We start from the raw sequence: 72,089 nt of genomic DNA on the forward strand, positions 1-72,089 counted from the left end.
CTTAAGTAAAGTGTAAATAGTAAATACGTATTTACACCAACAATTCCACTCATTGGAAAGTGTATTTTCAAGTCGTAGACAATTTCTTTTATTTTTATTTTTTAAATTAGAAAATGTACTTTTCAGGTGCACTAAGGATAATAAGATTTTATTTAATTAAAAGTGGGCATGTTCTTTCAAATTAATAAACTTAGGATAAGGTGGTCAAACCATTAAAAAAATTAAAAAAAATATTATTTGATGATTGTACCAAGGATGTTTAAATTAATCAATTATTAAAAATTGATTAAGCATAATGTGGTCAAGCATATGGATTTCAATACTAAAAAAGGGGGCTTATAGTTTTCTGAACCAAAATTGGGTGATTACATTTGCCCCTCTTTGAGTCAATGTGCGAGTGAGCATAGTGAGTCAAAGAATGATGATACAAGTAGTTGATAAGAGATCTGATTCTGAACCTAATTAATCAAAGTGGAGTGAGATAACTAATGTTATAATTTAGGGAAGGAAAAGATGCTAAGAAGGTGGGTGAATCAATACCTTCTAAAACTTTTAACCAAAAACCATATGTTGCCCATCTTATAACTAATCAACATGTGTATGCATAAACATAACCTCATAAACTGAAAAGAAAGTAAACATGTTCTAATTTTCTTCATAATAAATACAAAAGCATATCATCAAATCAACACATACATTACACAATGATTTGGTCATGTAGAATCCCTTGGTGAGAGGGAAAATTGTGGTAGGGATGACACCTTCACCACTGCATTAAGAGGTTGCTTGCTATGGCTTAAAATGGTGTCACTTATGGTGACTTACTTTGTCAAGGTTAATATAAAAGGATCTATCACAATTTATGTTTCTCAAGGATTTTACAACATTCATAAATTGTGCACTCAGTTAGGAGATTTACAATAAAGATAATTAGGTCTACATTGTTAAAGGATTCAACTACTATAATGGTAACAAAGTAACAATAGACTAATCTAATTGGCACAGAACTTACTTTGTTGAATTAGATATCCTTTTTACTTAATACACTCTATCACCTCTAGTGATTGATATATCCAATCCTTCCTTTGGTGTTTCTTAGAAACTTTTCTCTACAATAGGTTCTTATCATTTTCATTCCATCATCATAACTTGTCTCAATGTAACACAAAAAAAACAACATTAAAATTTTCCACATAGGTCCTTATATAGAAATATTTTTCCACTTTTATGCATGACCTAATTAGGGTTTAATAATCTTTTAGAGTTTGCATTTGATCTGTTGGGACTCAAAATTGCCTTCCCAATTTTTAGTACCATTGAAAAACTAAGCCCTATAAATGCTTTTTTGATGCCTATATACCTAGTTGTACTTGAGAAGCTTATGAGGTGTTTAATTCTTCTAGCACCTTCCATTCAATGCATTTATATGTTTTATAAAGTTAAATTGACATTCTGAGCCATTTTGTGAAGTCCTATTTTGAGCAATTGACAAATTTGCATTTTCACCCAAGTGTCAAATAGTGATAGGAGGTTGTGTTTGCATCTAAATATCTCATACCCAGTAGTGTGTCATGACCCATCACTTTGATAGTATTTAGTGTCCATAATAGAGAACCTATTTTTCAAATTTCAAGTCATTTCAAGTTTGTTTGACTAGGTTTTGAATCCCTCAAAGTAGGTCATTTAATATTGTCATACTGATGCAATTAGTTTAGAATTCTAGGAAGCCTTGTTTGATGTGTTATAACTTCAACCCAGTTGACTAAAATGATTAAATTCCTTTTGTGTTGCATTTTAGAGATCATAAACTTGTTATTTTTCAATTTTGAGCTTATGATGAATCTGTTTGATCAGTTTTCAAATGCGATTCGAAATGCAATTTCTGATTTTTTACTGGTGTCAAGAAAGGCAGATTGGTTGGTACCCCTATTTGGGATGTCATATCTCAAAATCTATGATAGGTTAGATCAAATGGATTGTACCATTATGTTTTACTCTAAAAATACTTCAAGTGTGCCAATTTTCAAGCTTTGACAAATTCATTTGCACACTTTCCTAGGTCAATTCTATTTGCAAAAAATGTTTTTCTAACATTGTTTCCAGTCTGCAAATTTGAGTATTTGCGTCTAGTTATTTGTTATGAGCCCAAATCATAGATTTATACTTTACTCATGACAATAAACCAATGCCCCAATTTTCATGTCCCAAAGTTTTAGTTTACCCAATTTTTGAAGCCAAATCCAAAAACAATTTAGTGTTTTCTAACATGTTTATTTGTAGGTGATTTTAAGAAGGCAACTTTGACAGTCAATATCTTTTGACCCCAAATTTTTCATGAGATGAGATTTGAAAAGGTAGGAAATATGTGAAAAGATAATGGTTAATAAACCAAAATAAATACCAAAGAATCAAAAGGAAATATGGGTTTAGGGAATGTAATATCTTCCTCTATTGATACTCAAGAAGAAAATAATGAAGATGATGAAATGTCAAGAGCAAAATACAAGTGGACAGTCAAAGTTGGTTATGTAGAATTTGGGAGATGCCTTTGCTGATGTTTCCCTTATGAGCTTTCAGTTCCTACCTATTTTGTAACTATGCTAAAAATGACAAGTTCAAGTTTAGCTTGGAGACAATGTAGATCATTACCATGTGATGTCTAGATTCCTTCTCTGTAGGATGCTAACTGTAACCAAGATCCCTAATCATGTTGCCATTAAAATTTCTTTGGAGTTGAAGAAATTACAAGTAGATAACAACCTTCTCAATGTATCCTAGTCAAATCTAGAAGCAAATCTATTTAAAATCATGGAAAGGCATGGATATCGGGAGGAGTACATAAATCGATGTAGGATGATGACTAGGTTTCATCATCAAAGAGTGCCATTTGCAATCCTTGTGTGGGGAACTGCAATCTATAGTTAAAGACAATAGAGGACACCATCATTTTGTTGTAGATATTCCATGTAAAAAAAGAGACCTTGCTATGGCAGGAGAGACCATGCATTCAGAGGAGGCTGCAGAGCAAAGAAAGTCATACAACCAAGGGCAAGTTTAATATGCATAAAAAGGAAGAATTGATTAAAGGTGTATGAGGGCCTTTACTGTATGTCTACACAAAATTTCAAGAAAATTTTAGGAGGTACGTTGAGATATTTCCTTCTAGAAGCCACTTGGGTTAGTGGGAACTTTCTTCATCAGCATAATCCAAGATTGGAGTAGTGATGGAGAGAAGTTATAGTAGAGACATGAGTTGAAGCCCTTATTAATGCAATAAAAGAGGGTTGGGAGTTAAAAAAAAACTTGATTCAGACAACTCTATAAAGTGTACATTGATTTTTGCAAACACTGTAGCTGCAGTTGATTTAATTGCAAAAATATTGATGAAAGGAACACATGAAGGTAGGAAAGTGCCATAGTATGAAGAATCACCCATGCCATTGAAGAAAGCAGTCAACACTAAATAGTAGAGCCCACATTTTCTAAGGTTTTCATTTAATAGAATCCATAAGTTTGATTATTTCAAAGCACAAGGCCCAGCTTTAATTTTCAACTTGATGTGTGGTGTTCTCATTAAATTTACAAAGGAGGTGCCATGGAATTAAAAAAAATCATGCTAAAGGTAGAGGAATGCAAGGGCAAAAGAAGGAGGCATCAAAATTTGAAGCACCAGAAGAATAGCGTAAAAGAACATTGAAACCACATATATCCCACATTGCTTGTGGGAGGGCCTTTTTATAGTTTAAATACAAATCTACACAATATGCATTGTGTCTCAAGACAAGAGCCTTTTGAAAGGCCACATGTTATAAGGTTGGCCCCATGTAGCAGACGTGAATGATAGCTAGATTCCACACATGCAAAATTTTGAATGAAGATACAAATGAGCTGATGTGGCGAGATCAATGCAGACACACAGGATGCTGTCACGTGGCCGCATTGGAGGGCTCATGCTTGCCTACAAAAAAAAGTTGCTCACCAATTAAATATTGTGAGCACATGGGTAAGTGACATGTGGTAGTCGGTCCCAACTAGTGGTGAGGTGTTGATTGATGACAGATTAAGAAGGAGGCTTCAGATCGCGCCATGTGGCAAGATCAAAAAATCAACGCATGCCTACAATATAAAGATGAAGGTGGTTAAGAAATGCAGGAATGTGCATGACCAACACATGGCAACAAATCTTGGTGCATGATGACATGGCAATGAGGTGGCAGGTGTGCAGAGCTCAGCCAATCAGATATTGCCATGTGTTACAATGGTCAAACTAGGTTTGACCTCAAATTTCAAAGGTGAAGCAAAAATAAAGATATTTAAAAAAAAAGATTTTTTAATCATTTTATCAGGGAACATACAAAAGTATTTTAAATTCAAAAAGGTTTTAATTGTGAAGTTGAAACTTTAGAAATTATTTTAAATTTTTGAATTTCAAGCTCATACACTTATAGCAAGGGATTATTTTTCAAAATGGCTTTCTGGGGGTTTCTAGTAGGTAAAATATGCACTCTAATATACTGTTGGAACTGGGAAGAGATGAACTATCTAAATATGAAGTTCATTTTTGAATAGAATGTCACTGGTATATGCTATAGGAGGTTTTCTCTCTTAGATTGATTTACATGTTTTATCAGGTGTTTTGAGTTGTCAGTTGTAGAATTCAATGGAAAAACACCTTAAACACGTCTAGTGACCCTTGTATCTGATAATTTTGAGTTTTTTTGGTGTTTTGGCTTCAATTTGATCAATTGGCACATATTCAGGTTTAGTTAGCAGATTTTTATCTTTTACTAAGATACTTTGCATTTGGAAAGAAAAAACAGAAAGGATATGATTAACAGTTGATGGGAGAAGGTAGAGAGAGGTGATTCAATTTCTTGGGAAGGAATTCTGAGGGGACACTTGTCATCTTTTCAAATCTGGGAATTTCTTTCTTGATTTATATTCTTTCTTCTTGTTTGAAAAAGGTTTTTGGTTGGTTTCAATTTCCAGTTTCTAGTAGCTCTGCTCAGGCTATGAAAGCTAGACACCCAACATTTAGTTTAAGTTTTTATGCAGATAGTTCTTGTTTGTTAGGTGATTTGTGAGTCATTCCAGTACATCTTTCATGTATTCATTTTCAAGGAGAATGAATAAAGCACAAAAAAGGGGTTTTAATTACAATTTGAATCTTGTCTCCTGCTCATGGATTTGTAATCTTTTCTAGTTTGTGAACAAAGAGCATAAACTAGGTTGCATTTTGTATATGAATGTATGTGATTGAAGTATCTTGCTGATGGAACAAAGAGCAATGTAATTGTTTGATGCTTATCACAGGGTTTGTAGATTTCATGATAGGATAGTTTGAGTATGAGGTTCATATTGATGTAGATGTCTATTCACAAGGTCAAAGATAGATCAGGGGTCTTGATGTAGGAATTATGTCAAAGATTTCCAGAAGATGTATGGTTATAGTTCATGTAATTGCCCAATAGATAGGGCACTAATCAAATATAGGATCATTCAATTTTGTTGCTCACACCTAAGTCTTTCTGATATCAACATATTAAATCATCTTTTCACTTTTTATGTTGAAAGTTATTCAAAGTTTAAACCTCACTTAGCTTACAAGTTTCATGAGTCATGTTCTTAGCTATTTCATCACTAGTACATTTGACCCCAATTTTTGACCAAAATTTTTGACCATCTATTAAAATGTTTTAGATTGGTCGAAATATGCAAGGAAAAATATCTTTTTTTAAAAATCCATGCCCGTGTTGGTCGAATTTTCGACCAACACGGGCTTCATATGTTAAATTTTTTTTAAAAGTGGGAAAAACTCATTCTTACTGAGGACGAAAATGGAGGAAGGTTTTCACAGGTTGGAGGAGGCAAAGGCGAAGGTTTTTGAGAAAGGGGCATCTATGTATAGGGGGTGCGTGGAGATGGGTGTGGCAGCGGCGGTGTTAATGAAATCCTTGCAATCAAATTTGTCATCTGCTAATGAGGAGGCCAAGTTAGGGTTGAAGATGAGAGTGGCAGAATTGGTTAATGAGGATGGGGTGTTTTGATAATGCAGGATCTATTAATTTCTGGTTTTGACATCACTAGTGCAACAATAGAATGGGTAATGGTAAAACTCATTCATAATCTAGATAAAATGGAAAAAGTCCAAGGGGAGTTAGAGGAGGTTGTAGGTCATAGTAGAAGAGTGGTGGAATCTGATATTGATCATTTACCTTACCTTCATGCAATGGTGAAAGAAGTGCTTTGACTATATCCTCCTGGTCCTCTTTTGATCCCTCATAAAGCATCAAGATCTTGTGAAATAGGGGGTTTTTGATCCCCAAAGACACACAAGTATGGGTTAATGTGTGGGCGATTGCGAGGGATCCTGTTGTGTTGGAAGGAGCCTTCCAAATTTATGCAAGAGAGGTTTTTGGAGGGAGAGGGAGCTACTGTGGACTTTAAGGGACAAGATTTTGAGCTTATACCATTTGGAGTAGGGAGAAGAATATGCCTAGGGCTTCCTTTGGCTGATAAGATGCTTCATTTAATTTTGGCTTCGCTGGTTCACTCCTTCGACTGGAGTCTTCCTAATGGAATGAGCACAAAGGAACTAGACATGGACTATATATTTAGAGTGGTATTGTGGAAGAGTTAGAATTTGGAAGCAATCCCACTACACCTGCAACATCACTTGTATTAATTCTTCAATATTAAGGTAATTTCTTCAATACGTTGGATCACAAAGTCTAATATGATAATGTCATTTAGAATGGAGGTGTCATAATAGATTTAGTAAGTTGACAGACTTTCCCTACAATAATTTTATTAGTATCTAAGACTCTAAATTATCAAGAAAAGTGACATCTGTGTACACAACATAGTGAAGGAGGGCTACCATTTCTTTCTCAGGTGTCACACCTCTATATCAAGTGAGACATACCCATACAACGTAGACCCTTCCCGCACTCTACATGGCACTACATCTGTGCATATCAATGAATTTGAATGCAATATTATAAATAATTTCTGCATGCAACTTCTTACCATTATATACTTATTTTTGTTTAAATTAATATGATCATAAACGAGTTTGAAATTTGTATTAGAAAGACTTTGAGATTTTTATATGGTTTTTGTAATGTAATATGGGTCTTATTCAATGTTATACCACTTCTCTGAGTGTGTTTCATATTGTTTCAAGGAAATTCAAGGAAATTTGGATTTATTTGTAGCTATGGGTTCTTGTGCTTTGTCTTGATAATAAAACATGTAATTGGCACCAAATGGACATTCTAGATTATCTACTTTGAAATGTGAATTTTTTGACATATGGGGTGAAAACCTCTAATGTATCCTTGGCATGCACTGATAATAAATGGCATATTGTTATCCTGATGTCCAAGCCCACAAGTTATGTGGAGTAACAATGGTTGAATATCAAAGTCTCTGAGAGAACCTTGGAGACATTATGACTCATTTATTGGATCTTTATTACTAACTCCTGCTTAAGATCCATGTGGAAGGGTTTGGGTTTATCACTAGTCCATAAATATTGTCATGCATAAATGTTAAAATGCCAGTATTATTACTATTAACGAAATATATTTCCACCAGGTTTATAAAACTCTTTATAGTCATTTACCAAAAGCTCTCTATTCATAGGCTCTAAAAATACTCTATTAATAGAATTTAAAAATACTACATTTTCAATAATAAGCATTTATAACTGATATAGTACAAGGCTAAAAAATCCATTTATTTAGATTCTTTTTTTTTTAACGCTGCTAACTCTTCAGAGCCCTTTATTCATCTAGCTCAATTGCAAATGTTCTACTCTGGAACACAAACATTTACGTGCTTTAATTCAATGGAGAATGTTGTATGGGGGCATTTCTGAATTTATTCAGGTCAATTGCAAATCAACAGCTCTGTGTCAGTCTCCAGCTGTAGCATCTACAGGAAAGATGGCTTTGATTTCATTCATGTCATCTGCTGTCAATTTTACCAAGAGAGAAGATATTATCATCCAGGTTCTTCATCTTGGTGGTTCCAGGAATGGGCACAACATCATTTCCCTAGTCTTGAACCCATGCAAGAGCAACCTAGCTTGGGCTACACCCTTTTCTTAAACTGATCTTACTTAGCTTTAGTAATAGATCTTGGTTCTGCTCAAGATTCTCACCTTAAAACCTTGGATTCCCTTGTTTAACAGATCAATTATTATGATATGAAACAATCAACAATGACAAAATCAAATCAAATTAATTTTCACCTTTATTGTCAGTCTTGTCATGTAGATTTTTGTTTAGATTTTACTTTGTTGTTCAGTCTCAATGTTTGAACTCAACATTAGATCATCTTTAAAATGGTACAATTATTAAATGGAAAAAAAATCCTATCCTTTACCTTATGAAGTCATTATTTGTCACACTTTGAAGAAGTTTTCCTCCTGTGCTGAAGAAACCCATGCCTAAAGGACTGTATGGAACAATCCCAATCCCCAACTCCCTATGAATGGAATAAAATAAAATAAAATAAATATAAGTAAGCTTGTATTCCTTATCTAAGTTCAAATGGAACAAAGTTAAAAAAAAAATCTTATTAAAAACTTCAACTTTTGGTATATACTGTGAACCCAATTCACAAACATTTATTCTCAGTTCTCTGCAATCTATAAAGTAAACATTGAATCACTAACTGTTGAGGTATTATATCGTCACAACGTTTACCTAGAGGTGGGAATAATTTGGGCCTCAGAATCCCTACTCCAGAGAGATCATTCAAGCTGCACAACAATGATTGGATGCACTGCATGGGCCCTACAGATTGTTGAAGCAGAGGCTTCAAACAGACCCACATATTTTATATTTCCCTCTTCTACCAACTTCTTCAGTTCACCCATCTGTATAAAAGGAAAACTGATTTGCTTGTTATTAGATTTCTTATGCTTTGCTAGGCATCGGTAAAGAGCCAGAGGGATACAATCTTTCCCTCCAAAGCCATACAACCTTGATTATTAGACACATATTTTCTAGTGAAATTAGAGGTTTGAAATTTTGATTTTGTTTTTTCTGAGACAAATTCATTGACTCATGTTACATTAGCTTCATAAGAACTCATCTCTCATGATAATAAGTTGGAGTAGCATTGCACTTAGTGACCTTTTGGAAAGGCTTAATGCTTCACCTTATGACAATCATCTAAATGTAATGAGTACTATGTGTTCCATTCATTCTTATGAAAAATGAGTTCTTGTGAACCACTATTAAAATAACTTGTGTCAATACGTTTCACTAGAAAACCACATAGTTGAATCCTTGTAGTAAAATCACAATTTGAGTTGTTATAGAAAATATTTCATAGTTATCAATCTCAAGAATTGATATGTAAAATATATTTCTCACATCAAATCAAATTCAAGATTCAACTATGTAGTTTTTGGAGAAAAACCATTGCCCAAAATTTTATAAATAAGATTAAAATAAAAAACTTGTCACAGTAGTACAGATTTTGAATCTTAAAACTTACAGCGCCATGACAAAATAGTATTTTGGTGCAAGGTTAAGGGTTTGGAATCCGAAGACTTATAGTAGCTTCTATGGGTACAGTAATATCCACCCTGTGCTGGTAATAAAGATCAATGTAGTCTATATCAAGCCTCTTGAGGCTTGCTTCACAGGCAGCCCTAACATATGCAGGATCTCCCTTCACACCAAATTCTCCATTACTCCAAGTCAATCCAAACTTAGTTACAATATGCACCTTCTCTCTGATACCTTTCAGAGCCTATTTAGGAAGGAACAATAAAAGCATTATGCATGGTGTTAGAACAATCAAGCTCAGAGAATTAATAGATTAAGAAATGGAAACAATACGAGCTGGAAACAAGATGTGCATCTTTTGATCAATCAATGGTTTTAACAAATGCATCTTTTGAGTAATATTGATCACTTTTCAGTGATGGGTTATATAGTTTTCAGCTATGTAAGGATTTGGTATAGTTGATGCTTCTACAGCTCATAATTATGTTATAATGTTGAATTACTTTTCAGAAGAGTCTTCTAGTGCAGGCTAGAAAGAACCGTTAGAACTTAAGTATAAACACACAAGAGAGCTTGTTAGGTTTGTTTACATGAATGATCCAATGTTTTTCAAGATGACACAAAATAAAACAGCATGTATGGTAGAACCATTTTTTAAATTGTAAAGTGAAGCTTCTAAACACCTAAGATATAGAAACTGTTATCCAAATTTTCTCATCTACATCACCACTTATCAGTTACAGTAGTAATCTTAAACTATATCATAGCAGTAACTGGGAGACAGGCATGCTCAGATCAACATGTATGGTAGTCACAATCAAACATGGATTTCAAGAATTTTTAAGGAAATGAAAGCATTTCATTTTATTCATGCTGCCTATCCAAGAACCTTGAATGGCACAAAGAAATCTTACTCCTTTTGTCATATATTCTATCTTGGCTATATTTATAAGATGTGTCTGTATAATCTTTCGTCTAACATGAGAAGTCATACAAAATATTTGGAAATACCTTCATCTTTGAGTTACAAGGCATAGAATCATGCTAAATTGATTTAATCCACCTTAGGTTCGGATTTCTTGATTATGCTTTGCAAATATTGATACACTGTTATCCTCTTTTGTAAATCCAATTTGACATTATTTGATTGGTAGTTGCTCTGTATTACGCATTAATGGTAGTCCATGTTCGGAGAATGTAATCCCATCTTTGTTATATGAATAGAGTTCTCATAAGAGATGTTGGTATGGTTTTTATAAAGCACGTTAACAGCTCTGTCTTCTAAATTCTTTCTTATAAATGGACATTTGGATATGGTGATAGTAATCAATGGTCTATATTGGTCAATATGATTTTGTTGGAACAAACAAGCAAAGGAAGTAATCAAAGCAATTAAGAAACGATTGCCAACAAGAATCCTAAGATCCAAATTCTTTCTCTGACGGTTAGTATTGAATAATATTATAAATTTCTATATACATTTTGATTTATTTTAAGTTATCATTACTGAGATATTTGGTTGAATTCTGAATGCAAAAAATTTACTATAGTAAGAATTCATTTATGATTGACTTTGATGGATAACTTTGATTTAATATTTTCCTGGTTATTTTTGCAGCTATTAGAGACACTTACAAAAAATTGTGGTGATACTGTTCACTTGCAAGTTGCCGAGAGAGGTGTGCTACATGAAATGGTCAAGATAGTAAAGAAAAAGGTCTATAAAAAAAGCTTTTGTGTAACTTGCACATGTTTTTCTGGGTTGTAGCTTAAACAATTTTCGGTTTGTGCTCTTAGTGCATATTTTCAGCAGTCCTTTATGTGGGTTTTATTTGTATTTTATTTTGTAGCCTAATTTAAATGTTAGAGAAAAGATCTTGGTCCTGCTAGATACATGGCAGGAAGCTTTTGGGGGGTCAAATGGAAGATATCCACAATATTATTCTACATACCACAAGTTACAGGTAAGGAAAAAAAAAAAAGAATCTTAAGGATGTTCAACAAATCTCATGTTTTTCAAGGGCAGGTTGAATATATTTGACTGACTCTGCCAAATGGCAGGGTAAAACGTTGACCTTGAGATTGACCCTCATTTTTGTTACCTAAATTTTCTTTCTAGATCTCATACTTTAAATGCCATTTTGAAGTAGTGTATATTGTTAAACTATTCCAGGATGTAGTGCAGCAGTGATGTTGGCATAATGACATTAGTTAGTAATTAATTTCATGCTGCATGTTCTTAGTTTGAAGTTTTATTTGTCATTTTAGAGCCCAATGGCTCTAGGGCCTTGAGTATGGTAATCTAAGAGAGTGCATGAATTGTTTGTTATTGCATATTAAAATGTGATTGCCTGCCTCAGTTTGCTACATTTGTAGATGCTTTAAGGCTTTCCAGAAAACAACAATAATTGTGTTACGGTTGCTCAAGTATCTTCTGCAGTCACTCCTCAAAGATCTATTTTAAATTTTTATCTTAACCAATGGAAGGCATCAAATCCTTATGGAAATTTCCTTTTAGGTGCCTACCAAAAATGGTATGATTCTTCAGAATGATGGGGCTCCTACACAAGCAGCATAATGATCTCTTTATGGGATATATTGGATTTTGCCCAAAAATAACAAGTCCCACAACACAAGTTATTTATAAATAGTATTAGAGAAAATTGTATCAAGGATTTATGATCATTATACAAATGATATTGAAAACAGAACACCCTAAATTCACTTGTATCCATTTCACTACATACTTCTAATAGCTGACCATATTAGGAATTCGGTGGAAAAGCTTGATATGATGTTGGGAGAGTTGAGACTATCCTCCTCAATTAAACTCAAGGGCACATAATGAGTGTCCAAGTCATATGGCCCCTTGGGCCATGAGAATGGTAGGACATCTATCATCTTGTAGTTGTCGTATTTAATGACAAAACCAGTACTGGTGCATCTTTCTATCAAACATTTTCAAATTGATCCCAAATATGATGTTTGATGGAAATCAAATAAATAAATATTAATCTTATGTTCCTTGTTAAGAGGATCAAAGATATTCTTCCTCAACCAAGGCCAAGGGCATGGAATGAGCCTCTGAGTAGAACCCTTAGTCTATCCATCTCGCGATTGGCATACTTGACGAGGGACGACCATTACTACTGCATCTTCTTAACAAATTTATATGGAGATTAATAGAAGAATACTTGCATACCAGTTACTTTCTATTATATTCTTTATTGCTATTATTTTATACACCGATTCTTTTCTAATTCAAACATGGTAGTTTGATTTCCATGAAGTTTTGCAAATCCTCAAGACCACAAGATAGATTAAGCATCAATAAGTAATTGTGAAAGATCCCCACCCAAACCCGATCCAATTTTTCCATTTTGTTTGGTTTGATGTATGTTTTGGACTCCCAGGAATGGTGATGTTTCTAGGTTCGGCAATTTTGATCTGACTTTGGCTGAGTTCACTTTGATGCTTGTTTATGATAACAGATTACAAATGATTAAAGGAAATGACTATGCAATGAATGAAAACATGTATAGCTAAATGATATGGCAAAATATGAGTTTATTGTTTACTGCTAAGACTAAAAAGAGAGATTACAGACCTATTATCAGTCACAAATCAAACTGTAACAATTCAATCCATAGGTTTTAATGCCATATAATCAACATGTATCACATCCAAAAGTTAGATAGCTATTGTAGGCTACTGTAGACCACTTTGGGACTAGTAAATGACCACTTGAAGGTATGATATGAAGTATGATCTACAACAAAAAGATTGATATTATCCTACAGGGGTTTAATATGCAATTACCAGCCATTATATTCAGTGCCACGAATCTAATATGCACTTTCAGCCACTATATCCCTTCAGATATGGTAAGTTTGAATGACACTGTAATTTGATTCCAATATTGAAAACTAAGAACTCAAATGACTAGTACATTGTGATCTTGTTACACCAAACATCTGGAACCAGATTACTTGAGGAAATTACAGATTCACACAGAATGATATTTCTCATCAATGCTTTGGCAATATAAATTGTAGAACTAACTATAAAGAAGCAAAGACTGAGTTTCATAGTAAATATTAAGGCATTGTTATATCTCAAATCACATGTATAGGGAACAAGAAATGTTACAATTCTGGATCCACATTAGCTCTCCAAGCGGTAGTCAACAAGCCTCTATTTCCCATTGTGACTAGTAATTCAACTATGCTTTTCAAACCTCTGATTTTGTCATCTAGCACCAACCTTAAGAGCCTTCTAGGTGATCTATGTTGTTTAAATATCTCTCAAATATTGCTTATTTATTTGTTGCTATTGTCAATCCCAATTGTAGGGACACATTTATCAATTCACCCCTTGTACCACAGTTATCCTAGTATAGCCATGACAGTCAAATAGTGAAGGCTGAACTTCTTTTGAGATTCTCATGCATGGCTCTGAATACATTCTTGTCACATTAAATAAATAGACAACTATTTTTGCTAAGAACACATTTTCAGTCTACTAGTCTTTTGTTTGTATATGATCCATAGTGTTAGTTTATAGTTAATAAATTATAATATTAGCTTATCCACCACCTATGAGCATCATCTAATTGCAATGAGTGATAAGTGTTCCATTCATTCTCATGAAAGATGAGTCCTTGTGAACTATTACTCATGAAACATGGGTCAATGAGTTTGACTTAAAATCTACAAAGTTGAATCCGCATAGCAATATCATAATTTGACTTGCTGTGGAAAATATCTCCTACTTACTAATAATATATTGCCGTGTTGGGTAGTTAATGGTTGGTTCTTATGGGAAAAATGGTTTTAGAAGCTAAAAAAGTGAAGGCCTTTTGAAAAATAATTGAATATTGTAACTAATATAGAAAATATAAAAATAATATAATATTTGTGAAATTTTATGTTACTTAAAAATGCGATTCTATATTTTGTTTCCATTTTTTAATCTTGTACTCCACGTGTTCATCAATGTATCATCAATGGCCTTTAGCTATATAAGCTATAGTCTTATTCTAATATATGTCCTTTCCCCATGCAGTCGAGCTGTTGGGTACAGGTTTGGACCGCATCTAAATGAAACTGTTCCCCTACTTATTAACTATTGTAAAAGTGCATCTCAAATTGATGAGGAGCTAAGAGAATATAGCTCGTAGGTGTTAAAAGAGTTTGGTTGTAGAGAAATTATGTATTTTCATCTCACACTATTTGTTAACATTAGTGGTTCCATTTTAAAAGTTCATATCATCTATATTAAAAGTATATGTATGTTTTGTGAAATGCATCTTCAGATTTCATTCTTCAAATAGAAAACCATGATTATTCAAAAATCTGTAAATAATTACCTTAAAGATGCAATTTGTAGGCATTGGAGAGTTTTTTCCTATGTTGTGCTAGAGATGTGGTTGTTTATTGTGATACAATTTTGGAACTTGCTCTGGACTACATAAGCTATGATCCAAACTACACTGATAATATGGAAGAAGATATAGAAGAGAGTAATGGAGAGGAGGATGAGTATGTTAAAATTGCTTAAGATAATTATTTTCTTGAGAAAATTTAATTTTTGCACAATGGTGTCTTTTATTTTCATGTAATTATGAATTTTATGACCAACATGTGAGAACACTTCGTTATGTTTCCAAGTAAGTGTTTTTATAAATATAAAATGATAGAATTATTTAGACTTGCACAATACACCAAATTTTTCTTTGCTTCAAGCGACTTGGAGGGGTAACTTGGTGAGCTGACTCGGCGAGCCGACATGGCGAGTGGACTTGGTGAGCGAACTTAAAGAGTTAAGCCATCTCACAAATTTCAAAAGAAAATGTTGACAGTTAATCCAACAATAAGATGCTACTCTAACTAAGTGCAAAGAAAAGAAGGTTATTCACGATATTCAAAGAATGAGTTTGATGAGAAAAACAAGTGCAAATATACGAATTTGAAGAACATAGAGTAAATCATACAGGCCTCTAGAAATTTAAGAAATAATATAGCTCACAATTAATATTTTATATCTTCTATACATGCTAGGCTGGAATGCTTTTTCCTTTATGGAATTGTTTTTGGGCTTCTACATGCTTTTTGGTCTATGAAACCTTGCTTTGTCAAGCCTGCTTGGGATGTACAAAGTTTTACCACAATTGGAAGAGAGATTTCTTGGTAGTGGGCCAAAAAGACAAGGATAATAAAATGTGTATCATCTAATATCTCATTGAGAAACTGACTTCAACAGATTGCTGGTATTCTAATTAAGAAGAAGCTAAACAAGGAAACATTAAATTGAGAGAAGAAGCAATCCTTGAACTCCGCAAATGTTTTGAACATTCAAAAGATCAGTTTGTTGGGCACCTTTGACACTACAAAGGATGAAGTAGCCTGCCTTTTGAGGGGCAAAGAGACTGCCAAGATGCTCCTCCTCAGGTTCAAGGATGCCCGTGCCAGAAACAAGACTATCAACTCTAATTCAAGTCCTAATTTTCTCTCTGAATCTAAGCCAAATTGTCTCAGGAATCATTTCATACAGTCAAAAGTCAAGCTGGGAACATAGTATCTCAGCTCTAATGCCCATGTCCAAAATGCTGAACTTACCTTTAGAGAAGTCCTCTTGCATTGGAAGTAGGATTTCTAGCCTGACAAACGTGCACATTAATCCAAGTAAGTCCATGGGTGAGGGAAATTTTGAAGGTAAAGACAATGAATCAATTGTGGAGATGATATGCAAAACCTTAGTTTGAATGTGAGATGGACAAACATATTCCCCTTTAGTCTGCCCTATGGAACTATTGTCAATTATCAAACATACAAATCTTTTTATCTCTTAGTTGCTACCTTTTAGAAGGAATTCAACTTAGGTAATGAAGGTCACTGAGTTTGAATGTGAGATGAGACACAGACTCATGTACTATTAGGAATATCCATTCATATGGAGCTCACATGACTTTTCAACAATGTGCCAATTTATTTCTCATAGTTGTTTTACAATAAAATTGTAGTAGCTCTATGCTTTATAGTCTGCATTCTTAAAACAAACTTATGTAATGTGGTAAAAAACATTTGTGCTGGTTTTCTATTAATTATTTAATGAAAATGCTAGGAATGGTTTTTTCCTTCTGTAAGGTTGATTGATCATGATGCGTCTTAATTTATCTAACAAGACACAAATTAAATACTGAGGCAAAGCTAATGTTCAGTTTATTCATGTTCTTTGTAATTAGGATACAATGGCCAGGTGACCAGTTGATCCAGAGGAGGAGTTGAGGTTGATGTCTCAGGAAGTATGTGGTTATGTGGAAGCTATTGTGAATAGTCTTGCTGCAAATGTACTCAAAGTAAGAACCTTAGAACATCCTTGCATTAAAGCACTACAGAAATAGGCATTCTTCTATATGGTTCTCATGAGTATTAACTTGTCCTTCAATGATTGACAGGCTATGGTGCTCTACCAAGTTGAGAAAGCCAAAGAGGAAATGCTGACTCAACTTTATAGCTCTGTCAGGTGAAGGTTAATTACATGTGGCTAATATGGCCATGGTACTAGTTATATTTTTTTTCTGTGTTCCTCATATATTATTTTTCAATTCTACTTCAAACAACTCTTAGAGTACAACAAAGATTGAAGAACTTCTCCAAGAAGATCAGAATGCAAAAAGGAAACATGAGAGATTCAAAAAATAGGCATCTTTATTGTCAAGACTTACTCATCAATAAGTATCCATGATGTTCGAGCAACAAGTGATAATTTTTCTTCAAATGGAGGTACTTGATATATTAGTTTTTGTTAAGTGAAATGTTTCTTTTCATAGTAATTGAATAATATATTTAATTGCTTATAATGTTTATATCTATATACAGCTTCATATAAAGGGAGAATTGTTATAGTAGATTTGTAACCTCCATTATATTTAGAAGCTTCATATATGCTTAATGTTCTTTATAACAGTATTTTATTGTGAAGATATATGCTGCTCATTTTTGTTGTCAAACAGAATTGCACTTGCATTTTAATATATGTTTTTAATGAATATTCAATCACAATAACTCAAAACCAAAATGATAAGAAAAATTATAGCAGATAGTGAGAGGGATCATCACATTTGAGGAACCATCCATGTAGATAAAAATATATTTGAGCAACCTTCAAATATTGGCAGGGATCTTGGTGGACAGAAAACTAGTGGTTGTGATTATGTCTCATTGGAGTATCAATTCTTGACTGGGGTAAAGCTTCTTAGGAAAATGCTGTCTATAGTAAAATGAGCAACTGTAGACTCTGCAGACTCACTTCTCAGTCACATAATTTGGTGGTTGTAATTTCCTTATGTTTCTGATTATGAGATACTACTTGAATTCTTCACAATTCAATGAATATAGAAATAGTTTCTTGTATTAAAGTAATATTTGAATGATTCTTAATTCCAAATGCATATATAGTATGGTTCAGATCAAAATAATTATGATTGCATAACAATCAAGATGATATATATTTGCTATTTTTGATATACAAAAAATTACATGCAATGACTGAGGAAATTCTCAGTACCTTGTACTATTCGTTGTGTCTGATATACAAGTAAGAATTTGCAAATGTGCAGGCCGTCTCTGATATAACTTTATATTTATGCTCTAAATAATGTGATAAGTTGTCTAATATGACAATATAAATATACTCAAAGATGATGCCGTTTCTGATATTAGACTTTATATGCCTGCACTGAATGGGTGCCAAAGGCAATATGCTCTCTTACAGAGTGATCATTGTGAGATACAAAATATAATAAGTTCTTCCAATCATCCTGAGTTGAATGATAGAACTACCTTTTGACAGCTTTCATTAGAAATGATTAGTCATGTTGTAAATGACGTGAGTTATCTCTCTTTTCAGTCGCACCCTTTCATAATAATCTCTAATCACTTCTCTTATGATCGAGATTGGTTTGTTCACAATAAGCACATGAGACTCAATTGGTATCACCTCCTATTTTCTCAACATTTACTACTGATATACTGGAGAAATTTTCAAGGCTTGGAGAGTTCAAATTTTATGAAAAAATTGGAACAGATGCATCAAGTTCAATTATAGAAAAGTGGACAAGATATAAAGAAAAAAGGACTGCAGAGAATGGACTAAGAGTTCATGAATTTTTTCACATGAAACAACCACAAGTAAGTTGTAATTGATAATGTGATCTCTAACTCTTTCCCATTTTTTAGGAGAAATAATGGATATACTTTTTAAAGGATTTTTTTAGTGGTTTCTGGGAGGGCTGGGAGGGTGTTGAGATTGAGAAGCATTCACTCTCTGTTATGCACTTCTAGTTTCTTTATTGATCTAGAATTGTGTGCCTTTCACAAAGTTTGAATTCATTTGAAATTGTTTTTTTTAGTTTTTAACTTGTAAACTTTGGGACTTTGAGAAATTGAATGAGTTACTATTTACCAATGGAGTGTATTGTTGCTTCCACAATCATGAAATCTTCCATGGCAGGCTTTTAATGTGGTATGTGCACTATTACAAGTGTTTTTGAGATTTACTTATACAGTGCAATATTCTCTGGCAGACTATGCACTATAGCACACTGCATTGGCATGTCAACTGTTTGCATTTATACTATCTCTTTTCAAAGGGTGATTGTACCTTCCCACACACACATACACACACATATATTAACTCTTAGTGCAGCATGATACTTTAATGTGTAGTCATGAAAGTTATGCATACAAGTTTATACCTCTGGCAGCCTGTACTTAGCACACTACTTTGGCACTCTCACCATGTACATTTAATCTCTTTGCATTCCCTTATTGTGTATTAATTTTTGCTTCTAGTGTGTCATACATGGATTATAATATTCAGTGTTTAATATTTAAACTTTCTCCTTCAATTCTTTTTGCAAACCTATCATATTAAGGATGACTCTTTCTTGTAGCATCAAATTGCAACTCAAGGTTTCTACTGTCAACTGCCGAGTTTACATAAGACCAACTCAGTTCTTTTATTGAATTCATCTGATAACTAAGTCTGCCATATACAAAAAAGATAGTGTGTTTACGTGTTTGAGTCATTAGTGATTGATTGTGATCTAATCATTTTAAGGAGCATGTTAGTAAGTAATTATGAAATAGACCTTGGTGATGATTTTATTGTCTCAAAATGTAGCAAATAACGTTTATAGTGGAATCCAACTAAATTTCTTGTCATCCTATGCCAACAACTCACTAGTTTCTGTAAAATACATTGTTAGTTCAGATTCATGTAATTGACCATTATATTAGTAATTGACTTTAGTGGTTGTAGGTCTTCCTATTTTCATATTTTGAGGTCTTCAATCATTTTCCCCAATCACTATCTTACAAACACCAGCCCGGTTATTTGAACCTAAAAACTATGAAATAAGGAAGAAAATGCGTGAAAAGAATAGTAGACAACTTCCTTAAGATTCCTACATCATGATCAATCGAGAGCCAAACTCAACTATCATTTCAGAGGTATTGGTTATGACTGTACCCAAGGAACAGTGGCTTGTTAATAGAGAAAAAACTTGTTTTTATTGCTTCCAGAATCTATTACATGTCTTATTATTCCAAACACTGACTCCTGTAGTTGCTGTAATGTGGAATTGTAGTTCAGAGTTTACTTGAGTAATCCATATATATTTTGTATCCTTTCTTTAGTCATTTTGATTACAAAGGCTTATCTGAATTATGTCTTTCTACAGATTGGTTTGGATGGACTTCGGATGTTGGATCCCAATACCTTCAAAACATTGAGAATCTACCCGCTTGACACTATAACAAGATGGGAGGTGATAATCTATACACTCCTAAGTTAGAATAGTTGACTAATTATTTTTGTGTTTTTTGTCAAGTTGGTAATCTTTACAATTGTGTAGATAATATATTGATCTAGCAGTTCTTTTTCTCAGGTGACAGATCCATCAGTGTACACGTTCTGGGAAAAAAGTTTAGTTGATATTGAACCAAGGCGTATAAGATTACAATCAAACCGGTACATGGCAAGTACAATTCTTGATACAGTGTCTACTACTTGTGTTTAGGTGACATCCTAGTATTTCAATTTTATATTGCATGCTGGTTCCTCTATGCTCATTTAAGTATATATATGTAAAAATGACATGGATATTTTACCTTTCACTGAGCAAAGGTGTCAAAGTTTTCTTACTACATGTTAATTAGAAGTCCATCATATGATATTTTAGAATTGTAATCTCAGGTTGATTTGTCATTTCATCTCACCAAATAGTGAGTAAGTTCTCTTCTTATGTAGAACTGCATTTAACCTCTTCCAAAATAGCATTCATAATCAGACTGGGATTTAAGATGCCGATAATAATCTGTGAGTGAAGTCACTGTTGACCACGTTAAACAGCAAGTTTCATCCCACAGAAGACAAGATTTTAACTAGCCAACAGTGAAATTACAGAACAGTTACATAAAATCTGTAAGGCATTGTTATACCAGTTACTTACAACTACCTAATCAAGTAATTTAGTTTTACTCTCTTTTGAAATAACATGCAACTCAGACTGGAAATTAATAGTCAAGTTGTTATCTAGAAATGGAGTTACTCTTGATTAGCTCCTTGGATGGATCTGCAATGTTCTAGGCATATAACTGTAGATCCTTGGATGGATCTACAATGTTCTATAGAGGAAGCTATGAATTACTTTATTTTTATTTGGTGTGCTAGATATAGATTTAGTTGATAAATATCTTCACTAAAAATTGCATTTTTTTGTTAATGTTCTAAGGTTAAATGAAGTAATATAGGTACTTGAAGCAAAAAAGTTACCGGTTTTCATGTGTCAATCTAGACTAAATTTGTGACATTTTCTTGAGGCTTCTTTTGATTAATACTTACAGTCATCAATTACTTTTTCAGCTAAAACAATGAGCATTACCTTATTACATTGAAACAATTCAATAGGAGATCAATGCAAATATGAGGGGCATACTTGTTGATTGGCATATCTGTTATATGGGCCACAATCATAGAATTCAAAGGCATCAGCACAAAAGACTTCTGAAAACCTTCCTCTCGCTCTTTGGGAAGTGAAGCAAGCACAAAATACATCACAAGGTGTAGATAATTTTCAAGGACCTCCCATATATGATAGCAATGTTATAATAGTTATTCCCCCTCCTCCAACAAAGTACAATCAGAGACAACAGTTTTTTTAGCAGCAACAAGCTTTGGGTTCTAGCCAGTCTATGCATGGTTACAATGAATCAACACATGATGAGTTGATATCAAGGACACAAAACATCTCCATTCATGATGGAACTTACAATGATGCATATCCACAACAATGTTTAACTTCCAGCAAACAAGTTAAACTTGAAGATAAGCTGTTTGAAGACTTGGTTGACTTTGCCAAGGCAAAAAGTAAAGCTTCACCCAGTAAAAGCAAAAGTTTTTAAAAGCTACAAGTGATGGTTTATGTGTAGCATCAGTTTTATTGAAGCTATTGTATAGTATTTTGTTCAATTGAGGTTTAGTACTCATTATGTGCTATATTATTCCTAGTGCACTGCAATTTAATTTATTTTTTGTTACTTTTATTTTCTGATATGAAATTCCTTTTGAAGATTTGTATATTGAAACAAACTTATGTTCTTACCTAGAAGGTAAATGATTTTAGTGACAGTGCCAAAAGATCCATATATATATATATATATATATATTGCAATGTATTGCTGAAGCTTGTTCTGTTTCAGATCTCAAGTAGTGTGTGAGCATTATCTTTTCTTATCGTAGTATTTGTGGGAAGTAATTGCCTGTGTGGCCTTGCACTATTCTCTAGTTCACAATTTGATTGTGGCATTTTGTTCGAAGCAAAGATTTATAATTACAAATCTAGGATATTTTAATAGATTGTTTACTTGTGTGAGGGGATAAAACCCATTTTGGTGCCCTAAAATAAGATTACTATATATAGAAACTCAATCATTAAGACATTTGGTATGGACTTGAGCTATCTTGATGGAACTATTTCTGATAAGAGTAGGAAAGAATGGTTACTATTGATGTTTTTTAGGCATCCTATAAAATAGTTCACATGCCTTGCATATGATTTAACATTTTGCATGTATCCTGCACTCTCTCATCCGACTGATGATTGATTATGGAGAGTGGTCTGAAATGATGATGCTAAAAAACACACACAATCAATTCCAAAATGAAATTTCATTACAAATGGATTGTAGAAATCTGATATTGTTAATTTTGCATGCATGTCTACCAGGACAATCACAACTTAAACATATAAACTTAAATATATATGTTTAAGTTGTGATTGTCTTGGTAGACATGCATGCAAAATTAACAATATCAGATTTCTACAATCCATTTGTAATGCAATTTCATTTTGGAATTGATTGTGTGTGTTTTTTAGCATCATCATTTTAGACCACTCTCCATCATCAGCCGAATGAGAGAGTGCAAGATGCATGCAAAATGTCATATCATATGCAAGGTATGTGAACTATTTTATAGAATGCCTAAAAAAAAATTACACCCATGCGTTGGTAGAAATTTCTACCTTCATTGGTCAAAATTTCTACCTTCATTGGTCAAAATTTCTACCTTCATTGGTCAAAATTTTTGACCTTCATTGGTCGAAATTTCTACCTTTATTGGTCGAAAGTTCTACCTTTATTGGTCAAAAATTTCTCCCTTCATTGGTCAAAATTTCTACCTTAATTGGTCGAAATTTCAACCAATTCTTGACAGAACTTGCACCATGGCTATGGAAGTTTTTCGACCAACCAAAATTTCAACCAATAATGGTCAAAAAATGGTCTCAAATGTACTAGTGCATGCTTGTGATTTCTCAGTTAAGTATAGAAGATTTAGGGGTTTCATTTATTATTCTAGATCTTGATTATGCTCATTGCAATGGTCACATAATCAGATCTTAAGAGGTGTTAGATACAATTGTTCAATTGTGTGTTGTCTTTGATGTTAAAAAAATGTCATATTAGTTATTAGGTACAGTTTACCAAGCTCAAATGGTCAACAAAGTAATTTACAGAGTCTACTAAGCATTCTTGGTAGTTACATTGTGGAGACAGTTTCTACCGAGCTAACTCAGGGATTGAATAATTTTATCGCAGAAGTTAGTTTCTACTGAGGTCACAAGGTCAGCGAAGGAAAATTAGTGTTTACCGAGTTCACTTAGTCTCTAAAGGATTTTGTAGAATTTGCAGTGTTTATTGAGTTTCAGTTGGTTAACACTAGAAATCATTTTTGGAGCAATGTTTACCGAGCAGGGTTGGCCAATGAAGGATTTCATTATTTTGGGAAATAAAGTTTCATTGTTTCATGTAAAGTTTGTAGTCGACTAATGTGATGATTATTGATAATTTTAACTTGTAAATGAGCCAACTAGACAATTTGTAAGGTATAAATAAAAGTTCTAGTTGTGAAATCTAAATTGTAATGAGTGAGCATGCAAGTGAGTTAATTGTATGAAGAGAAAAGTGTGAGTGAAGTTTGAAAAAGGATCATATATCCTTGAGGAGCAGCAAAGGTGTATTTGATGAAAGAGGATCTAGTGAAGTAGAAAAAAGATATATAATAGCAAAATTTAGTTGCATCTCATTTAGGTCACTTATTGTTACTCTCTCACCATTGTAACAGTAATTCCTAAATCTCTTAATAGAGTTGGTATAATAGCCATATTTGTAAATCCTCTAACAAGGTGGATAGTTCTATTGAATTGTTCTAAATTCCTCTAGCAAGACCACTCCTAGCAGGGTGATTAAATCCTTCAACAAGGTCACACCTTGCAGTGTGTTTTGTAACCTTTAACAGGGTTGGCTCCTAACAGGGCTCACTTTATAAGAGTGAAAATTGGTAGCTAGTTACTTGGTGGTTTTTCCCATATTGGGTTTCCATGTTAAATCTAGTGTCTCTTGTGTTGATGTTATTTCTTTTATGCATGCATGTTAAATTTCTATGAATTCTTAAAGAATCAATAATAAGTTAACATCTATTGAGTTACAACATTTTTCTGTGTGGTTACTAAATAAAAATAGTAACTAAGTTTATAAGACATCTAAGGGATCTGTTGATTTGTTTTTGTGGTAACTGATTCACCCCCCCTCTCAGCTACTCCATCTATATTTTCAACAATTGGTATTAGATATTTTGGTGCTTGTGAATGAGTTTTTAGAAAGGACTAAAGAAGAATGAAAAAAGGAACTAGAAGATTACAAGAGATTTGTTTTCATTGAACTTGATACAGTGCTAGATACATCTATCAATTAGGAATCTTCTACTCCCAAGTCTTTAGTCATTGAGTTGCAAGAAGTTCAAACCAAGCTATAGGTACTTGAGTCATAGTCAGATGTTACCGAGCCAATGTCTACTGAGTTTGAAGGACTCGAGCAATAGTCAGATCAACCAGAATAGCTAGAACCTAAAGTTGAAGTGCAAGAGGATAACAATGCAATTCATTCAAAAGGCAAGGAACCTATATTATCCAAGCATGTTAGGAGACATCATGCACTAGATCAAATCATTAGAGATAAATATGAAGGTACTATGACAAGAAGTAAGCTGAAAGGTACTTGTTTACTTGCTGATTTTGAACCTAGAAATGTCAAAGATGCATTAGAAAATGAAAATTAGATTGAGGCTATGAATGAAGAGATAGAGAAAATAGAAAATAACAAAACATGGACTGTTGTACCTAGGCCTAAAGATAAGAATGTGATTGGAACTAAATGGGTATTCAGAAATAAGTTGAATGAAGATGGTAAGGTGCCAAGGAACAAAGCTAGAGTGGTATGTAAAGGATACTATCAAGAAGAAGGAATAGACTATGGAGAGACTTTTTCTCTTGTTGCAATATTGGAAGGTGTCAAAACCTTACTTGCATATGCTGCATACAAAGGATTTAAGGTTTATCAAATGGATGTCAAATTTGCATTTCTTAATGGAATATTCGATGAAGAAGTATACATTGAACAACTTGAAGGTTTTGTTGATCCAGACAAGAAGGACATGGTCTGCAAATTACACAAAGCATTGTATGGTCTAAAACAAGCCCCTAGACCATGGTATGAAAGATTGCATAACTATCTTATTCATATTGGTTTTTAAAGAACTAATGATAATAGTAGCTTGTATATCAAGGAAGGACAAAATAACAAGATATTTTTAGTAGAAATATTTGTGGATGATACTTTGTTTATATGGAATGATGATTTATGCAAAGAATTTTTAGAACAAATGAACAAGGAATTTGAAATATCTATGTTTGGTGAGATTAAATTCTTTGTTGGTCTTCAAATTCAGTAGAGTAAGAGTGGTATCTACATCACCAATTTAAATACATCAAGGAGATACTCAAAAAGTTTGGTATGGAAGATTGCAAACTAGTTGGAAATCCTATGTGCACTGGACTAAAGCTTACCAAGGATGATGAATCTAAAGAGATAGATCAGACATTATATAGATCAATGATTGGAAAGTTATAGTATGTAGTTCATAAAAGGCTAGATATTGCTCTTGTAGTTGGTATTGTAGTAAGATTTTCAGCAAAACCAAGAGAGAATCACATGATGTCAATCAAAAGGATCATGAGATACTTGAAAGGCAGTAAAGATTATGGATTGTGGTACAAATTTGGAGGTAATCTAGATTTGAAAGTGTTTACTAATATAGATTGGGTAGGAAACATTGATGATGGAAAGAGTACAAGTGGAGGAGTTTTCTTTCTTGGAAAGAGGTTGGTTTCTTAGACAAGTAAAAATAAAAATTGTACATCCCAATCTATAGCTAAATAAGAGTACGTTGCAGTAGTAGTGAATTGTTCAAATATTGTTTGGTTCAAACAATTATTGGAAGGCATGAAGATGGAAATAAAATAACCTATTGTTATGTTTTGTGACAATACAAGTGCAATCAACATATCTAAAAATTCAGTAATGCATTCAAAAACTAAGCACATTGCAATAAAATATCATTTTGTCAGAGAATTGGTGTAGGATAAGAAGATCAGATTGGAATATGTCCATACAAAGGAAGAAATTACTGACATATTCACCAAGCCATTACCTAAGGATGCATTCTTGTATCTAAAAGGTAAGTTAGGGGTCATTCCCCTATTTGAGGCTCACTAAAATGAAGTTTTAGTGATTCATCAATAGGTATCAAGTTGAAGATCTTTAAATTGATACAACATAGTCATCAAATCATTGCATATGAATCCGTACTGAAAGTACATTGCTACTCATTTGGTTTGTGTTGTCTTTGGCATGTGTTGTCAAAGAGGGAGAGTATACTGTCATATCTTTCTGAAATTTGAGTTTGTTTGTGGAGAGTTTGATGTTTGATAAGAAGCTATGTAATTTCTTCACAGAGGGAGAATACTATATTTGAGAAGTTTTTAGAATAAAATCTAAGAGGGAGGAATATTTTTTCAGATAAAGACTTGTTCTCAAATTTCATTCTACTATGACATGTTGTGTTGCCATTAATGCCAAAGAGGGAGATTGTTGGATACAATTGTTCAATTGTGTGTTGTCTTTGATGTTACACAAATGTCATATTAGTTATCAGATAGAGTCTACCAAACTCAAATGGTTAGAAAAGTGATTTATAGAGTCTACTGAGTGTTCCTAGTAGTTACACTGTGGAGACAATTTGTACCAAGCTAACTTAGGCGTTGAAGAATTTTATGGTAGAAGTTAGTTTCTACTGAGCTCACAAGGTCAGTAAAGGAAAGTTAGTGTTTACCGAGTTCACTCAATCTCCAAAGAATTTTGCAGAATTTGTAGTGTTTATTGAGCTTTAGTTGGTTAACACTTGAAATCATTTTTGGAGTAGTGTTTATCAAGTAGGGTTGGCCAATGAAGGATTTCATTGTTTTGGGAAATAAAGTTTAATTTTTTCATGTAAAGTTTGTAGTTGACTGATGTAATGATTATTGATAATTGTAACTTGTAAACGAGCCAACTAGACAATTTATAAGCTATAAATAAAAGGTTTAGTTGTGAAATCTAAATTGTAATGAGCGAGCATTCATGTGAGTTAATTGTATGAAGAGAAAAGTGTGATCAAATTTTGAATAATGATTAGATATCCTTAAAGAGCAAAAAAGGTCTATTCGATCAGAGAGGATCTAGTGAAGTAGAACATAGATCTATAACAAAAAAGTTTAACTGCATATCATTTAGGTCACTTACTGTTACTTTCTAACCATTGTAACAATAATTCCTAAATCTCTTAATAGAGTTGGTTCAACAACCATTTTTGTAAATCCTCTAACAAGGTGGATGGTTCTATTTAAGTTTTCTAAAGTCCTCTATCAAGGCCACTCCTAGAGGGTGATTAAATCCTTTAACAAGGTCACACCTCATAGTGTGTTTTGTAATGTTTAACAGGGTTGGCTCCTAATAGGGCTCAATTTAGAAGAGTGAAAATTGGTAGCTAGCTTGGTGGGTTTTCCCATATTGGGTTTCCACATTAAATCTGGTGTCTCTTGTGTTGATGTTATTTCTTTTATGCATGCATGTTAAATTTTTGTGAATGCTTAAAGAATAAATAATAAGTTAACATCTACTGAGTTACAACATTTTTTTGAGTGGCTACCAAATGACAATAGTAAGTAAGTTTATAAGACATCTAAGGGATTTGTGGATTTGTTTTTGTGGTAACTCATTCACACCCCCTCTTACTTACTCCATCTATATTTCCAAAAAAGAGGTTCACTTGCTTAGGTTTTGCAAAGCCTGAAGTGAAGGAGTGTAGCCTTATAGCTAGCCTAGGTTCTTGGTGAATTGTGTCCATTATTGGAGATAGCTGCCCATAGATGCATTCTTGCCTTGCATACCTAGTTATTTAAACTCTATTAAATCAAGAGCCAACATGATCAAGATCAATAGCCTATGTTCTTCCCTATCATCTCATTTACCTTCCTTTTATATTACTAGTCTACATTCTACCTTGGGATAATAAAAATCAAATCTATCTTCCTGAAAAATCTTTCAAAATATTATCCTTGATCTTGAAAACATGCTTTCCTAAATAGAAATTCATTGATTTAAGTGAATTAACAATATCTTAGGGTTATCTTGTGTAGCTTGGTAAATTACATAATCTTGCTTAGGAAAGATGTTGTCATATAGTAATCACTCAACTTGGCTAATAAATATATTCTCAATGTATGTGTCCCTTCTCAATATATATATTACACTCAGTAATCATTCTGTCTAGTGTTCACACTTTAATCTTCCTATACTTGGTAACTTTACTATTGCAGTGTAATTATGTTCACCAAAAAAACTCTTCAAAACTCACTAACCATTCTATTTTCACTAATGACAACTTTTGAATGCTTATAAGAGTAACATTCTCCCCCTTTGGAATTAGTAGAAAAAACTCATTCATGTGCTTCAAAAAATATACATAATGAAAACTTTGCATATCTCCCTCTAAATATATACTCTTCCTCAGTGTACTTTGCAAAACCTTTTTCAAAACCATTTGTGTATAACATTTCATTTCAACCTTATATCTCCATATATATCTCATACTTCCCATATAGACATAGATATATACACAATTCTCCTACTTTGCAAAACCTTTTTCAAAACTATTTGTGTATAACACTTTGTTTTAACAATACATCTCCATACATATCTCATACTCTCCCTATCAACACACACACACAGATTTATGTATGTTGATCAAGGGAGTATGAGATATACTATTGGTCTCAACCATGAGTTAGTGTTGGTGTAAATAAGTATTTACTATTTACATTTACTTAAGTTTACTTAGGCTAATGCATTATTTTAATATTTATTTATTAGTCACCTAAGAGTTTGTGCACTCTTGTGAGTTGTCATGTTGACATCACAGGGGTCTACACCTCTTTTAAGCACATGTTGTCTACAAGACATGAGTCTTCTACACACATATGACACCTCATCATTCTTATCCATTCATCTAGAATGTTGGATAGGCCTTTATATAGGCACTCCTAGTGTGTTTGTACATATTTAACATACTCAAAAGAGCAATATATTTAGACATACTCTGAGTAAAAGATCATATCTATTTTTGGTCTACAGTTGTGCTTGTGTTGAGTTCTATGATCTTGGGTGAATCTTTCCCTAAGGAAAATTATTACATGGTATCAAAGCTTGGAGATTTTCTCATCACATAGCCATTCGAGACTATTGTTGCTTCAACACCTTAGCCTACTATAGAAATTGGAAGTGTCTAGAGCTAGATCTGACCTTGCCATTGCATTTGGAATGTTGAATCAGTAAAGATCAACTAGAAACTTGGCTACTTTGGCCATAGTTGATCGTGAGGCAATATTTTTTTGCAAATAAGATCCTAGAGGCCCTGATTTGCACTATAGGTATTGTAGGTACCAAGTTGTTAGATCCTAGCCCTGCAAGTTTGCATAGGTACATTTTGGTGAACTTTTATTATTTTTTAAGTGTCACATTGCATCATTTGACAACTACCCAAAAATTTGGTAGCTTATTTTCATCAGCAAAAGAACAAATCCAACCATTTTTATACCAGCCATGGCATAGTTTCCCAACTGACCAACTCCCACCAGCAGTAACATCCATTAAGCCTCTGGTGGCTTTTTGGAGTTATCCTTGTAGATGTTTCTATTTAAACTACCTCACATACTATCTCCGTAGCAATCTGGGATATTTCAAACAAAGTTCTATTGAATGCTTTTTAAACTGGTGACAACGACACATATGTTTTGGCACAGAGATCAAGTTCGGCCTAGTTGCTATCTTTTGGTGGCCCACAAATTTGAAACTCCTTCCAACCATCACAAAAGGGATAACCAGCATTAGAATTCTATCCCCCCAGCATCTCTAGCTCTTGAGAGCATATATTGGTGATTGTCACAAATTTATCTTGCTCTAATTTTTTGTCCACATCCACATTCAACCCCTCTGCCATGCAAGAGTATAGGTGAATAGTGCTAAATCATCCTAAGACTCCTACCTTTTTTTGAAATGCAAAACTTTGCTTACTTAGCACCTAGTTAGATCTACATAGGCTAACACATGTACAATAGTAACACATTAGTCAAAAATTCCATGTCTTCCACGTGGATAGCTGGATCGTACTTTTTTGCCATGTTAGCAAATCTATATAGGACACATGTATAGCCATACTGTATGAAAATCCTAGTCAACAGCCCCTTCATTTGCCACATCAGTAAGGGGCCCAAATTTTTTGCTAATGTCATCATTTTATTGGGTTAAATTTGATGTCCATTTGACCATCATACCCATCCATTTTACAACTGCAATGACAACCATTTGACCATCAATTTTAACATCTCATTTTTTGCTCCATACCCCTCTCGAGATTACTTTTTGGTTTGGAAGCCTAACTTTGCGAGCTCATATCTCAAACATTTAGACTCCAATTTAGGTATAATTTTTAAAAAAATTGGGTGGAATTTCCTAAATTTTCCACTGGTGTGTTATTTTCTAGTTTGGTGCAAGGATTTGTTAGAATTTACATCTTTTGGTGACTATACCTACTCAATCCTACATTTTGCAACTTGAAATGATCCATACGGGCTCATCAGGACACCTTTTTATGTTCCATTTTTTTTGAAAGTGGATATTTTTTAATCTACTTTCTAGATCTGTAGTTAGATACTAGGTTTGTGTGGATATAAATCTCACTTTCAGAACTAGGGCCTTTTTTGCGTTGTATTGCATTCAAAATTTAGCTATAGTGCTTAGTTCCAAACTTAGACCTCAAATAGTAGTTGCAAAAAGAAAAATCAAAGGTCTACTTTGTTCATTTTGATAAGAGACACATTGTACATGCACCACATATAAAGTACCAACAACATCTTTTTCGGGGGAGTTCTTTGATTCTTTGCAGGTTACATTGATTGGTCCATCATGGAAGAGGCATATTTTATTTAGTTGCACCCATATAACTATCAGGAATGGAGGCAAATTGCTATCAAATTTCTCAGTTAGCACAATGCACTACCATATGTGAGAGGACTTGAATACAATCTTGAGACTTCTATCCTCCTTGCTACTATTCTCTTTCTATATATGGATTATGAGGTTTTAGATTTAATGATTGACCTTAAGCTATATGATCATTATGATAATTAGATGCATCTTTGGGAGACTTATGGCAATCCAAACATTCCTCCATTCCCAAAAGATCTCATACCTCTAGTTGTAGCTAACTCCTCTTTAGATGAGATCACACCTCCACCTCCTATTGCTCCTACTGATCTTGTTCCAACCATAGATGCTTTGGATTTAGTGCAGCAAGATACTTAATGTCTTCCTACACTACCTTCATGCAATGACTTCCTTCCCACACTTGAAGGCCTATTCATGGAGTCTCACATTGAAGATGTGAGAGACATTATTGATGACATTTGTCTTCTTTTTGAGGAAAATTCTATTTCCATAGTGACTGATTCATGTACTTCAACATTGTAGGGTACTCATGGTCTTCCAAATGATGACTTCTTGCTAGACATTACAACTCTATTCTTGGAGTCACACACAACTGATATGGGGGAATTTTTGATGATCTATCACTTCTCTTTGCTGAGGAGGATTCTTCTACAATTTTTGTGAGGGCCCTCTCTAACCCTCAAGTCCATTTTCTACATGATCAATCTTTTTAGTTTGGCATGATTGTGGATACTCATTTACAACATCTGCAAGAGGTTTCTTTATTAGTTGAGAAGACAATCATTTTCTTGAGATAGGTTCTACCTCACTCCTTGTTTGATCTGCACTTCTCTTTAGTAGCTTTGGAGGAAGCCATCATAGTATTGACATAGGGACATTTGAATAGGTTTCAAAGATGCCAGTCATCATAAAGATTCCTTCTCCATCCAGGGGATGTATCTCACAGGTACCATTTCTTTTGTTTCTTCCAAAGGGGAGGAACATCATTCAGAGGTTGTGGATCAACTTCTACATCAGAGCATTCTTCATTGATAGGCACACTACTTTTAGGGGGGGGACTACCTCGTCTCCTTCTCCTTTTGGGGGGGGACTTTTTCCTCTTAGGAGGTTTTGTTCTTCTCCATTTTTCTTTTGTATATACTTGATGTATGTCGTAATGGGGGGGTCTTGATTACTCCATCCATCCATGCATCCCTTTTCATCTCTCTTTTTGGGGGAGGGTTTTTCCCATGTGGTTTTCCCTCTTTTCCCACTTTATGGGAGATTTGCATTTGCATTTTGTACATGGGTACCTAAAATGGCCTAGTAGCTAGGACCCATTATGCATTTCATCCTAGTAGTCATAAGCTTAAGGGAATTCCCCTAAGTTGCACTTAAAGGGGGGTGTTGGTGTAAATAAGTATTTACTATTTACACTTAAGTTTACTTAGGCTAATGCTTTATTTTAATATTTATTTATTAGTCACCTAGGAGTTTGTGCACTCTTGTGAGTTGTCATGTTGACATCATAGGGGTATGCACCTCTTTTAAGCACATGTTGTCTACAACATATGAGTCTTCTATAGACATATGACACCTCGTCATTCTTATCCATTCATCTAGAATGTTAGATAAGGTGCTTAGTTTTCAATGCTTATCTTATCTCTTGGTTGTTTCTAGATACATTCTAGGTGCTTGCTGAGAGGCCTTTATATACATGCACTCGTAGTGTGTTTGTACATACTAAACATGCTGAACAAAGCAATGTATTCAGACATACTCTAAGTAATAGATCATATTCATTTTTGGTCTATAGTTGTGCTTGTGTTGAGTTCTACGATCTTGGGTGAATCTTGCCCTAAGGCAAATTTTTACGGTTAGTATATTGAGGGTGTGTGTGTGTGTGAATAAGTATACTTACTAATTTTTTTGGGTCACACTCCTCTCCTATCTACAAGTTAGTGTAGGTACTAACTCAACAAGTCAAAGTTAAGAAAAAATATATCCACTGGCACAAAAACAACAATATGACTAAATAAAGTAATAAAAATTGTAGATATATGACTAATTTTGATCACATGATCGTTGGTAGTTTATTGCTGATCATTAATATAACAACCACATTTATGACTAAGCTATTTTAATCATTAATTCAGTCATTGACTTGGTTGTTGACTGTTATTAAATGGTAGTTTATTTAGTACTTCATTTGGTAGTCAATTTTTTTAAATAGTAGTTTATTTGGTAGTATATCTGGTAGTTTATTTGATAGTTTATTTGGTAGTAGTATTGATTTTGTAGTATTTTCAGTAGTATTTTTGGTAGTTGATTTGGTAGTTAATTTGGTAGTTCATGTGAGTACATTTGGTAGCATATTTGGTAGCATATTTGATAGTATATTTGGTAGTTGATTTCGTAGTAAAATTTGTAGTTGATTTGGTAGTATATTTAGTAGTTGATTAGTCATTAATTTGATAGTTAATTAATTAATTAATTTGTTAATTTCTATTAATTAGTACTAAATATATTTATGAAATGAATAATTTATTCAATACCATAAATCTAAAAATACAAAAAAACATGATACTAGAGTTGAACTAAAACATTAAAGGAAATGAAAATATTATGCATGAACAACACTAAAATTAGAAGATTGATTCAATATCATGATAACATAAAAGGTATAATGGGATAAATATTTTAATGCAAATATGTGTAAGTAATAATATGTCAAAATTTTCTATAAAGTATACATGTAAATATGATAAAAAGTGTCAAAATTGTCTAAGAGTTTCCAAATATTTCAAATACACCTCAATAATTAAAATATTTGAACAACACATTAAAAATATTGCAATATAAAGCAATGAGCCAAATTTTCTAATAGATAACACATTGATCAGCTATGTCACTTTCCCCAAATAATTTAGTGACCATTGTGTGAAGGTTCCCTATTTTTCTTTGAGATGAACAACTCCATCTATTTTATCTTTATCAGAAAGTGGTACATTATGTGTGACCATTATAATATTTACATTGGCCTCTCCAGTTCTATTTAGATTTTCTCCATGCAAAATAGACAAGGAGTGAATAATCCCAATACCAAAAACATGACCATCATATGGATCCAAAACTTTAACTTTATCCCCTTCTTTGAGTTTATTAGAACATTTCTATAAGAATAAAAAAATATAACATATTAGATTACATTGGTAATGAAAGGCCAAAAATATAAAATGAAATATTAATGTAGTACTTATGACAAAGATTCATTTTTCATTGCTAAAGGTAAAATATTCTTGTAAAAAATTAATGACACTCACATAATGTTAAATAAGTTAATAATATTGGTATTTTAATGATGAGATTCAGAGAAATGACTTATGAAAGACTATGAACATGAATGTACACTATATGAGGTAATAATAACCATTGAAGTTGATTATGAATATACATTCATGTACATTTTCATGACTATTTCTAGTTATGAAACAACTAACAATCATATTCAAATCAAGGAAATGTAAATTTTTATAGCACTCACCTCAAGTTTAGCACTGCTTGTACTATAAATATCATGTGCATCCTCTTCAAAATCAACATAATCACTATAAACATTGCCCTTTTCTATTTGATTTGTTTTCATATGGTTGGTCTGCATGTGGTTCAATCATCATGTAAAGTTAATATAGTTCAAGTAAAGAATGCAAAAGATTAAATATTTTTCTACAACAACTGTTACATTACCTCAACTTTAGCACAACTATGATTGGGCTATAGATTAGTATGCACTAGTTCATCATGATCATTGTCAATATTGGTAGTTCCATTTCCATCAAGATATTTTTGTTTTTCCATTGCTTTGATAAAATTGTTTTGTATGTGATGGGGAGGATCTTGAACAAGGTTCTAGCCTCAACTACTAGAACTCACTTTAGGCTTTCTCCTAGCCTCTTAGGGTATTTATCCTATACCCTACTCCATGGGGATCTTCTCTCTATTCTCTTATTACACTAATTCTCACCAATCAACTCAAAACTCTATTTCACCATGGGGTCTCCCTAGTGCTCTCATTGCACCGTTCTTGACAACTGGCTTCCAGGAGTGCATTCTTGGCTATATTGAATTCCAAGGCTTGTATTAGGTCTCATTCAATGGTTTTTAGGATCACTAAGTGAATTGGAGTATTGGGTTTCCAATCGATTTGAAGATTGCATAGTTAAGAGGGCTACCAAGACTAATAACAAAATTAGGCCTCCAAAACTGATTTTTGGCTTATATCTCCTCAAACCCTTAAGAAGTACTCAAAATTTTTTATGATTTGAATACCCTTTTGGCTCCCCTTGAAGATTTTTTAGGTCTGCAAAACCCAGGTCATCCGTACAAGGGATTTCCAAAAATATGTCTATTTACAAGGGTTTCTTGTTTGTATGAATAGGAATATAGAGAGTTCTTCCTTCCACCACTCAAATGGACTCTAAATGACTGAGCTCCTGGAATTAACTTCCTTCACTCACCACTCTTTCCTTCAATGAATTTGTATTGCACCCAACACCCCATTCTATGCCCCTTTCAAACACTTATTTGCTGATTTCATTGCCTAGCCGGGTATGCAAACTCGCCTAGGGCCTCTTGGAAAAAACAAAAAACCTCTACAAAACAAGAAAAAAATACATATTTACATTTTTTATATAGTCTATTACTTGATTCCAAAAGGCCATCATGGTTCCACCATTGGAATTCAAGTTATAGAGATTTCTTTGCTGATTGCTGTGTACAGACCAGCGAACTGGCAACTTTAAAAAGATTTTTCAAACTAGTAATGAAACTGATCAAAAAAACTCCTAATCTTTACCAAAGCATATACATTCCATACACTATAAAATCACATGAAAACAGCAATCCTATCAATCCATTAAAGGTGTGGATGAAGGGTGAAATCAGAAAACTGTCATCAAAATGCTCAGTTTGCTCTTCATTCCAATGCCAAAATTTGTACAAAAGCATATGACAACCCTCAAACTAACTTGTATTGGTATTAAATACCTCTTACCCACGTGAATCAACAGATCCCATAGGTTTCCAACTGATTCTTGAAGCCCTTATAAAGTTTTAGCACTTTTTGTCAATGTTGTCAAGCAACTTTGCAAAGTTGCAAAGTTGCCAAGTGCAAATTTTGCACTATTGTGCATTTAATGGATCCATGACCTCAAACATGGTTAAATGAACCTATTTCCATGTAATTAAAACTTTTAACATATTTTCCATGTTTCCCATCCTCCTGGGGTCTTGGTCAGTGTTTGACCATTCTAGGCTCTAACAAGCAATTTAAGCAATTTTGCCAACATAGAAGCAACTTGGAAACTCAAACACAACAAAAACCTATTTACAAACACAACTCACACACTTGGGGATTTATCACATAGCCCTTATTCATGTGGTCTAGCCAAGACCACTACAAGCCAAAAACGATTTAGGAAACTTGGCATATTTCCTAGGTGCTCCTGCACCATTCTCCCCCTATGACAAAAAAAAACTTAAGGTGGGTCAGTATTCAAGAGATCTTGACTGATACCTCTCTTTTTGAATTCATGTTCAGCTACCCATGTCACTTTAGATTTAGGCTGGTTCTTCCATTTTACTAAATGCTCCATATAAATTCCATGCCTAGTCTTCTTCTTTACTCTTGAATCTAGAACTTTTTCAGCTTGAGGCTTGGTTTGGAGAGGAATACTGATTTCTGGAATATTCTTATCTACCTCTATGATGTGTTCCTCTTCCATGACATTAGGACCCTTGTATTTAACCAAATCTTGAATGTTGAAGATGGGAGAGATGGCTAGATTGTTTGGCAACTCAATCTTGTAGGCATTTGGGCCATACTTAGCTAGAACCTTACAAGGCCCTATCCTCCTCATTTGAAGCTTGCTTGAAACACCTTTTTGAAGTCTAGCCTTGTTCAAGTGTACCATCACCAAATCTCCTACTTCAAATTGTAAATCTCTCCTCCTTTCATCTACTTTAGTCTTTAACCTTTGAGTAGCCTCTATCAAGGACTTCTTGACCTGCTCATGTACCTCTCTCATGGACTGGGCAAAATCATCTGCATGTCCACTAATCTCTTCTTGATTCTTTAATTCTCGTAGCTCACAAACTCCTCTTGGGTGATAACCATAAACAACTTGAAAAGGGCTCTTACTGGTAGTTCTATTTGTGCTATCATTGTAGGAAAACTCAGCTTGTGGTAGGACTTGATCCCACACTTGGCCATACTCCTTTGTTAAACACCTTAGAAGGTTTCCAAGCACCCTATTAATTACCTCAGTTTGACCATCAGTTTGGGGATGGTAAGCTGAACTATGTGCCAAGTTAGTACCTAGCCTTCTCCACAAGGTCTTCCAAAAGTGCCCCATGAATTTAACATCTCTATCTAAAACCATACTGATTGGTAAGCCATGAATCCTTACAACTTCTTTGAAAAATAAGTGAGCAATATAGCTAGCATCATGAGTAGTCTTACAAGGAATAAAGTGACTCATTTTGCTAAATCTATCCACAACTACAAACACACTATCCAAACCTGATGTTGTTCTTGGTAAGCCCACTATGAAGTCCATGCTGATGCATTCCCATGGCCTATTTGGAATGGGTAAGGGCTGGTACAATCCTGCATTTGTAGAAGTTCCCTTGGCCTTTTGACAAATCATGCATTGTTCAACATACTTCCGGATATCTCTTTGCATCCTAGGCCAATAGTAGAATCTTTCCACCAACTCCAATGTTTTGTTCAAACCAAAGTGTCCACTAAGGCTTCCATTATGCTTCTCTTGGATCAGATTTTCTCTCATTGATCCTCTAGGCACACATAATTGATTTCCCCTAAACAAAAACCCATTTTGCAAAGTGTAGTCAGCAAACTTGCTATGAAAATGATTGTTAAACTCTACACATACCTTGTAGGCCTCTGAGAAGTCTTCATCATCAGCATATAGGTCCTTGAAACCTTCAACTCCAATACTCTCTAACTGTATTTCTTGGATAGTAAGCAGCCTTCTACTTAATGCATCAGCTACTTTATTTATCTACCCTTTCTTGTGCTTGATGGTGAATGTGTAGGATTGTAGGAACTCCATCCATTTGATGTGTCTTAGGCTCAACTTCTCTTGAGTGTTGATGTAACTCAATGCTTGGTTATCAGTGTATACAACAAACTCTTTAGGTAAAAGATAGTGCCTCCACTTCCTAAGTGCTTGCACCAATGCATACAATTCTAAGTCATAGGATGAGTACCTAGATTTGGATTCATTTAGCCTTTCACTAAAGAATGCTACTGGCCTTCCTTCTTGGCTTAATACAGCCCCAACAACAATATTACTTGCATCACATTCTACAATAAGCAACTTGTCAAAACTAGGTAAAACCAAAATGGGTTTAGTAGCTACCTCTTTCTTCAACCTTTCAAACCCTTCATTGGCTTCTTTGGTCCACAAGAACTTAGTTTTTAGTCCTCCCTTGATGGTGTCTAATACTGGTGCACATATCTCACTAAAACCCCTTATAAACTTCCTGTAGAATTGTGCCAAACCATGGAAACTTCTTACTGCAGCCCCTGTTTTAGGTGTAGGCCAGTTTAGAATGGTTTCTATTTTACTTTCATCCATCTTCAAGTTACCTTGTGAAACTACAAAACCAAGGTAAACCAACTCTTGTTTCAAGAACTCACTTTTCTCAAGATTAATGGTCAATTTTTCTTCTTGTAACTTCTTTAGAACAATTGCCAAATGCTTCATGTGTTCTTCTTTAGTCTTGCTGAAAATGAGAATATCATCAAGATAAACCACTACAAAAATGCCTATGTAGTCCTTCAACACTTCATTCATTAGACTCATGAATGTACTAGGTGCATTAGAGAGACCAAATGGCATTACTAGCCATTCATAAAGTCCTTCCGTAGTTTTGAAGGCTATTTTCCATTCATCACCCTCCTTCATTCTGATTTGATGGTAGCCACTCTTGAGATCTATCTTGGAGAAATACTTAGCACCCCCCAAACAATCCATTAGATCTTCTATTCTAGGAATAGGAAACCTATATCTAATTGTTATCCTATTTATGGCTCTAGAATCAGTGCACATTCTCCACTTACCTCCTTTCTTTGGTGCCAAAATAACCAGTACAACACATGGGCTAATACTCTTCCGAATGAGACCTTGGTCAAGTAGCTCTTGTACTTGTCTTGCAATTTCTTTATTCTGATCTGGAGTCATCTTGTAAGCAGCCTTGTTGGGCAATGAGGATCCAGGAACAAAGTCTATTTGATGACTAATAGATCTTTGTGGAGGGAGTGTGGCAAGTTCTCTATCACTTATGATGTCTTTGAACTGATCCAATAGTTCTTTTACCTCTCTTGGCAATGGTGTTTGTTTGACAACATCTTTCTCCTTTGGTTTCACAACTATGGCAAACCCAACTTCATTGTTCTCCTTGAAATCATGTAAGAATTCTTTTCCACTCATGAGTAGAACACGCTGATCTATTGCTACATCTATGCCTTCCTCAACAAGTGATTGGATTTTGTATGTCACTCCTCCTTTCTTGAATGTATACAAGTTCTTCTTCCCATGATAGACATCATCCCTATCATATTGCCATGGTCTACCCAAGAGTAGATGACAAGCATCCATGGGCAACACATCACAAAGAATTTTGTCTTGATATCCTCCAATTGAAAAATCCACCCAAACTTGTTCATTTACCAACACATTCTGCCCTTTATTCAGCCATGTGACTCTATATGGATGATCATGAGGAATCTTTGTTAGCTTGAGCTTTTGGACAGCCTCTTCAGAGATGATATTATCAGTTGATCCTGAATCAACAATAACTTTGCAAACCTTACCAAGTATCTTGCATTTTATTCTAAAAAGTGCCCTTCTTTGTTTAGGCTCTTCTTTGCTAGGCTCCTTGATCAAAACTCTTCTAAACATCAGATTTTCTCCCTTCTCAGAATCAAGATTCACTTCTGAAGTTATATTGTTGCTGCATTCTTCTTGAACATATGTTATCTTCTTATCCCCTTGGGAAGATGATGCCTTCTCAGGACATCTATAGGCTGGATGACCAAGTTGTCCACAATGGTAACATTTCATGTTTGCAAAATGTGAACCCCTGCTGAAATTGTTTGATCTGCCTCTAGCTCCACCACCAAATCCTCTTCCTCTAGTGAAATTACCTCTTCCACTTGTTTCCCCACTTTTCTCAATCAACTTGGAGTCTCCTGTGGCCTTGGGTTCATTGCTTCTTCCCCCATAACCACCTCTATGTCCTCTAGAGTCTCTCCCTCTTCCTCTACCCCTAGAGTTAGAGTCTTGTTTCCTTCTATTCTTATCTTCCACTTTGAGTGCCAATTGAAAACACTTATGAACAGTAGTAGGAGTCCAAACGATGATCTCCTCTTGAATACTCCATTTCAAACCACCTAAATATCTAGCCACCTTGATGCTCTCCTCCTCTTGGACCTTGGATCTCAAGCAAAGTTTTTGAAACTCTTCAGTATAGGAGGCCACATCCAAATCTTTTTGCTTCAAGCTTTGTCTCTTCTTGTGTAGCTGGATTTCTTAGTCTTCAGGCAAATAGTTATCTCTGATTTTTGCCACCATAGCTTTCCAATTAGAGATAGGTTTCTTACCTTCTCTTTCCCTCTCTTCTTGAATGAACTTCCACCATGTTAGGGCTGGTCCCCTTAATCTTGCTTTGGCAACCTTCACCTTTTGTGCCTCTGATATGCCTTCACATTCAAAATGGTTCTCCATCCCTTCAATCCATTCCATGACCAACTCTGAATTCATCTTACCAGTAAATAGGGGTATCCCCTCAAGAGATTTGCCACCCAATGCCTTGATGGCTTTAAGGAAAGGTTCCTCTTGTAATGGAGGATCAGGTTCAGGTACATAGTCCTCTTCATTCTCTTCCTTTCCCTTTTCTTCATTAATTTCCAACTTCTCTTTCATTTTTCCAGCTGTCTCTACCACTTCATCAAGCTTATCTTTCATAGCTTCTAAGGCTTCCTCAAGGAGCCTATTTTTCTCCCTTTGTTCTGTCACTTCCTTTGCCAACTCAGCATTTTTTACCATGGTGGTTTCTCCCACTGACTCACTTCCAAAATAAGACATACACAATGTCTTGTCCCAAACTTTTCAAGGCTCTGATACCAATTTGATGGGGAGGATCTTGAACAAGGTTCTAGCCTCAACTACTAGAACTCACTTTAGGCTTTCTCCTAGCCTCTTAGGGTATTTATCCTATACCCTACTCCATGGGAATCTTCTCTCTATTCCCTTATTACACTAATCCTCACCAATCAACTCAAAACTCTATTTCACCATGTGGTCTCCCTAGTGCTCTCATTGCACCGTTCTTGACAACTGGCTTCCAGGAGTGCATTCTTGGCTATATTGAATTCCAAGGCTTGTATTAGGTCTCATTCAATAGTTTTTAGGATCACTAAGTGAATTGGAGTATTGGGTTTCCAATCGATTTGAAGATTGCATAGTTAAGAGGGCTACCAAGACTAATAACAAAATTAGTCCTCAAAAACTGATTTTTGGCTTATATCTCCTCAAACCCTTAAGAAGTACTCAAAAAATTTTATGATTTGAATACCCTTTCAGCTCCCCTTGAAGATTTTTTAGGTCTGCAACACCCAGGTCATCCGTACAAGGGATTTCCAAAAATATGTCTATTTACAAGGGTTTCTTGTTTGTATGAACAGGAATATAGAGAGTTCTTCCTTCCACCACTCAAATGGACTCTAAATGACTGAACTCCTGGAATTAGCTTCCTTCACTCACCACTCTTTCCTTCCATGAATTTGTATTGCACCCAACACCCCATTCTATGCCCCTTTCAAACACTTATTTGCTGATTTCATTGCCTAGCCGGGTATGCAAACTCGCCTAGGGCCTCTTGGAAAAAACAACAAACCTCTGCAAAACAAGACAAAAATACATATTTACATTGTTTATATAGTATATTACTTGATTACAAAAGGCCATCATGGTTCCACCATTGGAATTCAAGTTATAGAGATTTCTTTGCTGATTGCTGTGTACAGACCAGCGAACTGGCAACTTTAAAAAGATTTTTCAAACTAGTAATGAAACTGATCAAAAAAACTCCTAATCTTTACCAAAGCATATACATTCCATACACTATAAAATCACATGAAAACAGCAACCCTATCAATCCATTAAAGGTGTGGATGAAGGGTGAAATCAGAAAACTGTCATCAAAATGCTCAATTTGCTCTTCATTCCAATGCCAAAATTCGTACAAAAGCATATGCCAACCCTCAAACTAACTTGTATTGGTCTTAAATACCTCTTACCCACGTGAATCAACAGATCCCATAGGTTTCCAACTGATTCTTGAAGCCCTTATAAAGTTTTAGCACTTTTTGTCAATGTTGTCAAGCAACTTTGCAAAGTTGCAAAGTTGCCAAGTGCAACTTTTGCACTATTGTGCATTTAATGGCTCCATGACCTCAAAAATGGTTAAATGAACCTATTTCCATGTAATTACAACTTTTAACATATTTTCCATGTTTCCCATCCTCCTAGGGTCTTGGTCAGTGTTTGACCATTCTAGGCTCTAACAAGCAATTTAAGCAATTTTGCCAACATAGAAGCAACTTGGAAACTCAAACACAACAAAAACCTATTTACAAACACAACTCACACACTTGGGGATTTATCACATAGCCCTTATTCATGTGGTCTAGCCAAGATCACTACAAGCCAAAAACGATTTAGGAAACTTGGCATATTTCCTAGGTGCTTCTGCACCAGTATGTAGTTAAAATTCGTAAAATCTTCACACTTTATTGTTAGTGAGACCACAAAAAAAAATTCAGAAAGAAACAATGTAGCAAGTAGAATAACTATCACTTGAAATATGCTAGAATAATACCTCTTTAGGCACCTCTTTTGATTGAGGAAAAACATGGGAAAACTCTTCAAATTTTCTTATGAAGTAAGCCATAAAAATCATAAAGAATGCCATCCTCTTAATGAAATAAAAAATAATTTTAAAGTAATTAATTTTTTATTTTGAATCCTTAAAAATTAATTTTAAATTATAGTATATTTTAAAAGTTTTATTTTTATTTTTTTATAGTGGATTTTAAAAAATGAACTTTTTCGTAAGAGAAAAAAGATAATACAATTCCCAATAAAAACCACGTAGAAAGATAATAATTAGACCTTAGAATACAAAATAAAACTTAGTAGAGAAATTACTTTTTAAAATGGGAAATGTTTCTAGAAGTAATGGTAAATATGAGGTGCACTTAAGTTAACAGAAAACATCACATCACAACAATACCTGGGAGCTGAATATTGCTCTCTTCAACATTAACTTGACCATGAAGTGACTATGTATTTATTTATGCACCTCAACTTAAAATTCCCCTTTTTGTTTTTTAACTTTTTTCCTTTGAAGAAAATAAGCCCACACCCAAATTCTTCTGGGTCTAGTTTTTTGCAAGACCATCAACATTGTATTTAGAAACTACAATCATATAAATTATAATTGAATTAATATTAGTTTTTTCATAGGATCCATCTATTAGAGTGATTTCATATAAACCAATCAAACAAATTAAAACTTATATCATGTCTTTTAAACCAAAATATGATTTCATGCAATCAAATCAAATTTTACTATAATTTTCTAAGAGCTTACATTTTTTATGCTCAACCTTCTTGAAGCAAGCCCTCAACTCTCATCCCTTATTAGTATTGTTTTCTACTCTTGGCCTACTATAGACACATATCTTCAACCAAAAGATTTACTATTATTATTTTCTCCTCTTGGCCTACTATAAACACATATCTTCAACCAAAAAAATTACTATTACATCATTAAGTATATATTTTTTAATGTTGAAATGGGAACTGTTGGTCATGTTTTTGCCTAATTTTTTTTGAGTATATTTCACTGTGAATGTTCTTGGATTTTATTCACAAATAGGGTTTGGTCTCTTTTAAATTGGCTAGCCCTAAGAAAAACTCTAATTGGCATTTTGCAAAATTGTGCCCTAAACAAGCCCTTAAGGTCATATGCCTTTACCTTATAGTCGAGTAGGAAAATCAATTTTGAAAAAACATATACTTTTTTGGGAACCTTTAAAATACTTTTCATTTTGTTTCATAATCTCCTAAAATAACCTTTATCATTAGATCTTTACAAAATCTACGGTGGTCACCATGTTGTTATAAAAATTTGTATGCATTTTATCACTAGCGACATGGCAACCAAGAATTTATAGTATGTGGTACCCAGTTGGTAAGTGAGTATGGTTTCAAAGTGCATTACCCATGCCTTTAGATCTTTTAAGATCAATGGTGGTCACTATATCACCACTAGAAATCACAAGGTTTTTATCGGTCATGACATGGGGACCTCCCGCAAAAGAGAAATACAATGGGGCCAAAACTAAAGATGGGTGTTGTAAAGTTTTTTTGTCATTAATAAGCCTCATAAGCATGATGTGATATCATAGGTTTTAGGTGCAATAAAAGATATACTGTAACAAGAATGTGCTATTAATTCATGATGCCAAATTTCTTCAAAAGCCACAGTGGTTGTTATGTCACCATTGGAAATTGTAAGAGCTTCATCGGTTGTGACATGGTGACCCCCTGTGAAAAGAGAATGTGGTGGGACTTGATTTCAAAAAATGGTGCCATAAAGGCTACTTGTCATAAAGATCCCTGTCAATATGTCAAGATGGTATTACATCATGTGTCACCATGGATACTTGTTGATTGGTGCTGTCAGATCTCTCCCAAATCGATGGTGGTTGCCATATCACTATATAAAATTGCTTGATCTTTAGTGTTTGTGACATGGCGACCAAAGGAAAGTCAGAAGGACCCATCACAGTTGCATTAAAATAATCATGAAATTTTCATTGTTCGATCAAGGCAACATCATTAATGGGATATGTCTCTATAAGGAGTTGCTCGACATTTATGCTTAGCAACATAGCGAGAGTATGACATGTGTCAAAAGGTGCCAAGTGGGTCCATTGTAACTTGCCAACACCTAAAGGAAAAGCCTATGTGGAGAAATTTAATTGGGTTGATTGCCAACTTGGCTGATTGAAATTAAGTCACTAGCAATTTTATTCCTAAATCATCGATTTTAAAAAAAATCGATGGCTTTTTTTCAAAATTAGAAGGTGGTGCCACTCTGTGTTTTTTACAACCCATTTATGAAAATTAAGGTTATTTCTTACATGATTGATGTGCAAAAGAATTTCCAGTATCCACTGTGTGTTGTAGAACTTTGGTACAAAGAGTAACAAATAGCCAAGTAAGATTCTTAATCCATTAAACAATAAATAATTTTGGTATTCTGCATCACTGTTAAACATGTCCCCAAAAAAGGTTTTTTTGAGGAAGGTAGAATATGCAAGTAGAAACATACACATGATAACTTACTTGAACAATTAACTAAGTCTACAAATGAGTCTACCTAGATGAAAAAGCTAGGTCCTATGGATGACTTATATGACAAAAGGAATTGGGTTAGAATGCAACTACTTCTAAAATAGGGCTCCATCTTTTTAAGAAGTGCTTTTTAGAAAGAAAATTATTTTCTCCCCATGGAAATATTTGGAAATTTGATTTGGGAAAACTAGTGGTCCCTGGTGTTTTCATGGATTCTGACCTACTCACAACCATTGCTCAGAATTATGACCCAATAACTAGGATATTAAGAAGAATAGATGGGGAATGTCTAGTAAGGATAAATGCTAAAGAAATTTGAGAAGTTTTTGGTTTGGAACCACTTTCAGATTATGATGAGACCATTGACCTTCTAGGATTGGAAAAAGAATACTTGTGTAAGAAGGATAAGGCCAGGCAAGGTGCACCGAGGGCACACTTGGGCTCAATTGGAAATTTGTCATTGGTTACAACATCTACCAAAGATCCCTTTAAGAAGGAATTTTTCACTTCTAGGGCCATAGAAATATACATGACTCTGTGTAGGGTTTTTGGTGAAGATGAACAAAATTTTGTGCCAATAAAATTCATGTATATGATGACACAGATCTCTTCCTTTGGTGTTGATATTATTTTGAATTTGCATCTTATATAGCTAAAGAGATCCATTTGGGATTAGTTGGGATTTCAAAGAGCAAGGTAGAAAAGACATTTGACCATTATTTGTTATTGATGCACATGTTCTTATTTAAGGTAGTTACCTTGAAAAGGAGATGGTTTTGAATTGAGAGTATGAAGGAGAGGCTCTGCCAGTCTAGTTGTAGAGTGCAGACATGACCTAAGATGTAGAGGAGGCTAGTGTTGTCTAATTTAATAGGTATTTTGCATCCAAGTTGAGAAGCCTTGTATTAAGGGACAATCCTAGAATTCCCAAGGCATTGCTAGATTTCATCAGGCCCATGGACAATCCTTCTGGGTTGAAAGTATCCCACAACTAGGAAGATATCATACCATACCCTATTTCAATAGTTTTTAGAGTTTATCATTTCTAAGGGACTCCCCATTTACTAACCAACCAAGTGCCTTTAAAAGTAGGGGTAGTTGAAATCCTATGGTAGATAGGGGGATTAGAAGAAGAAAAATTGGTTGGAAGATCCAAAGGCTCAATTTTCCCAACTTGTATTGTGTCTCACCATTTCATTATCACTAAGGGTGGTTGGATGTTTTTGTATAAATTCTTGGACTTGTATAAGATGAAAATATCATGCTCATTTTTGTGATATTGAGGGATTTTTTGATGTATTTAGGCAAAGGGCTAAAGTGGGATCAAAAGAACATCAATCCTACTTCCATGAAGATATAATAAGGAATGAGTTCTCTTTGCAAGAGCAAGAGATAAAAAAGGAAAAGTGGAGGGTTCAATCTAGAGTTTTGGAATTTATTAATTGTTTTGATAATAACTATAAGCCTCATGCAAAAAGCAGAGGTAGACAAGTTGAATAAACTAATGATTAATTTTCCTAAAATTATAGAAGTCATGAATGAGGAAAAACTATTCTTTATCAATTCTTCTAGAAAATGAAAAAGAGGTCATGAGAAGATTATCATTTACCCCTATAGTAGGATTAGGGCAATTCATTATTCAAAAGAAACCTTGTTATAGTATAATTCAGAATAAAAGGGCCACATTAGATAAAGGAAGACAAATAATGGGGTCAACTAGTGTCATTTTGGAGGAGAGACTTGATGAACCCATGCCCAAGAGGTAGAGGATAGAAAAAGAACAAGTACCTCAAATAGAGGAATATTCACCCACGTAGTCCCGATTACAAATAGGAGATGAACAACTCACTAGGGAGTAGGTGGAATAGTTGGAATCCCAAGGGGGAGTTCTCATTACTCTAGCAAAATTGGAGGAAGGAAATCCTTGAGAACCTCCTATGCCAAGCCTTGAGCTAACTATCATAGATTATAGAGGGAAAGAGTTGAACCCTACGATGGAACAAGCCAGCAATGAATTCATTTTTGATGACAGATTTGTCAAGTTTAGAGTCTTTTACCAATTTTCTTGGAGAACAAACATTGGAATGTTTGAAGAAAGATGCAATAAATTGAAAATAGAGCATCTAGAAATGGAAAAGGCAGATGTGCAAAATCAAATAAAAGAAGAAATGATGCAAGAATTCAAAAGCTTGACCTTGAAAAAAAGGGAGACAAATAATAAAAGCATCTGGGGTTTTGTTGCTACCCAATTGGGATATTGCAGATGCTATGATTTTTAATTCTATCACAAAGAAGTTGAGTATAGAGGGAAAAGACAAGAATGAAATGAAAGGTGCCAAATTTAGTGAGGATCATGATGCATTGGTATGGTCAGTGAGAAAAGGATCTAGGACTAGCTCTTCCCAACCTAATGACACTGGCTTAATAGGAAACTTAATTATGAAAAGAGTTGAAGAAACTGCCATTGAAGAGGCCATAGGGCTAGGTGTTGGATCAGCCAACTTCACCTTAGCCAAAACTTAAAGAGACAAAAGAGAGAGGGTAGAGTTGTAAGAAAAGTATGAGAAAGTTTTGGCTGCATATAATAAAGAGGTTCAAAAAAGAATTAAACTAAAAAATAAATTGATTTTGAAGAAGAAAAAAGTAAACTATGGGTGTTGCATGTAGAGTTAGAGATCCAATATGAGGAAAGGTTAAGGAAAGCCATTATGTATTTAGTAAATAAAATTGATTGGCCATCCTTCTATGAGTAGTTAAAAAAGGTATTAAATACATGTGAAGAGCTAAAACCAAGTGATGATGCTCTTAAGCCAATTGTCAATAAATGGATAAGAAGAAATAGAGATGTTAATCTTTTGTGCTTTTCTATTATTAGTTTATCCTATGAATATATAGAGAAAACTTATGATTTGACCAATGATATATCAAAGTTTGATGATAAGAGAGTTGCATTGTAGAGAAGAATCATAAGTTATTTGGATTAGTATAAGAGTGTTAACTTTAGGCTGTTCCCGCATGCCATAGATAAAAAGGATAAATTGAAGAATAAGAGGAGTGGGACTATGAATTAAATGATTTATTGTGCCTTCATATGAATAAGGTCATAAATAAAAAGGGAAATGCATGATGGGCAGCCACAATTGAGGGGGTTGTAAAAGTTTAGTTATTCTTTGATTCTTTAAGGTAGGATTTTATTGAGATTGATAAATTAGGAGAGTATGTGATGAAGAAACAACATGATCTAAATTTTAATTGGCCAGATGACACACTTTTTGACAAGTGGATGGCATATTTAGTTCATGCAAAGTAGTTAGAATGTGCTAAAACTGATGATGAAGAAATGGAACAAGATGAAGTACAAATAATTGACACATCAGTAAAAGAAGAAGAGGTTAGAGGTGAATAATCCATTGCAGTTGCAAACATAGAAATCCAAACTAGTGACCTGGTAGGGGAAGAATTAGACATAACTGTTGTCTTATCAATTCATGATTATTGGTGTAAACAAGTATTTATTATTTAAACTTTACTTAATTTTACTTAGGTTAATGCATTATTTTATTATATATTTAAGTGAGACACTTAGGAGTTTGCATACTCTCATGAGTTGTCATGTTGACAACACTGGAGTAAACAACTCTAATTCAACACATGGTGTCTACAACACTAGAGTTTGTATCATTAACTAAGTTATCATGTAGACAACATAGTTATTCACTCTCTCATTTTAGCACATGTTGTCTAAAATATAATTTTGTGTGCTACACCATTGTAGGCTTATCCTCTCATCATCGTACTTACTCCTGTGCTTAATGGAGGATAACCCATATCTAGTGGGCATGTGGCTAGTTTTATGATTTATCATGTTGTTAACTTCTATACATCCTAGAAGCATTTTAGAGTCCTTTATATATAGGCACTCTTAGTGTACTTTCACATTGAATATTGAACAAATATATCATCATTCTAATCATACTCTCTTTGGTCTACTATTGTGCTCGTGTTTGAGTTCCTTGGTCTTGGGTGAATTTTTCCCTAAGAAAAATTCTTACATGGTATTAGAGCTATACCAAATTCTTACATGGTATTAGAGCTCGGGGAGATTCTCTATACATGGCCATTCAAGACCATTATTGTTTTAGCACCTTGACCTAAATCTGGAGATTTTGTAGAAATTAGTTGCATTTAGAGCTAAATCAAACCTTGCCATTGTGTCCAGAATGTCGATTCAGTCAAAATTGTCTATAAATTTTCCTATGCTGGGCTAAAGTTGATCATGAGGCAATTTTTTCTTTCAAATTGGCACCTGAAGGCACTGATCTGCAACTTGGGTATGGTCTTTTATTCAATCTGTTAATCTATTGTTCAGATTTGAATTTTATTAAATCTCTGCAAGGTTTTGAATTGGGTATTTTCATAATTTTTTGGCCCCCAGACCCTTGCAGAGAATATTTTTTTGCAGAACTGGGAAATGACACCCCAACCCTGTAAGGAATATTTTTCTTATTCCACTAGAATACTCCTAATCAATCGATAGGCATCAATCCTACAAATTTTTGGGCCGCTCAACCAAATCTAGACTAGACTACATATTTGCTAGTGGACTATAGCCACACACATTTTGGAAACTACATAAGTTGGTAGCTTTGTTTCAATTGCCTCCCACTTTACATTTTAAATTCTATGAAGGGCTTTCTCATGGTAAATGTGGGATAAACCCCACACAATTTTGACACCGTAGAATTAATTCCTGATGCCCATGAATTGGAGTCTAACATGCCTTTTGACCACTCCCATAGATGCCACACAACATTATTACAAGCTGTCACAACAACAACAATGTAGACTATGGCCTAGCCACCCTCTATCCACCATGTAGATAGATTGTATCAACCCACCTCAGTGCATACACACCTGCTCAGTTAGCAACATATGCGGCAATTTGTATGCCAAATAAGAAGACACATGTACCCACAAAAATCACCAACAAGGATTGCCATACTACCAACATGGATTTGTACTTTTTCCATGCAAACTAAACACATTTGCAAAATTTGTACAATCCACACAAGTGACATCATCATATGTATAGGACATGACATGTTGATGTCATCACAAGGCCTGGGCACACTGATGTCATCAGTTCATGAGCCTAAATTTGACAATAGTTTGACTATCATCTAGGGGAAAAATAGAACTACTAAGACGGTCGTATGACTGTCAAATTTAACCCCTTCTTTTATTGATTCAACCCCTCTCCAAATTGATTTTTGATTTGACAGTCTAACTTTGGGAAGCCATATCTTAGTCATCAGAACTCCAAATTAGGTTCAATCTTTTTAATTTTGGGTAGAATTTCCTAAACTTTTCAGGAGTGCAGCTCTTTTCAGGTTTTGGTGCATGGATTTGTTAGAAATTGCATCTTTTAGTGACTATACCTATCCAATCTTACATTTTGCAACTTCAAATCCTTTGTACACTATACCAAAAAATAGGTTCTATTTTTTTGAAAGTGCATTAATTTTTGTCTACTTTCTAGATTTGCAATCAGATTATAGGGTTGTGTTGATAGAAGTGTCACTTTTAGAATTAGGTCTTTTTCTACATTGTAATGTTTGATATATCTTCAGAAGTGTTGTATATCTGAGATACATTGTAATGTTCTATTTTTGAACACCATAAGGAGGTTGCAAAAGGAAAAATTAGAAATCCACTAAGGCCAAAATTGACAAGTGGCCATTGTAAACACACTACATATAAAGTGCCAAAGGCATCTTTTTGGGGGGGTTTCTTTATTGAGTGGAAAGGGGGGGGGGGGGTGTTGTTGGTGTTGTGTTCCTCTTTTCTTGCTATTTTTTTTTCATTTTCTACATCATGGGAAATTTTAAGTTTCCAAAATTAATTCCATATAACTATGCTACATGGTCCATTAAAATGTGGTGTCACTTAATGCATTAAGGAGTTTCTCAATATGTAAATGATACCCTTCTTAAACCAACATGTTATCAAGTATCTACCAGTGAAATCACTAATTAGGAAATAATGAATAGGAAAGCCCTAGGTGATATTTGTTTGGGGGTTGAAGACAAGATCATATATTAGATCTAGAAGTCTTGTACATCCAAGGAAGCTTGAGATACTCTCCAAAACCTATATGGCAAAGTGTCTGAGGAAAATGTTTTCAAAATTGAAGATGAGCCTGTCTTCTTAGATCTAAAGACATTTGATTCAATACAAGATTTAATCATAAAGGTGAATGAATTAAGAACAAAGTTTGATGATTGTGGGAGTCCTATTAAGGGTGATAGGTTAATCTATCTCATTCATAATAAACTGCCATAGGTTAATCTATCTCATTCATAATAAACTACCATCTGAGTACTCCATGTATCTTTCTACTTATAACACCTCAAGGACTACATTAGGGTCTACCTATCAAAAAGTCTCTTTTGATCATTATGCTTAACTATTGGATAAAGAAGAAAAGAAGTTGAAATCAATGGGGATTCTCAATTCACCAAAGTCTAAGGCATTGGTGGCCAATAATGAGGGTTCTCAAAATTTAGCTGGTCAATCTTCAAATAAAGGAAAGGGCAAGAATAAGAAATGGAAGAATAACAAATCAGATAATGTAGAAAAGAAAACACCATAATCAAATCAATAAGGCAAGTCTTCCTCAAATTCAAATAAGAAGGTAGACAATAATAAGGAAAAGAAAATTTTTGCTTATTGCAATAAATTGGGTCATGAAGGACATGAGTGTTATCATAAAAAGATTGATGGATTGACAACTATCATGAAGAAACATAATGTTCCATTGCCTAATGCTTACAAGGAGAAAGGATCCTCTTCTTTAGATTCAAAGGGCAAAGGGAAAGGACTCATGGAAAATTCAAGTTCTTCAAAGGAATGGAATTTTGACTTAGGTGCCTCATTTTATATGGTTTCTTCAAAGGATATTTTTCTTCATTGAAGTCATCAAAGGTACTGCACATCTTTGTGGAAGATGATACAAAACTAGAAGTTGAAGGGAAAGAAAATATGGAGATTGAAAATGGAGAGTTCAAATATGTTCTCTATGTTCCAAACCTAAGTTCTATTCTCCTTTCAATTTACCAAATCACTCACCTTGGAGATGGTCACAAAATTGAGTTCCTTCCTGACTTAGTAAAGATGCACAATCTAAAAGATGATTCAGTGGTTGCAGTGGCAAAAGTTAATCATGAAAAAAGGTTGTATTCTTTCTCCCACTTTGTGCCCAAGTATCCTTCACAAGCCTTGTTGACTCAATCTAATTCACACATCCAATTATGGCATGAGTGGTTTGGTCATCTTGCCTTCTGAAATCTTCAACAACTTTGCTCAAACAAAATGGTCAAAGGTCTACCTAAAATCAACTTTTCCAAGGGTGAATGTTTAATAGGTTTGGTGGATATGCATCTAGAGGAGAAGTTACATAAAGTGAAGTCTTTAAGAGCACTATTTGTTCTTTAGTTAGTTCAAATGGTACTAATAGGTCCTTTTATAATGACATCAGTTAGCCAAGGTCACTACATACTTACTTTCATTGATGACTTTTCACAGTATACTTGGGTCTACTTTCTTCATCATAAGAATGAAGTGTTGGATAATTTTCTATCCTTCAAGACTCATGTTGAATAGAAATAAAGGAAAGCCATCAAGGTTCTAATGATGGACAATGAAAGCAGATATGTGAACAAAAGACTTAAAGAATTTTGCAAACTTGAGGGTATTGATCTTCAAAATCCACCAGCATTCAGTCTGCACAAGATAGATGTTGCAACACTGAGGATTCAAACTCTTAAGTCCATGGCAAGTTTCATGATACAAGCCAAGTCTCTAGATCCATCACTTGAAGTTAAATCAATCAGTAGTGCCAATCACATACTAAATAGGTCTCCTCATCTAGGCTTAGATAGAAAGACTCCTTTTGAGGCATGGTGCAGTAGAAAACCAGTTATGATACACTTTAGAGTCTTTAGTTTTCCAACATGGGAAAACATATCTTCCAGGGGATGCAAGGTACCAGCACCTAGGCCTTGTAATTTAATCAAATATGAAGATAGTGTGAAGGCATATAGACTTATGGATCTTGAGACAAATCAGATTTTTGTGGACAAGGATGTACACTTTGAGTAAATTTTACCAAGCTTGTCCTCTAATCCTCTTCGCACTTCATAGATTGTAGAAATTGATAGTGATACCAATGATATTGCTTCAATAGATTTAGACATGTGGACTTCTATTGATAGTTGTAGCAAGAGGTCTTGAGATCAGCACATTCCACATGCATATATAGCCATAGTGATAGGTCTAGCACAACAGGGTGCACCTTGTCTTCTAGTTCCAGCATCTAAGGATGACTACACAATAGACATTTTAGGTTTGTTTTTGGAGTCATACATAGTGGATTTGGGGGACATTATTAATGATATGCATCTTCTCTTTGATGGAGAAGATCCTTCTTCAGTTGTTGCGAGGGCTCACTCTGACCCTCATGTTCATTCTCTACATGGTCAATCTTCATAAGTTAATGTGATTGTGGATACTTATGTACAATAGTTGCAAAAGGTCTCTTCATCATTTGAGGAGATAGTAGATTCTTTGAGATAGGTTCTACATTCATCCTTAACTGAGATAGTTGATAAGGTTTTAGAGGCATCAGTGATCATCAAGATTCTTTCCACACACAATAGAAGCATCTCATTTGTAGCTATGGTATTATTTCTTCCAAAGGGGAGGAACACTATTCAACAGTCCTAGATTAGCTTCTACATTGGAGCAACTATCACTAATTGACACTCTTCATTTGGGGGGGAGACACCCTTGTCTCTCTTCTTCTTCTCTCTTGTGGAGGGGACCTTTTCCTTTTTTTGGATAGTGTTCTTCTCACATTTCTCTATTGTATATACTTGATGTATGTCATAATGGGGGGGTCTTGATTATTCCATCCATCCATGCATCTAGTTTTTTCATGTCTCTTTTTGGGGGAGGGTTTTTCCACTCTTTCTCTACTTTATGAGTGATTGCATTTCATTATGTATATGGGTACCTAACATGGCCTAGTAGTTGGGACCCATCATGCATTTGATTCTAGCTTTTGTAAGCTTAAGTTCATTCCCTTAAGTTTCACTTAAGGGGTTGGGGGGGGGGGGGTGTTGGTGTAAATAAGTATTTACTATTTACACTTTACTAAAATTTTCTTAGGTTAATACATTATTTTATTATTTATTTTGTGAGACACTTAGGAGTTTGCATACTCTCATGAATTGTCATGTTGACAACACTGGAGTAAACAACTCTAATTCAACACATGGTGTCTACAACGTTAGAGTTTGCATCATTAACTAAGTTATCATCTAGACAACACATTTATTTGCACTTCCATTTTAGCACATGTTGTCTAAAATATAATTTTGCATGCTACACCATTGTAGGCTTATCCTCTCATCATTGCACTTACTCCTGTGCTTAATGGAGGATAACCCATATTTGGTGGACATGTGCTTGGTTGTACGACTTATCATGTTGCTGACTTCTATGCATTCTAAAAGCATTCTAGAGGACTTTATATACAAACACTTCTAGTGTACTTTCACATTAAATATTGAATGAATATATAATCATTTTGATCTTACTCTCTTTGGTCTACTGTTGTGCTTGTGTTTGACTTCCTTGGCCTTGGCTGAATTTTTCCCTAAGAAAAATTCTTACAATGATGATGTAAATGGAGAGCCTCAAGTTAAAGTAAATCTACAAAAATTAGAGCCAAGTCCATCACATGTAGAAACAACTATCACATCTTCCAAGGAGATACAAAAGCCATAAAGCCAATGATTAACTTCTCAACAACAAAGAAATAGAAAAGGGTGGAATAGAAGTGTTCCCTACTAAAGAATATTCATGATGAGAGATATTTTATTGCACAAATTTTTGTCTTTTATGATAGTAACCATGTAATATATCCTTTTTTCCTTAACGATAGTTGTTAGTTTCTCTACGCCTGAAGCTTGTTGCATCTCACACTATATAAGTGAGATTCTAGGGCTAGAGAAAAGGTTTGAGTCATTGTATAATTTTAGTTTTACCAAGCTTTGTTTGGTCCAATCCTTGATGCAAACTTTATGATGTATTTTCTGTGCAAGTATCTAAGAATACATTGATGTTACAGGATCTTGATGTCTTAACTTGAGTCTTTTTGAGTTCTATTATAGTTGTTATATAATTTACAAAGGAAATTAATACAAATATCAACTGTCCCCATATCTTTTCTTTCTAAATCTTGTTTCCATTTTATTACCTAGTTATCTTGAAATTGCATGAGTAAAGCTTGTTCAATTGAATGCAATTAGGCTAAGTTGTATATCATTTTCACTATTGCTTTTAATTCAACAAATTAGGTAAATGCTTTAGTGAATATGATAGGACCTCTATGTTAGTAGGGAGGATATGTGTAAGAATGAGTTTTAGTTAGAATTGTTGATAATATTGATTATAATATAGTCAATTAGTTCTATAAATTAAGTAGACTCTTAATCCCAATGGATGAGGCACTGATCAATTAGTTTAGTCTACATATGGAGAAACCATGAATAGGCATCAAGCTTAAAATCAAAATCAATTTTACTTTAATATTTGAAGAATATCAAAGCTAGTCAACACTTGTTTACATTTAACTTCTGAGTCTTTGTTAGCTGCTATTGCCCATAATTATCTGTAGATCTAAGAAGAATTGTGACAAATTGACTATAAGGGATGTGTATTTTTATAAAATGTCATGGAATGAGTGAAATATGTATGTAATATTAGGTTGTAAAATCATTCATCCCTCAGGTGCACCCACCTTGGCCTACAAAGCTAAAATAGTAGAAACTCTTTCATGATTTTGTTGAAGTTGGGTCTAGATTTGAAGAACATATAATTTTTTATGGGAATTAGCTGATCCTTAGGTTATTTTTTTTTTCATCATCTTGGTATTAAGTATTTTTTTTCTTAATAGTATAACAACACCAATAGGAACAATGATCATAGATGTTGGGAGAGAGTCGAGGACATAGATACAACACACATACATTATATATGATCACCTCATCTTCTCCTTGATTAGAAGTGGCTATAGATACTTCTATAGGCCTAAGTATGGAGACATGTTGATTGTAAGGAGAAAATATTTGCAGCCAGTTAAGGTTGTCATGAGTCAAAGGAGGAACTTATTAAAAACATTATATAAGTTTTAGGGTAAAATATACAAGGTTGTCATTGATACAGGGTCTCAAGACAGCATGGTTTCTATCCTCGTGTAAAGTGATAAAGTAATTAGTTTTAAGGCTTGAAGAAGAGACTCACTAAAGAAGAATATTATATTCAACAAAAAATGTAGCACATCAATATGTATAGAGAGATATGTTTCCTTGTTATGAGGTCTACCTGAAGCTACTTCAGAAATAGAAGATAAGCACTTTACTAGTTTCACACTCCTCTCATATGCAATAGATGTCTTAAAACCTCTAGACTTCTTTACAAGCTCGTATATTCTCTTAGAATTATCTTCTTATTTTCCAAGAATCCCTCACATTGTATTAATAACTTCTACTTCCATACACATGCCAAAATAACCTCAATGCGTATCTTCTCAGAAATGATGAGTGTGGGTTAGTGATATAGCACCATAATACTTCTTGCCACCTATCTAGTTTGAGATTTCTATTTATAGATCCCTTTAATGTAAATTATGTTCTTTTAGTTGGTCTATCTATTTCTTCTAGAAGAATCATATTATAGAGCAAGTGAAAACTTGAAAAGTGTTTTCTAGAATAAGGCTATGGAAATCTACAAACAAATCATTTGATGTGCTTTGGCATAAGAATCTAAGAAATAAGGAACAAATTTGATAGCCAAAAAATCTTGCCTTACTGTTAATAGAGCCTAATAAGCTGCACTAGAAGTGATTTTTTCCCTTGATTCCAAATTTCTAGGTGTCTTGTAAACATACAACTATTATAAAATATCCATAAGATAATTAACAAAATGTTGTTGTCATAAAGTAGTGCATGCTTGATCTAACTATGATGAAAGTTCACTTTTTCAGGATCATCATTAGAAAATGGAGAACCCATTCCTCAAGATAGTGGTGTTCCTTGAACAATAATAATATTTGGAGAGTTTGCATTAGCCCCAGTTTTGGATAGTGATTGATCATTGGTCAGTTGGTGCCAGTTTCTAAGTATTAGTGTAAAGAACCTAAAAATAAGGATAAGCACCTCTCCAAAGAATGATTATGTCTTGGCCACTAAGTGAGTACTCAAATTTAGTTCATCCATCATCATTTTCACAAACCTACAACATAAGACAATCAATAAAAAATTGGCATGAGTGGAATGCTACGTGAGCCTAGAGTTGACTTTATCCATCCCTTCATTTCTTCCATCAACTATCTTACACATATAGAATTTACTGCTTGTTTGTAGCTAAAAAGAAAACTATTTTTGTATCATTTTCTGTAACAAGTTAATATCTATTTTCATTTATTCCAATCAGAGGATCCAATGTAGGTGAATACTAAATTGTGTAAACTAATTTTAGTTGCCACTTACAATAAGCTTTCCTCACTCATTTCATCCATAAAAATTTGGATCTCATTCCCATCTACTACAACTGAACCAATTTCAACTAGAATTACTGATATTAGATGATCTCTTGAGTGAGGCTATGGAAGCCTATTTGAATCCATGAACTCATAGAAAGATTCACATATAGAAATTTTTTAAGCATTAGAACCAAAAAATAATTCAACACTACATTTCCAATCCTATAAAAACCTTGATGCATAGTCTAGAAAGTCTTTTGTGAAAGTAAGACCAAGTCATTTTCATAACACCTCCTATATGCAACATCTTCACCAATATTTACTAAAAAATATACAAGTGGACGTCATAAAAATTCTCTAAAGACAATTTCCAAAGGTTTACCACAACACAATTCCTCTGGTGAAGATATATCATCAACTGAATGTCTTAGTTGTGCTTTAAACTCTTCCACAACCATATATATAATGATCAACTAAGAGGAGAGTGTTGAAAATATTTAGGATAAGATAGGTTACTGAGAGGGGAGGGGTGAATTAGTAACTTATAAAACTTTTGAATAATTCACTATTTTAACCACTCATCATTCATTCATCTAATCTACTGTATAAATGAAAGATCAAACATTCATTGCACATGTACACAGAGATTTGGTGACCCAGAAACCTTCCAAATAGAAAGTAAAACTGGGGTGGGGATGATGCCCACAAAACTTTAATACTACAGCATAAAGTTGGCCTATTAAGGCTTACAATGATCACTTCTGGTGATCTGCCCTGTTAGGAGCAAGTAGGACTCATAGATCCACCTTGTTAGAGGATTTAAAAACATACAGTGAAGTATGCACTCTATTAGGAGATTTACAAAAAGACTCTTAAGTCTACCTTGTTAAAGGATTTATAAACTGATTCACCTATTAGGATGAAGAACTGGATCTGCTTACAACTATTTGCTGATAAGATCCTTTTTGCATTGATCACCTGATGTGATAGATATAACTTTTTTTCTCTTATGTTGACCTTGCTGTATTCCTTTTACTCTGCTGCTGATTTGCTTTCACTTTTCTCAAAATATAGTAATACCTTCTTCACATGTGAAAATCAATCTCTTTATACTTTCATACAAATGCTATGCTGCAAATGATATCATACATTACATATATACCATTCCAATATTTATAATTGCAAGGTCGACCAAAACACAAGTGAACAAAACATTACTGAGTCGGCCAGATAGTAGAAAACTCGGGTTCCTCAAGCTGACTCGGTGACCTTCTGATACTTGACATCTACTACATTACTCGGCATCGTCATGCACTCAGTAGGAGTAGATACTTGGTTCATACTAGCCACACAAAATTTCTTGGAACTCGGTAACCATTGGTGACTCGGTAGATATAGTGTCACTCAGTAGAAACTAACTTCTTCATTTACCTTGCTTTACTTAGTAAACACTCAGTCCTTCATTTACCTTCTTCAATTAGTAAACACTAAGTCATTTGTTTACTCGATAAAAATTGAGTCCTTCATTTACCTTTTTCACTCAGTAAACACTGCTGAACTTCTCATTCACTCGATATCCTCTAGAATGCTCGGTGATAACTATTTACCTGCTGAACTTATAAGGTAACCACTGAATGCTCGGTATACACTATAGACTAAGTGATGAGCTAGATAAGCATTCAGAATTGAATAAGTGTTTGCACTAATGACAAATATATCATAATTCCAATAGAAAGAAGTAGACACTTTTATCAAATGTGTTATGGGTAAATTCTCAGGTTCATTATCAGAAAGGATAATTTCAACTATAATAAAGTAGTCTATCTATACGATTGGTTTATACCATTCATCAAGTCTGAGAGGTCTATACTTTTTCAGTCCAATATCTAACCTTCCAGAGCTACTCTTTTCTTGCTCGAGTAGTGGCACCCCAAGATAGGTTGATTGACACTTTGTACATAGTACAAGTTTTATTGATAATGGTTGTATACTTTTTATAGAATAAAAAATGAGTTCAAGAGGATCATTCTCATCATTAGCTACTAACTTCTTCAAAAGAATATCTTCACTAGATCAGACACCATTTAACATTTTTTGTGGACTAGAGTTTCTAGTAAGGCATTCAAACTTGTCATTTCTATCAAGTGAACAACATGAGATGTCGAGTCTATCTTACCAATTGAAGCAACCCCCAAGTTCTTTATTTTGTCTTGGATTTCCCCACTAGAAACATTTCCCCCAATGTTAGTGGTAGGAAAGTGACATGAAATGTGCTCTTCCACTACTGGAAATTGTATGCAGATTGCAACACTCATATTCACATTTTCATGAGATGCATAATTTTTCTAAATGTACACTCACACAAGAGATGTATAGTATTTACAAGTATATATAACTAGTCTTCACATAGACACTACATGGCCTTCAAAGTAGTCATCGAGAGTAGTCTATTGCTGGTGATCTACAGTTATAGACTTCTATTTCCTATCATATAGTGCAACTGCATTTCTACATTAGGTTGTTGCTTTTAGTTGATAATAAATGACTAATTTTATTACTTCCTCCTTTGAATCCTAATGTATGAGCATGGAAGTGGTGTTTTTGTACATGGCTATTGAGCTTTCCTTTTGAATTTGAAATGGTAGAATAGGAAAAATGTGAACAAGAATTATGACCTATATTTTCATGTAGTGCAAAAGCTACAAGGTTTTCAATCTAAAGAAACTTCCTTGGAGATCACAACTTGGTGATTTTAATGGATGTGATATTTTCTTGAATATGTAATTCCTTAGTGCTAATCACAAAGAACCATCCATTTCAATAGTATTCCCCTATAATATCACTACTCAAAAATAAGAAAGAAATACACATCAACTTGGGTAATTTGTAAATAGAGGTTAAAATATTGATTGACATTCCTTCATCAATTATTGACCTATGTAAAAGAATCCTAATATTTCTATGTATGAGTGTTCTCAAGTTTCCTTTTCTATGTAATGACATTCTCGTGGAAGCACCAAAAAAATTATCACTACTAAATATTCTTATGTTTTCAATAAAATAAACAATATCTTGATTGTAGATTTAATTTTAATTTGACAAAAAAAAGATAACTTTTATCTAAAAAACTATTAAGACACAAAGTCACAACTCTCCACTTTGGCATGGAGGTAGTAAATCAACATGATCAAGATCCACTATCTTTGCTTCAATATTTGGGACTCCACACTAGTGTAGCTATAGTGCTTTCATTTCACAACTCTACCAAAAAAAAATTCATTTGGAAAAAGCATTTGGGAGCCTTGTCTCTCATAAAGATAGAAATTATAGAAAAAAAAGTAAATCCAATTGTATGAAATGGTTCTACACAATAAAAACTTCATAGAAATAATGTATAGACCATTCAATAGGAAATAAATAAAATTAGATAAAATACAATTAAGTAAAAGATCACAAAAACCAATCCAAGCCAACAAAACTAAAGCCTCAAACAATCTCTAAAAAGAAACAAGTGTTCAATAAGTTCATAATCTAGTTACCTTCAATTTTCTGACTATTAAGAATGTGTCACTGTGGTGAAATGGCCATTTATTTCTAGGTTAGATCAATGAGGTTGTAGAAAATATCATTGGTCTAACATGAACATAGATGCTAGATATCTTGAACAAACTGATTATAAAATTGGTCCAAATATAACATAGTAAAGTGATTTGAGTGCATCTAAATATGAAGCAAATGGAAAATAGAGACTTTAATCATTTTATAAATATAGATCCACAAAAAAGCACTAGGGCTCTTCTTTGAACATGCCATATTTGGTTCAATGTGAAGAATAATTTTTTTAATGAGAATATAATTTCATAGAATACCTTCTAAAATATGTAGGTTTAAATCTATAGAAAAGGATGTAAACATTAACTTAGAAGGACTTTTTAATATTGGAGTGGAATCATATGAATTGAATAGATAAAATCAACAATCTGGGTTCATGAATAAAGTTTATTACTATAAAATTTTAATGTTAAAAATCTCAAAATTTTAATTAGGATTCAATTGTGTATTTTATAAATTAAATTTATTCCTGATCATGTTTCATGAATACAAGTTCACAAGAACTTGTCTCTTGAGAATGAATGAAACACTTAGCACAAAATTACACATGATGGAATAATTAATTATTTTTTTAATGTAAATAGGGCCACACAAGAACTTGTCTCTTGAGAATGAATCAAACACTTAGCACAAAATCATGCATGATGGAATAAACTAAATGTAAATAGAGTTGTTCTTAAATAAGTAGACTATATTAAAACCATCAATTGAGATGAAATGTGAGCAAAAATTGACTTACCCTCTAACACTCCATGGATATCTTAGACTATTGGAGAGAATCATATTGCTTCCAAAATATTTTAGAACTCTTTCAATGTCTTACATGTAATCATAACAAATAATCTCAATAAAAAGTCATCCCAACTCAAAATATTTACCGTGTTTAACTAAATCATTTTAAAAATCAAATTAGATAGTAATTTATAGTTTGCATATGCTCTCAATTTTTTTGTATCCAAGAATTGGTGTGACAAGACTCTATATTTGAAGTAGCTATCCTTGTAATAGTTTCTAATATCAAAGAAGTAGGGTGGAATTATTGTGGTGCTTGCAGGATCAGCCCATAGTGCAAGTCTGTCAATCAACTAGTTTGTTAGTTAGGTAGACTAATTTCATTTTACTCTAATCTTAATAATAATAATAATAGAATTCTAAGTAACTTGACATTGCTATCCATATATTAGACTTTGATCAGTATAATTGGACAGATTCAAATTTGAACATTTGTTTGTATAATTTATTGCATTGGCTACAATAGATGTAAAATTATGTATAACTTGATAATTAAATACTAATATACAACAATGACTAGAAGTTTTGTTAACTAAAGAAAAAAATCACTCTTTTCATGTCTGTAATAACTTCACCTCAAATATACCATCAACCTCAACATTATAGTTCTCTTATATGAGAGTTTTTTTTGCTTCATCTTAAGAATAAACTTTATGAAACAAGCTTGACATATTCTCCTTGGGACTAGGAAAAATGTGAGCTTGTCTACAAGTAACAATGTGTAATATGAACATTGAACAATATAATAAGAACCCAAGTGTTGTTGATAAAATTATCACTTTTCTTACAAGTGTATTCTTAGGTGAACAATCGAGTTCTTGACCTAAAGAAAAAGAGAGTAGTATGTTATCACATTAAAGGATAGAGATATAGAATAAATACTATAAGGATGAGGTACATATTGCCAGGGACTCGCAAGAGCTTCAAATGTAGAAAAGATTTTAATGTAGGGGATAAGAGAGACAACTATAAGAAAAGACATGAAACACACAAAATAAATCACAAAATTCCATATGTGGTTAGAAGTTAAAGGTATGATATGTTAACATCACTATCATGACTTTGATGTTGCTTGAGAAGTTTTTGGCATCATGATGTTAAAGAATATATATATATATATATATATATATATATATATATATATATATATATATATATATATATATATATATATATATATATATATATATATATTGTAGATTCTCAAAGTTTTAAATGCAATTTTTAAAATGTTAAAACATTTCAAAAATTTAATATGGTATTTTAAAAATTTATGAAAATCTATGGGTATTATAGTCTTAGAAGAAAAATGAAAATTGGAGTGAATAACATGATATAATTCTAAGATCTTAAATATATTACCATCAAGAATTAAAATATGTACATGATTTGAAAGTCTCATAATTATTCTCTAATTATGAAATACAAGAACCAAACAATAACAAGTCTTATATGAAGTATTATTCTACAAGCATACATCTAAAGTCATTTTGCATGCATAAATATTGAAGAGCACTAGTTTTGATTACACCCTCATAAAGTAATAGGGTAACCATTGTCTTAAACAAATAAATATGAAGACAGACATAAATGAAGATAATTTGTAAGCTGAACATCGTAGCAATGTATGAATATATACAAGTTCTTTAGTAGATAATGTAAACTAGATGTTGCAATATGTAGTTTTAGGACTTTATTATTATTGATAATAAAAGAGAATATATGGAAAAATAATAAAACCTAGATTATAAATTCAAAACTTTAAACCTTTAAATTTTAATAGATTGAGTATAAGGAAATAATTGGTATTTTTCACATTTTAAAAATCAAATTTATGAAAGAATGAGATAGCCACAACCATCATGAAAAATTAAAACATGCACAAGATAGAAGTGATATGAATGAGAATTCATATATTGTTTTACCAACATGAAAAAACAAGTGATATAAATGAGAAATCATATTTTATTTTACCAGCATGAAAAAATAAAACATGCATTAGATATGAAATGATAAGAATGAAAAATCATATATTGTTTTAAATATGACAAAGCTAAAATAATAAATGTAATTATAGGCATTTTCATCTTGTTTCCTTGTAGGAATATTGATGTGACACACATAGAAACTAGATGAATCTTCAAAGAAAACTAATAATTTTTGGGAAAATAATAAAATCCATATTAGAAACTCAAAACATTAAACCCTCAAACTTTTGAAGATTGGGTATAATGAAATAATTGACATTTATATTGAATCAAAAAAATCTAATTTATAAAAGAATGAGATAGTTAAAGCTTCAAGCACCATATGACATGAGCTAATACAAATGAAAAAACATATATTATTTTAAAAATGACATAGCTCACATACTAAAATAATTAATTTAATTGTAGGTATTTTAATCTTGTTTCTTTGCAAGAATAAGGCTGAGACTATTGATAATTCACATACATATTTGGAGCATGAATTTGTGTAGATCTTCTTATGGAAAAATAGTCATTTCTTCATCTAGTAAAAACATATTAGATCCATAGAATTTCACATGCATGCCCTAAACTCTAATACAACAGAGACCGACAAAGAGATCCATATAATATTTGCGATTTTTCTTTTTAGGATTCTTTCCCTAATAAGATCCATGGAAAGCTTTTTGGCCTCATTTTTTTGAAACTTTTAAAAAAATGAATCAATCAGATTGTATAAGGGTTATAGGCCTCATATACTAAGATTTATATTTTAGTTTAATTTTTTAAATTAATTTATATATTAATGATGATATACTAAGTTATGACTTAATGAATATTAATTTTGATAAATAAAAATCTTATTTTTATATCCATAGAATTTCACATGCATGCCCTAAACTCTAATACAATAGAGACCGACAAAGAGATCCATATAATATTTGTGATTTTTGTTTTTAAAATTCTTTCCCTAATAAGATCCATGGCAAGCTTTCTGGCCTCATTTTTTTGGAACTTTTAAAAAAATGAATCAATCAGATTGTATAAGGGTTATAGGCCTCATATACTAAGATTTATATTTTAGTTTAATTTTTTAAATTAATTTATATATTAATGATGATATACTAAGTTATGACTTAATGAATATTAATTTTGATAAATAAAAATCTTATTTTATTTTAATTAATTGTTAAAATTTGTAATTAGTATTTTTTAAGGACAAATTTGTAATTATTTATATTAAATTGTTTTAACTAATAAGATTTGTGGAGTGATAGAAGGATTTTTTTACTTTGATATTTTAGAAACATCTTTTAAATGAATATTATTTAAGGGTAAGTTGATAATTTTTTTATTATATTATTAAAATCTGTAGTCAATTTTTTTATGTCTCAATTTTTAATTACTCAATATTGAGTTATAAATTATTTTAACTAATAAGAGTTATGGAATGATAGAAGGCTTTTTTGTCTTGGTAATTTAGCAACATTTTTCGAATGAATCTTACTAATTGTATAAGAGCTTTAGTCTTAAAAAACTAAGACTTACACTTATTTATTTTTAAATTTTTTTCTTTTGATTGATATGTTTACTACTTAATGAATACTATTTAAAGATAATATTAATTATGTTAAGCTTATGATTTGATAAATATTATTTTTAATAAAATATAAATATTAGTTTATTTTATTGCATTAATAAAATTTGTAATGAGTTTTTTATATAGATAAATTTGTAATTATTAATATTTATTCAAAGAGTGAGTTATAATTATTTTAATAAACTTTAAATTTGAAAAATAAATAACACAAAGAGCATGAGTACATACAAGAAATGGAACAGTTCAGTGTTTTTCTATGAAGACAAGTTTTTTGTATGTGGAGTTCATTTGGGTTTAAATGAGATATTTTACATGGAAATTGATTAGTGGGAGAGAGGTTTTCTATTTTTTTGTATGGTTGATAGGCATATTATGTCATTTTGAGAGTCATTTTTTATCAATTTATCTTAACATTTTGATATTATGTCATTGTTTAACATTGCGATTCGATCTCTAAAAGTTGTTTATTGATCAACTTTTAAATCACTCAAAAGAAATTTTTTTCTTGCAAGAAATACATGGATGGATTTGTCACACAATAAGTCTATCAACTAAAAAGTATTATTTGTGAAATTAAACTTCCCAATAAACTATAGGTCTATAATAACATTGAATGTTAGTATATTTAAGATAGTTTTACTGAATAATGTAAGAAAATATTTTTAATTTTTAATTTAAGATAATTAAAATAATTATTCTATTATTTAAGGTAAAATATTAATTTCATTCTAAAAATCATCTTAAGCATCAATATAATAATATCTCTAAATGGTGTTTATCAATCATCAAATTTGAAATCACCTGAAAGCTAAATTTCAAGCTTAAGATAGGTGTAGATGATTTTTTCATATAATAATGGGCAAAAATTATTGCTCCTTGATAGGATCTATGAGCATCAATGCCTAGAGCCAAAAAATAGTGTCAATTAAGTGATCATTCATTCAATCTCATGATGTCATCAAATAGGTTCAATGTGTAAACCATAACTCATGAAACACATTATATGGGTCAATGAGTTTAATAACAATTATATGTTGAGATTATAAAATACTTCATTGATAATAAATATTTTTGATATGCAAAAATAGTCTTCGAGTTTTCTTTTGAGTTCATGGAGGGTTTTCATTTTATTTGGGTGTTCAGAGATATATTTGGAGGAGTTTGAATGTAGATTAGAGCGATTTTGAGTTTATTTCTAGTCCAATATCAGTTAAGAGGGCATTCAAAGAAGTTAACTAATGATAACATGATGTATTGATAGGATAAAACCACCATTGGTGAGTAATAAAAGCTATTAAAAAGTTTAAAATATATTAATATGATAAAAAATCATTGATCATTCATTTTGTCATTTGTTTGGGTGACAGATTATCAGTGACCAATTATTTAGTCATTTATTTGATCATTAATTTAGTCACTTATCTTTCTCAAACCTTGTGATTTAACTGTTGACCATCAGTCATTTATTTAGTCATTTAAACTTGTAAATCATCAAACATTAGAAGAATTTGATCACTTTTAGTCACGTGACTATATATGAGCAATGTTAGTATGCTAATAGAAACCAAATTTAAATAAAGCTTCTACAAACTAAACAAAATTCATAAACTTCAAGATAGACTAAGATGAGCTCTCAATTGAGAATATGATCCATTAATGGGCTCTCTCAATGAGAAGTTCTCTTGTTGAGTAGCTTTGTCTAAATAGATAGGATGTATGCTCAAGCTTTATGCTTCAAAAAGGGCTTCAAATGGAGTTGGAATTTGGGTGTGAGTGTATGGTTTTGATGTAAAATGGCTTCTTAAAATGGCATTATGACTTTACTTCATGGATTGTGTTGTTTTTCAAAGGGGAAGGATCCAATTTATAGGCAAGAGGCTTGAGGGATTGAGGGCTAAGATGCAAGGATGGGAAAAAGCTCATGGAGGGCTCAGATTGCATGAGAGGAGAGCACATGGATTGTGCTTCCTTATAGCCAATCAAGGAGTGACACATGTCACAGGGTGAGAGGATGGAGGAAAGGGGAAGGATGAGTCAACAAAGGAGGCTCAAGGGATAAAATCTTCATAAAGACCCTCATAATGGCTTGTAAGAGCAATAAAAGGGCTTGGAAGAGTCATTTATGACCTTGTGGACTTCATAAAGTTTTATGGTTGAGATATTTTGAGGGAGATGAGAACAATTTCGACTTGGGCTTGATTAGGAGGGTTTTAAGCTTGCTTAGGATTGTGCAAATGATTAGAGGATGGATTAGGATGATTTAAGATTAGCTTAGGGATATGTAAGTGGATGGCATTTAATGAGGGTGGGTGAAGGAGGAGATATTTGTTAACTTTGGCTTGGGTTAGTAAGTCTTAACCCATGTTTAGGGAATGTGACAAGGTTAGGAGGGGATTAGGATTAGGTTTAAAGGCATCTTCTAGAAGAGTCTAGACTTTGGATGAGGATAAAGACTTTCTAGAATAGTCTAGAATTTCCTAGGATGAGGATGAAGACTTTCTAGAAGAGTCTAGAACTTCTTAGGATGAGGATAAATTAGATTTTTAGGAAATAAATTATTTATTTCAAGGGTTTGGGTTGAGGAGATATTTATCAAAACTTTTTTAATAAATATGAGGACTAATATTTAATCTTAATTAAATATTTGAGTTGGGATTAGGGGTAGGAAATGATGGGATTAGCCTTTAATCAAAATTAAAGAAGGATTAGAAGATTTTGGAAGAGGTTAGTGGTCTTAAGGAAATTGGCCAAGTTTTGGGAAAAAAATAAATTTTTTATTTATTTTGGGTTTTTTTGGTCAATTTATTAATTAAATAATTAATAAAAAAGGAAATAATGTTTAAATAAGATTTAAATTTTTTTTGGGAGGGATTCCTTAATTAAATATTTTTAATTAAGATAAAGATATTTAATGGCATAAAAATAAATAAATAAATTAAATAATTAATTAATTAATAAATGATGACGTTATCAGGAATTTTTCAGAAAATAAAAAAACTTTATTTTCTAAAGGTTTTTAGGAGTCTACATTTTCCCCCTCTTTGATGTGATGCCGCAAGTGGCATGACATCAAAGATAAGAAAATAAGATGCCCAAGGCTAGAGTAGAAGAGGAGAGAATGGACTGCAAGATGCCCCCTCAAGAAGGCGGCAGAGAGAGAAAGCAAGGCTTGATGGCTTCTTGAAAAGTACAAGAATCTCGGATGAGCAAGGAAACTCAGATTGGCAAAGAGAAGGGGCTGAATTAGCTCACACTCTCACTATGGGAGAATGATAAAGGAGAATCAGATGCACAAGAGGAAGCAAGCTTAAGACTTTAGGGAAGGTGGAGGATGAAGGAGCAGAGCACTATAAAAAGGAATCCAGGATAAGGAGATGGATGAGGGGATTATAAAGCTAATGCAATAGGATTTCAAAGAGTCAGATTGGCAAAAGATGGGTTTTGGAGATCCCTAGGACTAGGATTGTGGATCTCAAAAGATGAGGCTTGGTGGATTGATTTGGATTGGTGGATCTCTAAGACTAGGATTGTGGATCCCTAAAGCTAAAGGTGAGGAGTGATTCAAAGAGATACTGATGAATAAGCTGGGGTAGGAGAGACGGATGCTAGATATGAATGGGGGATAATGGAGATGAAGGGAAACCATTGAAGCTTTTTTGAGCAGGGGGATACTTCAAAGAGAAGTACCACCATGTAGTTGAGCACTAGATTTGCTATAGGACTATTGGTTAATTTCCAAGGTTACCAAGAACATCAAGGCCTTTTCACCAACTGTCCAGAGGACTGATGAACTGACTCAAAACAAACATGCAAGGATTGCCCCAGTATCACACATGAATCCCTGAGGAAGCAGTGTGGAAATGACACTGGGTAACCCACAAGCAGAAAAGAAAACAAGCAAAAGACATGATCAAGACCTTACGCTCTGATTGCCCCATTCACAGTATACCATGATATGGAAGATCTTTGCAACTTTGAGGAGGGAACAAGGAGATTGCTTGGAAAAGATATTTCGAGACCTAACAGGGAAGAGTCCAAATCAAAAGAAAGTGAAAATCCAAAAGAGAACCATTTGCCAACGAGATGGGTAGGACGAGGTACTAATGGACCAAGATCAGACATGAGGAAAGCTATATCATGCAAGGACCTATCGGAGAGCACCTAAGCTTGTGGATTTGGATGAGTGATGCATCTGGCAAGAAAAACTAAGAAAGATAACACTTTGGTGATAGGAAATCTAGCTAAAGGATGCATTGGAATAGCTAACCAAGATGTGTGATGGGTGCAAGATGCTGATCAAGGATGAACGGACACAAATGCTGGATAGATACAATGGTACTAAGCTAAAGAGGATGTACAAGCTGATGGACCAAGATATGTTACAAATGTACAAGTTTGTTCATGTTTTGGTTTTTGTGAGATGGAAATGTTTGTGAAGGATGGGATGTCTATAATAGGTGATAGGTGGATAGGTAGATGGTTTGCGAAAAGCTTAAGTGAAAATGGGGTTTTGTGTGTGCACGTGACAGTATACAAGCTAGGATACAAGATTATTTACAGGCTGGAATATGGTACAAACTTTGGACAAGATTCTGATATACAAGGTATGGTACAAGATTTACAAGGTATAATACAAGCTTTGGTAGAAGATTTTACAAACTGAGGTACAAGATTTTACAAGTTGTACAGGAGGTATTTACAAGCTCCATTAGATTTTGGATATTTTGTTGGAACACCAAGGGAACAAGCAGGTGTTTTATGGGATGGTGGGTGAATGGATGAGGGATAGGATAGTGATAGATAATGAATTAGTCTTAGTACACAAGGCACCTAAATTACCAGGTTTTCACCAAGGTACCTATCCAAGGCGCTTGAATTGCCAAGTTTTCACCATTGGACGCTTATTTCTATTTACTGATTTTTTTTTTTTTTTTTTGTATTTTTCAAAAGATGGGTATACCAAGGATCTTCAAGCATAGAACTTCTTGAGATGAATGATGTTAGTAGGATCATTCAAGAGTTCTCCTTTCGGTGTAGATAGCTGATAGGCTCTGGAGCCAAAGGAAGCAATGACAACATAAGGACCAAGCCATGTAGGTTCAAACTTGCCTTTCTTTTCTCGATCTGCTTGGACTTTCATGTTTTCTTTAAGGACCATGTCACTTGGCTAAAAGTGTCGTGGAAGCACCTTCTTGTTGAAATTCCTTTTGAGACGAGTTTGATAGACTGTGAGATGATCATAGGCTTGTTGTCACTTCTCATCTAAGAGATCTAGCTGGGTGAGCCAAGCTACTCTGTATTCTTCATCTGATATTTGCCCTTGCAAAGATATGTGCAAGGAGGGAAGTTCAACCTCTATAGGTAGTACCACTTTGGCACCATAGACTAGGGAGTATGGAGTTGTGCCTGTGGATGTATGGAAGGAAGTTCAATAGGCCCATAGGGCTGGATTTATTTGTAGGTGCCAATCACGACCGAAATCATTAAC

At 33.5% G+C, this 72,089-nt stretch overlaps 1 pseudogene; it reads right to left on the bottom strand.

Moving 5' to 3' along the window:
- Window positions 1-7,918: 7,918 nt before the first annotated feature.
- Window positions 7,919-35,368, bottom strand: LOC149565032 (putative aldo-keto reductase 3; annotated as a pseudogene).
- Between the last annotated feature and the right edge of the window lie 36,721 nt (window positions 35,369-72,089).

Source organism: Cupressus sempervirens, chromosome 3, assembly GCF_028749045.1.
Source record: "Cupressus sempervirens isolate cs-2001-9-10 chromosome 3, ASM2874904v1, whole genome shotgun sequence".
In the NCBI taxonomy this organism is placed as follows: Eukaryota; Viridiplantae; Streptophyta; class Pinopsida; order Cupressales; family Cupressaceae; genus Cupressus; species Cupressus sempervirens.